General features: G+C 44.6%; 1 protein-coding gene across 1 annotated transcript; it reads right to left on the reverse strand.

The window, feature by feature from the left end:
• Positions 1-37,484: 37,484 nt before the first annotated feature.
• LOC138928516 (uncharacterized) lies at positions 37,485-39,169 on the reverse strand. Its single transcript, XM_070285671.1, has 2 exons — positions 38,811-39,169; positions 37,485-38,703 (listed from the first exon to the last, which is right to left on the reverse strand). The coding sequence occupies exons 1-2, from the start codon at positions 39,167-39,169 to the stop codon at positions 37,485-37,487; spliced, it is 1,578 nt and encodes a 525-aa protein (XP_070141772.1).
• Between the last annotated feature and the right edge of the window lie 31,311 nt (positions 39,170-70,480).

Here is a 70,480-nt window from a genome sequence, read left to right on the forward strand (position 1 = left end):
GAAGGAAATAGATTAAAAATGCAGTAATTTTTATAGTGATATTCATAAATATCTTCCCAAATGTAAATACGTTCTTGAACGGTTAATTTCTTCCAATAATTCTAATTATAAATTCGGAAAAATATCTCCCTTTTTTTTAACAACTTTTTCATTATATATGCGTTAATTATGTATATAATAAATGGTAATTATGTACATATATAAAAATTATAAATTAAATATCAATCAGTTTGCAAGGGCGGCAAGAGTGGGCGTGGTCGTACTGGCCCAATTTTTTGTACACAAGTTGTTAATGCCACAACAATAAAATCTGCGAAGTTTAAACCCTGTAGCTCCATTTTTCGACTTTATGCCAAAAAAAACGGATTCTGGACCATAGTGCAATGTCAATATTTTTATAAATAAGGCTTTTCAAGCATTCTCCTTTTATATTTGTTTCAGGCACAAAATAATTTAATATACATTTCCATTTTTTTTTAATACCCCGTATAACAAAAACGCAAATGTGGCTTCCAATTTTATTAGAGCGTTCAAGTAAATGCTCTAAGCCATCAATAACGTCAACAGAGAAATTATGTGTTAAATTTTTTTTTATTGCAACTTCATCACAAGCTATTATGCATTCTTTTTCAGATTCAGTCATTTCCTTTATAGTATCTTTAAGGGCTGAGTACAAACATTCGTTGTCTCCCGGCTGTAATTTTTTTATGCTGTTCCACTTTTGTAAAGACGAGGGACTAGGAAGATTTAATTCCAAAGAGTCCCTTAAAAACATATATGTTGAAGTCGACCTGTAATAAATGCTCTGAGCGAACCACTTTTCGGAATCATTCCATCTCATATTTGTTCCCTTTTTTTCTTTAAGAAGCATATTTTTTCGTTTCCAGTTAGATTTATTTTGTCAATTTCAGAAAGTAGGCTTTTTTTGATTTTACTTCCAACCTAATCACCTTTTGTTTTAAATTCGAATTTTCTTTTTGCAGCATTTTTATTCTCGTTTGCCTATCATCAGATAATTTTTTAAAAGCTACGTTTTTTTTTTGGAATCATTTTAGTGTTTTTGTGCTTTTATGGCACTGGCGACAAATTTCAGCAGGTTACTGTGAGCGGTGTCTTTTTCGTGGAGGCGAGCTTACAGCATTGAAATCAATTTCAACATCGCAACTGTTCTCTTTGACTAGGTTACTATCCGGGATTGTTCTCGCCTCAGATATTTTATCCCAATGTCATCTGGGCAGAAATGATCTTGGCATAAAAACAGTGATGAAGTGTTAGCCACAAAATCTTCAGTAAAATGGCATTTTTCTGCCCATTTCATTAAAATTGTTGGGTCCTTTTCTGGGAACTTAAACAATTTAAGGGAGGGAAAATCACGCCTAGATTTTTGGCAGTGGGGCAGGCTGCACTTGTTTCCGCTGATCTGTGCTTTTTTTTATCTGCCATTATCATTAGGACTTTCAAAATGAGCAAATAATATTAATCAATATATAAAGACTCAAACCTGTGGCAATAGTCAGCAGCAGCAGCAGCACGTAAAATTGGCGCGCAAAATTCCAAAACAACGCACACAAAAATAATTTGTAATTTTTTTATTTTTTCACTATTTACAACCATTTATTCACGCTTCTATTTTGGGCGATGGAAAAGCGTTTAAAAAATAAAAACATCGTAGAAATAGGCACTCTATGAACTTGTAGGCTTTAAGCGAACGCAAGAAGAGAAACCAAAAGGGGAAAGAAAACAGTTGGCGCGCTTTTCTTACCCCGAATTCTTGGTCGCGCAAATCAAAACAAATTTGAATTCCAGAAAATCATTTAACTACATTTTATTTTCATATCGAATTTTACAAATGGATAATTTACATAATATTTATAGAATACATAAATCTGTATGTATATTATATATTTTAATTATTAATAAATATTGTAAATAATAAAAATAGTTGATACATAATTATATGTATTTACAATTATATAATTCACTAGTAAGCCCGCGAACTCCGTTACGCCACCTTCGGCATATTATCCGTTTAATTGAGGTGCTCTTTGGTAAACCATATTTTTTTGTGATGTGTTGTGGCTAATGGAATTATCTAGGGACCAAATAGCCCCTGGGATGCTAAAATCACCAAGAACTACTAATTAAGTGGTCCCTACCTGAAATTCTTTTAGAGACCAACTGAATAGCGGAAATATGGTTTCAATAAATAGGAAGTTCCGACAATGGAGGAATATAGTCCGATCTAGCCGGTATACTGTGAACAGAGCTTTAAAAACTTCGGAGCTCAGAATCTCCGGCTTTAACCAGGTAAACACAACACTTGGGAAGCAAATGTGACACTATTATAGTACAATTTAGGAAGCTTACTGCGAAAGTCTAACATTTTGATAGGAGATACCAAGGAAGTTTGTTAGTTTTTTGGGACTCAATTGGAAGACGTAGAAGGCGCATTGGTCAAATCGGGCCTAGGAAGAGTAATTCCAACTGTCCTTTTTTTCTTTTTCTTTGCTTCGAATTCATTGACAATCACATGCTTTGGTCAGTTTTGGACAGAGCATAGTTTGTCAAAGAATTCCTCAGGAACATATATTTTGAAAGATAAAACTGTCTCGTTGATGGTATTGCCATAAGGGGTTTTTTCAAGGCAGGCTGATTATCCGCCTTACCAATTTCGGTCGGTAGTCCGGGCCTGACACCCTGGTAGGGAACTGGGGCTCTGAGAGCACAACTGTTGGGACCCTCCAGTGGACAAAACGGATATGGGCAACACCGGGGGCACGGTCTCACCCGCAACACCTTCGGATAACGAATCTTTTCTAGCACTCTATCTCAGGATTCTTGACATTTGTCCTGAGGTCGATGGCTACTGTTGCTGTTAGGAGCCTGCCACGCTGGTTGGGATCCTCTTAGATGCTGCACACCAGTTGATCTTCGTGTGCTCACGCGTTGTCTCAATCGGGCATTTTCCCTTACTACATTTCGTCTCTCCTCGCTTAAGTTCTTGTTGCTGGCATGCATGCCTTGTGCGGAGACCGATGTTCAAACGTCGCACAGTAGCGCCTTTTCTCATTTAGCGTTGCAAAAATCATATCTTTTGAACCAAATAAGGTAATCGAATAATTTAAACGGCATTGGACAGGTAATTATTGTAAAATATATATATGTACTGCATAAAGTACCACGCCCACAAATACGCCTTTTTAAAGGGTATCAAAGTGAAAAAATATTTTTTTTTCAATGAAAACAATTTTTAAACAAAAATTTTTATTTAATTTTTTTGTTTATTTTTATGTATTTGCTCAAATAAAAATAATTTGAAAACTGAAAAAAAAAATTTTTTTTTAATTCGAAGTGTAACCGCCACGCGCTACAGTTAGTATATTTCTTGAAATGTTTGAAATTGTGTCGGTATTTTGGTATATTTTACCCTGAGTTGTTTTGGTTTTTTGCCTTGCATTTCCGCAGACGCAGCTTGACGCAGCCGATGAAAGTTAATTCTGATCCAGGAAAGATCCAAGGAACTTGTAGTCATAGTGTAGTCAGTGGCCGGCATTGGCGTCAAAAGATATAGACTACTTTAGGCAGAAAAAGGTGAAAAAAATGGACACCTGGCAGGTAGCGATTTACCTGTAGAAGCCCAAACCAAAGTGTCGTTTTTTTTAGGTTCTTTAATAGTTTATGAATGTATCTATCATTTAAACTTAAAACCATGACCATTGGTTTTATGGTTTTTTTGTAATATTACCTGAAAGTCGACCAATTTACACATTTTTTTTTTGTATGATGCAAAAAACGAAACAAAGTTCAACTTTAAATGCTCATAACTTCTACAAAAAAAATCTTAAAATTGATTTTATTGCAGATTCTGAATCCTTGTTAAATTTCCTGTCGAATAAGTATATTGCGAACATGACTTTTTTGATTTTTGCAACGCTAATTGTTCGAGAGGCGCTACTGTGCGTCGTGCTCTAGGCATTTTGAACTATAGGCAGAGCGGTTAATCCACATAATTTACACAGTTCAACTTACCACCCTAATTACAAATGCTGGTTTCCAATTGCACTGATATGAAACGAATAACTTATATTTCTCAAAATTGAACACAATTTCGGTTTGTCATAAAATAAACTGAGTAGAGAATTATGGCATGCTATGTGTCAGTGTTGGCGCTTTATGCAAAAAATACTTTCCCGCTTTTCTGTTGCAATTTTTCCTGAAGTTTTTTTCCTGCAAAAAATCACAAATTCCGAGACCTTTCCAACGAATGCAAAACCGTGGAAATCGGTTCGTGCGTTCTGGAGCTATAGGATCCGGGCAGAAAACTCGACTTATTTTTATATAATAGATTTCATAAATTATAAAAAATAGATTTATAGATCAATAAGTATATGAAATAAAAGAGATGTTAAAATAAAAAAATAAATTGGTCTTCTTGAGGCCCGTTTGCACACAAACACCCGGCGGCGTCACTGAATGCATAGAAGAGAACGACTGGCTCTAGAGCGCAGATTCGGAATCCTTGGGAAATTTTCTGTCGAATAAGTATGGTTAAAATCGTTTTTGCGAACATGACCTTTTCGATTTTTGCAACGGTAATTGTTCGAGAGGCGCTACTGTGCGACGCAAACAACAACAAACGCAATAAGCACAAAAGGGAACGCAAAAAAAAAATGCAAAGCAACCGCAGCAGCCCATTTTAAAATGTAATTTAAATTGAATTAAACAACACAAATAGAAAAGTAGCATGCACACGCGAAGTGAATTATTAGAAAGACCAAATATGAAAGGTTAATAAACCTCGGTGGTTTTTAGGCAAATTCTACACAAATCGGGAGCGCAAGAAAAAACACGTCCGTTCACTTTGAAGGAAGAATAGTAATGTATTTAAAAAAAAACTAATCTTTGCTTTAATATCTATTTAATTTTTCATTTCATTAATGTCATATAATCACAATTAACCCATAAGTGGTTTTGTTATTCGTAATTTTCTAGACTTAGGTTGATGTCGTAATATTATAGCTATCCTTAATTATATGCTGTTTAAAATTAAATAATCTGATGTCAAGGAGGGCACTTTCGAATATGTAAAGCAGCGGTTGTAGAGGGGTGTTGACCGATTAGATTTCACAGGTAGGGTGAGTATAGGAGGAGGCCAACAACATCTGAGCCTCGTCTTCAGTAGGTACACTTTCTTGTCTGATTTTTAACCGCTTCGTATCAGTAATTAACATAGATCTGTGACACTCTTATTCATCTTAACACAAAACCCAAGCCCATTGTCCCTAAGTCTGCCGGTCAAATATTATACAGAGTGTGTTGAGGTGGACAACGCTCAATGAGTGTTCGGTATAGTCGACAACAGTTAAAAACAAATAACCAGCAATACGGCAATAAATTCGCTTACTGGCATTTCATTTTATTTTCTACAATCGGTTACATCCTTCTATATAAATATTCTGGTATAGGTTCCTTGGCCCCGACTGAGAATTTACCCCGGCCAGAGAACATCGTTACAGTGTTACCAATGTTTCCTCTGTTTTTCTTGTCCTCGTAGTGGTCGTACTTGTATCAGGGATTTGTGCAACACATGTGTTGCACGAAAGGAATTGGGAGTCAGTAGTAACCGGGTCGCGGTCTCGCCGAGCATGAGATCCCAATGAAAATGTATGTAAGGAAGTAAGTCCTGTAAATTATTATGAAGATTTTTATACCCTTGCAGGGTATTATAATTTCAGTCAGAAGTTTGCAACGCAGTGAAGGAGACGTTTCCGACCCTATAAAGTATATATATTCTTGATCAGCATCAACAGCCGAGTCGATCTAGCCATGTCCGTCTGTCCGTCTGTCCATCTGTCCGTCTGTCCGTCTGTCTGTTTCTACGCAAACTAGTCCCTCAGTTTTAACGCTATCTGAATGAAACTTTGCATATAGTCTTCTATATGCTCTCACTGCTATATATGTCGGAACGGGCCGGATCGGACGACTATATCATATAGCTGCCATACAAATGTTCGATATATTTGTAGAAAAAAAATTATAACTTTGTTGTTTTTCAACATTTTTGCACCATTTTTTAGATATGGCCATTTTTTATTATTTCAGAATTTTGGTAAAAATTTTATGAAAATCGGTCGACTATATGATATAGCTGCCATAGGAACGGTCGAGAAATAAATAGATAAAAAATTATAGTTTCGTTGTTTTTTAACGTATGTTTATCTACTCTGAGATATAAGCTTTTTTTATTATTCTAGAATTATGGTATAAATTTTATAAAAATCGGACAACTATATCATATAGCTGCCATATAAACCGATCGGTAGATGGAGAGAAAATGTAAAACTGGGAATGTAAAACTGTAACTTTCAAACTGTAAACATAATAAGTATAGGTAAAATGTAATGAAACTCTGTTTGGTGAGTGTTTTCAGAATTTAAATCTATAATATAAACATCGAAACCAATCTGCAAGGGTATACAAACTTCGGCGTGCCGAAGTTAGCTTCCTTTCTTGTTATTTATTTATTTAATGCTAACTAATAGTTATAAACTAAAAAGTTAACAAAGGTTAAAGAGCAATGGCTACCGAGGCCTTCCGCTCTACAGTGTATTAACAAAGATATGTGTGTGGAATATGTTATAATTAAATTTTATGTATGAGATTCATTTTGTGTAGAAAGTATATAATTTTATTTGAGTTTGCTGCTGTTGGATTCGCAAGGAGATGGATTGGGTTATCATTGGAAAAGCAAATTGTTCTAACATGTGAAAGTGCAGTGCAGTCTATTAAAATGTGTTGGATGGGGACAGAAGGGACAGATACTTGTTAGGGATCTATTCAAATAATGGGCGTTTGTGAGTTGTGTGTGTCCTAGTCGTAGTCTATTTATTATAATTTGTTGTTGTCGGTTGAGGTTTGTGGTTTTGAAAGAGAAGTTTGCTGGGGTGTTTAGTAAGATCTGTTTGTACCATTGGGTAGTTTGTGCTTGAAGACTGTTCAGTTTATCGGTATAGTGTTTTTTAAGGAGTTGTGTGATGTCTTTGGTGTTGAAGTTGTCTGTAAATATTAGAGGGTATTTCTGTGTTTCTTTAGCTGCTGTGTCTGCTCTCTCATTGCCTTGTATACCTATGTGGCTAGGGATCCAAATTAGTCTGATTTTGGGAAAGAGTTTGGTAATAAGTGATCTTATTGTATTAGGGTAGTAAGAGTAATTGTTTATGTTTGAAATGGATTTGATTGAGGAAAGGGAGTCCGAGCATATAGCATATTTGCCGGGTGAACCAGAGCAAATTTTTATAGCTTCATGGATTGCAATTAACTCACTAGAGATTACAGAGGAGTACTGGGGAAGGAGGCCATATTTGATTATGTCAGTATTGTTGGTTACACTGTAGCTTACAGTGTCATTTGTTTTTGAGCCGACTGTGTAAATGAATTTGTGATCGTGTAGGGAGTTTTTAATAGAGTGGAAGAGCTGGTGGTATGTTATAGGTGAAGTTCTGTTTTTGTTGTATAGGGAAAGGGAGGTGTTTGTGGCTTTAAGAATTATTCCCGGATTGTATTTTTTTGACGTGTAGAATTTGGCGGGAGAGAATGGAAGGGAAAATGATTTGCAGGAGTCGATGATTCTGTCTAATGTGCTAGGGTATCTGTAGTTTCTTTTTGTTTTGGCTATGGATTTGGATAGTTTGCCTATTGGGGAGTTATGAGAGAGAATAAGTTTTGTTCCGAGCTTGCTTGTTAAAAGTTTACATCTGTTTTCTAGTGTATTAATTTTAGCTTCAATTAGCAGGTTATAAATAGGAGTTGTTCTAAAGGCCCCGAGGGCTGCTCTTATAGCAGAGTTTTGGGTCGATTTAAGGCAGTTTAAGATGGTGGTGGGAGCTTTCCCGTATATAGGTAGGCAGTAATCAATTTTTGAGATGAGGATAGAGTTTACAATTTGTATGAGGGAGGTTGTGTTGCAGTTGTATTTTCTTGAGAAGAGGTGTTTTATGATATTTAGGGGACGGGAAAGGGATGTTTTCAGGTTAGTAATGTGATGATTCCAACTGTATCGTTTGTTTATCGTGAGTCCTAGGATTTTTGTATGATCAGTGGTTGGGATGTTGATGGAACCAGTGATGATGTTTGCACTGCAACTTCTTTTCGGGCATATGTGGAGTAGTTGACATTTATCAATTGAAAGTGAAGAACCTGAGTAAGAACACCATTCTCCGATTTGATGGAAAAGAGTTGAAAGGTTGACTTGGGGATTGTTGTTACGGTTATGTTGCAGTATTAGATGAAAGTCGTCAGCATAGGCTGTAAAAGAAAGATTATTTGGGATGGAGATAATGTTAGTTAGGGAGTTGTAGGCGATAAGGAAGAGGATAACGGATATAGGGGATCCTTGAGGGATACCATTATCTAGTGGGAAGTTTATGGAGAGAGATGTGTCGTTTTTAACTATTATTTTTCTGTTCGTCATGAAATTCCATACGTATTTTATAATTCGGGGACCAAGTTTCCATTTTTCTAGTTGGTGAATGAGAGAATGAATGCCTATTTTATCAAAAGCTTTTGCAAAGTCGAGAGAGATAATAGAGATGTGTTTTTTTAGAGACAATGATCTTGTTGCAAGGTGGTCCACATAAAGTAGACTGTCTAGAACTGATCTGCCACGCTTAAAACCAAATTGATTATTATGAATTAGTTTATTTGAAAGGACAAACCACCACAATCTATTTGCTACGACTTTGTCTAGGACTTTGGCTAAGGGAAATGGGACGGTAGGAGTTGGAGTTTTTTTTGTGTTTTTTGGGTTTAAGGATTGGTAACACAAGGCTGAGTTTATAGGATTGGGGGATGTGGGAATCAAGAATGTCGTTGAAGTGTTGTAAAATTCTAAATTTAAATGAGATGGGAGTGTTTTTAATCATGGAGTAAGAAATACGGTCTAGTCCTGGTGTGTGTCCCTTAAGTGAGTTAATGGCAGAGTTTAGTTCTATTAGATTTATGTTTTTTTCTATTTCTATGGCTGTTGGGGTTGGGGCATATGTATTGTGGGGAGTAATAAGCATTTTGTTAGTGCGGAATTCTGGGGAGAAGTTGGAGTCTTTTGCCTGTTTTGACCATAGGTCTCCGAGTGTGTTAGCTATCTCAGCTGGGTCTATTGTTGTTGTTAGTGTTATGGGGTTGTGGATGCTGTGTATATGTTTAGTTGGATAGATACCGCAAAGTCGATTAATGTTTGCCCACATTTTTGCAGGATCAGATTCAGGCTGGATTTCCGAAGTGAAGTTTATAATAGAGGCTTTTTTAGCATCTCTAATTGACCTCCTGAATATGGCATTAGCTCTTTTATATTCAATCATGTTTTCTGTATTGATATTGTTTCGAAGGTTTCTCCATTTGAGGTTTTTTAATTTTTTTAAGAGGGTTAGGTTTTGGTTCCACCAGGGAACTGTACGCGGGAGAGAGAATGTCGTGTTTTGTGGTATGGATAGGTGTGCACTTTGGATCAGTGTTTTTTTAATATAAGCTGCTTCTTTGTTTGTGTTGTTACTGGAACGTCTGAGTGGGGATAGTTTTGTAATGTGCTCTCTAAAGAGGTCCCAGTTTGCATTTTTTAGTTTGAATGACGGTTTGGATATGAATGTTGGGGGGGAAGGGTTTGGGAATATTGAGATTAGGATAGGGAAGTGGTCGCTTCCGTGTAGATCGTCTAGGATTTTCCAAGAGATCTCTGGGGATATGTTGGCTGTGGCAAGAGAGAGGTCAATATGAGTTAGCGTGTTGTGTGTTGAGTAGTGTGTAGGGGATTTGTCATTTAGTACGGTATAGACTGTTCTGTCAATGAATTTAGCTATTGTGTTGCCTCTGGTATTGGCTCTAGGGGAGCCCCAATATGGATGCCAGCTGTTGAAGTCGCCAAGGACGATAGCATATGGGGTAGATGGGGCTAAAACATTTTCAAGATTTTTTAGATTAAATTGTTTTGAAGGAGAGATGTATGCTGATATGAGATCTATATTTGTTTTTGTTTGAATTGAGATTCCAACGGCTTCAAAGTCCGTGTTGAGAGTTTTTTGTGAGTGGGAGATAGAGTTATGTACTAGGAGGGCTGTTCCTCCGAAACTATTGGTGGTATTGCTGCAGTATAGGGAAAAGTTAATGGGGATTGGTAATGAAGTTAAATTGTTAAGGTGGGTTTCTTGAAGTGCTATGATTTGTGGGTGGTATTGATTAATGAGGATTTGTAATTCTGGGTAGTTGTTTCTATAACCTTTGATATTCTATTGGATAATTTTTAACATATTAAATTAAAGATAAATGAGTTGGATGTAGATTACGAAATGTCCATCTCCTCTGAATCGCTTGAAGTGTCAGGGTTTAAGAGTGTTTTGAGTTTTTTTACGTCTTTTTTTATGGAAGAAGTTATTCGTTTTGATATGTCTAGTGATAGATTTTTGGTGGTTTTAGTTGGGGAGTTCTTGGTTGTTTGTGGAGAATTGTTGTCGGTTAAGGTTTTCCTGGTGCTAGGATAAAGGTCCGCATATGATGTGGGTGCTGGTCTGGAAGTGGATTGATCATGATTGGAGTTACCGGGTCCGGGTCCTTTGAGTAGATGAGGTCCTGTTGTATTGTTCGATTTTTGAAGATTTGAAAGCTCTTGGTGCGTTTTTCCGGGTCCTTTGAGTTGTTGAGGTCCTGTTGAATTGTTGAGTTTTTCAAGAATAGATTGTTCATGGATTGAGAGTCTGGGTTCTTTGGGTTGTTGAGGTCTTGTAGAAATGGATTGTTGGGAATTTGAATTCTTGGCGATGGATGAGTATAATTGTGAAGTTTCCTTGGAGAATCGAGCGTTGAGGATTGTATTTGCCGTTTTGTTGTCACATCTGTTCGTAGTTTTAATGGCTTGGAGTTCTTGTTGTTTGAGAAATACGGGACATTTCTTGCTGGTGGAGTTGTGAGGGTTTGCTAGTTGTTCAATGTTGCAGTTAATGCATTTTTGCGGTCTATTGCATTTGATGTTAGAGGTCGGGTCGATATGGTGTTCTTCTCCGCAGTTGTAACAAATTTTATTATTTTTACAGAATTTGTGGAGATGGCCGTATTTGAAACAATTGTTACATCTCATGGGCAGTGGGATATAAACTCTGACGGAAGTCCGCTGGTAGCCGATCATTATGTACTCAGGAAGATTGTGTGTGATGAATGTAATAATTAAGAGGCCTGTTTCCTTTAGTGCGCCGTTGTCTCTTTTAAGAATTTTACGAACTTCTGTTACTTTTTGGTTTGCTAGTTCTTGCACAATAACGCTTTCTTCTAATCCTCTTAGATCGTTAGAGTAAATAACTCCTTTAGATGAGTTTAAAGAGTTATGTACAGAGACAGTAACGTTAATGTTGGGAGCAAATGCTTTAAGTTTCATTAGTTTACAAGCTTGAACAGCAGTTTTAGTTTTAACTAACAGAGTGCCATTACGAAGAGTCTTGCATTCTTCTATTTCACCATCACACGTAAAGTCGATTTGTTTTTTAACAAGGAATGGATTGATGTTATTCAGGTCGAGTCCAGGGTCTGTTCTGGAGATGGTTAGATACTTTGGTCAGGGAGATGTTAGTATTTGGTCTGTTATGGCTCTTAGTGGGCCACGGTCAGGGGGGTCCCCCATCACTACGTTGCAATGCTGATCTTCTTTTTTATTTTTATTTGAACTTGATATTAGTAATGAACGGTAAGGGTGAAAAGGGTTAAATTTTGTCCAGAATAAAATGTGGTTCTTTGGAAAACAAATTTATATACTTTTCAGAGAGCGAAAATAATTTTTATTATTTTTATTTTTTTTTTTCAGAGAAAAATTTCAGTACTAGTCCGTATGACAGAAAATTCGAGACTGTATTATGAAGATAAAAGACAATATGAAGAGTGATCTTTAAAAATTGCCTTGGGGAGATGAGCCGGTCGCTAGACCGCCTGGACTAGGCTCTAAATATCGAGAAGGCATCACAGGATGGGTGGTCCGTTTTTCAGATCCACCAAAGCCACCAATTTTGTCCTAAAAGTGTCGTTGTCTATTTGCGTTTGTTAATTTTTTGTTTTTTAAGCCTAGTACTCTGCCGATGAAAATCCGCTGTAACATGTGTCAAATCGACCTCCATATAAAAAAAAAAACGTTTGAAAAAAGGAAGATCTTTTTCCCTTGTCGTTCTTGCGAGTACTCTGACGACGAAAACGATGGAGGGAATGTTTAAGGAAAAATATTATTGTGGGACCGAAAAATTTTCTGGCCGCGGGGAGAATCCCATAATATGGGACTTAACCCACAAAGGGCCTTTTAATGCCATATTTATGAACAAATTTGTTTACAAACAGCTGTCCAGTGTTTCCAAAGAAAATAAAGAAAAAAGGTTTATATTCATGGCGTTTCCTTATTTTCTTTGGTCACACTGGTTACCGAGCAAAATATATTGTGACGGTTGGTCATTCCGGTGGCTCAAGGATGGCCAGGGTTCGTCTCAGAAATTTATTTGTTGTCTGAGGTGGTTGCTGAAAGAAATGCCGACCCGGTCCCAGAGTAGAACGCCGAGGAATATGCCGTAACTATAATTATATGTTTATTGCCTCGAATATTACAACTGTTAAAAAGATTGGATTTAGTCTGCTGCCGCGGGTAGTCGCTCTGGAACGCCGCACTTCATGTTCAGGTACATCCTTCCCGCTCGGGTCGACAGTGTCGGTGAAACGCCGATGCGCGGATGCCCCTCAGATCTCCTAGAGTGAGAATAACTGGTGGAGGCCCTCAGGTCTACCAGTTAGTGAAATAACTTGTTAGCGGAGACCCGGAGATCTTCCAGTTAGCGAGCAGATTTGTGGAGTCCCTAAGGTCTTCCAATCTTGAGAAGTTTGTGGAGGCCCTGAGGTCTTCCAAAAATAGAGAAGTTTGTAGAGGCCCTAAGGTCTTCTAAAATTGAGAAGTTTGTAGTGGCTCTAAGGTCTTCTAAGATTGAGCAGTTTGGGGAGGCCCTAAGGTCTTCTAAGATTAAGACGTGCACGGAGGCCCTAAGGTCTACCGAGATAGAGAGACTTATAAGGAGGCTCTGAGGTCTTCCAATATTGAGACGTACACGGAGGCCCTAAGGTCTACCGAGATATATAGAGACTTGTAAGGAGGCCCTGAGGTCTTCCAATATTGAGACGTACAAAGAGGCCCTAAGGTCTTCCACAAATTATAGGCGTAAGATATGGTCGGGGTCCGACTATGTGTTACCGCTTACCAATATACCTTTTTTTAAAAATCGAAAATTTTTTTTTTTTGCTTAAAAAATTCTTTAAAGTTTTAGAAATAACATACCAAAAGATAGAGTCCGGCAAATGTGTCTAAGTGTCGAAATTTTCCATTCTGCGGCGATGCCTCTCATGTAAATATATACGATTTTAAAACTTTAAACGCGTTTTTCTCAAAACCACTTTTTTTGAGTTGGCCGAAAACCTAACTCGAACAAATCTTAACCGATCGATCTGAAATTTTGACAGTATATTCAAAATACCTATGGCTATCGACACACGTATTTTTTTTTTTTTTTTTTTGCTTACTTTTTTTTTATCAACAATTTTGTGACGTGTTTTTTTCATAAAAATTGAACATTTTATTTAATCACTCACCGTTTTGCAAAAAATCAAAATATCGAAAAAATCTTACGTAAGTCGATAGCGGTTGAGATATAGAAATTAACAAAATTTGATTTTTTGTTCTAGATCAAAAACTAAGGACGTTAGGTTTTCGGCAATGGACCCCTTTCAAAAAAATAGGGCCTACGAAGACAGTTTGGAAGGCAGTTTTTTTCAAATTAAGATATCTAGATTTGATAAGTATGCACCATTCATAAAAATTTATTAGGAAAATAAATAGGTTTATGCAACAAAATCGGGTTTTTACACACAGTGCAGTGAGTTTGTAATAAAGTAGGGTAAGGTGGGGTAAAGCCGACCTAGTAAATGGTTTTGGCTATAAAATGCTTATTTTACATCGGATCAAGTCGTTATATATACCAAATTAAAGGTTAGACTTTTGCGCAACTTTCCATGCATAGCAATTTATTCATACCTTTGAAAAGTTTTGAGATACAAGCGTTTTACGAAAAAGTTCATTTTTGCTATGTTCAAAAATGATGGGGTAAACCCGACCGCCTATGTTTTTGGTTGATTTAGTACAGATATAACCTAAATATAGGTTTTGCAATGATAAATCAATCAATGTTATGTTATATAATGATAATAAAAGATAATAGAATTAAAAAAATGAAAATAGCAAAATAATTAATCAGTATCATCTGATTCGCTGCTCAAATAGCTTGCTGGCGTTTTTTGGTTCGAGTTGAACGTCTGGTTGGCTGCAATGTTAATGGTTTTGGTGTGATTGTTGTTTTTTTGGCTTTTTTTGCGGCAGGATTTACCCCACTATTTAGAGGTCGGATTTGCCCCACCACGTAATTTTTCATAAAAATGCAATAAAAAAGAAATTATGAAAAAAAATGAACCAAACTTATATGCACTTTGTAGGACTTTATTCAAAGAATCTAAATCCACTCACCTTTTCATGCGATAACTTTGACAAAAAGAAATATCCTGCAGTTAATTATGCACAAAAATGAAACTTAAAGTTGTCAAAACAAACTTGTTGTCGTTTGACCATCTCAATATTGACTAATAAAATGGTGTCATACCACCATTTTCATTGTTTTCGATGCTCTACACGACAACACTAATATTAGTTTGCGTAGTGTTTCCGATTTTCGAAAACAGAGGGAGGTCGGGTTTACCCACACTGTCGGCTTTACCCCACCTTACCCTATATAATAAATTATCTTAATAAAGCTATTTATGTTATGTCCTTAAATAAGCTGCATTTCTGGTTTGAGATATTCGAAAAAGTATTAAAAAATTTTGTATTTCATAATTTAGAAATATGTTGATGTTGTTAAAAACGTTTTAAAAAAATGCATTATGGAAGATTGCAATTCAGTTAGGACGCCTCTACCCACTAAAATAAGTAATGATGCCTTGTAATCTGAAAAATATGTGAAACATCATGTAGGAATTTTATTGGATCTTTAATATGCATAATGTTGTGTACATAAACGGATTGAAGATCTGAAGTTATAATTTAAAAGAAATCTCAATCTCTTATGGGGTATTTCGATTCTAATTGGGCTGGAAATTAGACTGACAAAAGAAGTACTAAAGGATATCTTTTATATATGTGAAACAAACCCCTATTTTGAGGACCTGGACAAATCCTATTTTATGAAGGGTATTGGGAAACTGGAGGATCGGTGGTCAAAGTGCATACGTCTAAAAGGAGATTATGTTAAAATATAAAAAAGAAAAATTAAAAAAAAAAACGTATTTTCTTTGTAAGGCCGACTTTTTATCAGCCGACCCTTGTACAATATTGTTTTCTGTGCGTGGAACAGAGAGACGGCCAAGAAGACCTTAAAAAAGATAAGGCTCCTTCTCGGTTCTCTCCCTCTCTCTCTATGAAACCGAGCTTTTGTTCCCCTATTTCTTTCTTTGTGCACATGCGTAACTTACTTGCTTGCAGACAACGAGAGTGCGGTTGTGAAAATATACACTTTAAGCTATAATTAAAGGAACTTATTATTTGGCTAAACGGGCTGGAATAATACTTAGGTGTTTAATTTCTTTAAAATTCAAATAAAAATATTCCAAATTCAGATTATTTATAATTAATAATAAATAAACTGTAGCTGTATTTATAATAATAATTTTCCTTATCACTGCTTACGTTTCTCTTTTAATTATACAAACTGCACAAGTGAATAGGTAGAAGATTCCAAATTAACAAATAATACATTAACAAAGAAAGACTCATTCAACAACATTGGGTAACGGTATCTAAGCATGTAACTAAGCTCCGCAAATATTTTGAGCTTATTAAAAGTATATTTAAATTAGATATTACACTTCAAATACTCTTGTATACTTCTATAAATATTAATGATATTGTTGAAGATTTGTTGCATTTTGTAACTATTATAGATGTTTTATTGAAAAGTTTGGTGAATACTTCGATCGCATTATAAGATTGCCAGAACTCTTTTGAACATTTCAAAACAGCATTAATGCTTCCAACTTTACTCCAATTCTATGACTTCCGAAAAGATAATATGCATGCATAATGCGAGCTTTTTTAACTCAAAAGTATAATGACCCGCAATGTTCTCTTGCATATGAGAAATTAATAAATCAACAACAGAACAGGAATTAGCTGCAATCCACTGAGCAATAAATGACTTCAAATCACTTCAGTCAAAACAGATCACTTATATATTTGCAATGGTTAACAACACATCAATTCTCACACGAATGAGGGTTGACTTGGAAGAGTACGAATTTAAAAAGTAGTACCATCAGTAATTAAAGTTGTCATTATTAAATATTGAATAATTAGGAGAGATGAACCGGAACATGCTTCTGTGCGAAGACAAAGTGAACAAGCAAACAGTCCCGACATCCCGACACTCCTATATATGAAAAGCAAGGCGGTAAATCTAATTATGTTAAGGGGGGACCTCTGAGTAACTGGCAAAAAAAAGGCCCATTTTGTAGAATTTTTTTTTTGGCCAAATGAAAAAGCCAATCGAAAAATTTTAAAGTAGGTTTGATAATGTTAGATGTGAACTACAAAATAAATTTTTTTGTTAATAAATCGAAAACAAAATGGCGGCTGTGCAGCATGTCTTCGTAGGCCCTATTTTTTTGAAAGGGGTCCATGGCCGAAAACCTAACGTCCTTAGTTTTTGATCTAGAACCAAAAATCTAATTTTGTTAGTTTCTATATCTCAACCGCTATCGACATACGTAGGATTTTTTCGATATTTTGATTTTTAGCAAAATGGTGAGTGATTAAAAAAAATTTTCAATTTTCATGAAAAAAAAACGTCACAAAATTGTTGATAAACAAATAAGTAAGCAAAAAAAAAAAAAAATCCTACGTACGTCGATAGCCATAGGTATTTTGGATATACTGTCAAAATTTCAGATCGATCGGTTAAGATTTGTTCGAGTTATGTTTTCGGCCAACTCAAAAAAAGTGGTTTTGAGAAAAACGCGTTTAAAGTTTTAAAATCGTATATGATTACATGTGAGGCATCGCCGCAGAATGGAAAATTTCGACACTTAGAAACTTTTGCCGGACTCTATCTTTTGATATGTTATTTTTAAGACCCTAAAGTATTTTATAAGCAAAAAAAAAATTTTTCGATTTTTAAAAAAAATTTACTCAGATGTCCCCCTTAATCACTCACCATTTTGCCTAAAATCAAAATATCGAAAAAATCCTACGTGTGTCGATAGCGGTTGAGATCAAAAATTAAGGACGTTAGGTTTCCGGCCATGGACCCCTTTCAAATAAATTGCGCCTACGAAGAAATGCTGCACAGCCGCCATTTTGTTTTCGATTTATTCCAAAAAAATGTATTTTGTACTTCACATATAACATTATTAAACCTACTTTAACATTTTTCGATTTGCTTTTTTCATTTGGCCATTTTTTTGCCAGTTACTCAGATGCCCCCCCTTAACCGTGCTCCTTTGGTGACTCCTTGCTGCTGGCTTACCCTTAGCTCCTGGCCGATCGCTGGCCGAATAGAGCTGTAAAAGCATCGATACTAATATCGATGTATCGATGTTTCTATTTTTTGCGTTAGTATCGATTTATATTTTGGAGTATCGATATATCGGGCCATAGCCATAGCTTTAGAAAATGAAGTATGCAGTGTTCTGTCCAAAATAACCAAAGATCATCCAACTCCACCAGTTGAACTACCATCAACAAAAAAATGATATATTCATTTCTACAAAATAAGTCAGACTTAAAAATTCGATCAAGTCGAGTTGACGCAATTTTGCTTTTAAGGCAATATAATGAGAGCCAAAACCTTTCAGAAGATAAGGAACCTCTTCCATATTGAAAAGTAAGTGTTTTGCAATTTTAATTAACTAGACGTTAATAAAAAAAAATAATTATAATTATTTTATTTATATGCAGAATGAAAGTATGGTAGCTTTACAAAAACTTGCCAAATTTTATTTAAGCGTTCAAGCTTCCTCGTGTGAGTCGGAGAGGACTTTTAGTAAGGCTGGATAAATATTGTCCGATAGAAGGAGCTGTCTTAAACCAAAAATAGTTGATAAGCTCCTCTTTATCAACAAAAATCATAATATGTGATATATAATAATAACTTTGATCTCCCATATCGCTTCAATTTATGTAAAAATAAATGTATATTCTTGGAATATACAAAAAATAATAAAAAAAAAAAACAAACCTATTATGGTTTTTTTTTGTTATTACCTAAAAAATACGATATATCGTGATATATCGATGTTTTGAAATATCAATATCGAAAGTATCGATGTATTCAAATATCGATGTTTTTACAGCTCTAGTGGCAGCATGGCTTCCTCCAATCCATATCGGCCATAAACAGACCATCTCAATTGGCAACGAACCGCAATAGGATCGTCATTATCAGCTTCTTTTACCTCCAGTGGCACACAGATCTTAATGTGATCCAGTCCAATGATCATTTGGGCTCTAGCATTTGAGTACGTCGAGACAGGAACGGATCTTAAGTGATTTTGATGATCACAATCACTTAATCATCAATCATCAATACTTTGCAATGGCAGATCCAATTTACTCACAGCGCGCACTCCTTTCATCACATATTTCACATCCAGACAACCGGCAGCGGAAACATTGATACAGACGAGCTTGGATTTGGCTTCAGTCTGCGTCATATCGCCGGTCCACTTCAAACAGAGCTCCTCTTCTGGTCCATCTAAGCCCAGCTCATCAGCTAACTTGCGCTCCATTAGCGTACAGGATGATCCCTCGTCGATAAGGGCCAAGACATCTACGGCTCTTGATCCATTGTGCAAAGTTACCGGTATATATCGGAACAGTGCCTTCCTTGTCGACTTATCATGGAAGAAAACAGTTGACTCACTGGTTATTATATCGCTGGTTTTCTTTTCTGATTCAATCTCGTCTTCGTTCACAACTCGCTCAAAGTGTATAAGCTTATTGTGATGTAACTTGCATCCATTGACATTGCAAGTCTTCTTTACTTTACAGTTTCGAGCAAAATGCGTCCCAAAGCAACAGAAGCATAGTCGTTTTGCCTTGATTATGTCAATTCTAGACTTGATTGACATGGCCAAAAATACTTTGCATTTTACAAGTTCATGGTTACCGTCACATCCTGGGCACGATGATTCTTGTACATCCTGCAGAATCCACCGTATTGTGGACTAATAGGCGTTCCTTCACGTGTCTGCCACCTTTTTCTTTCTCTGTTGGTTGATAATCATACGTAGCGCACATAGCTACGCCAAATAGCCAATTATCAAAGGCGGGCAAATTTCCGCCGCCTGCTGCCAAACGATGTCTGCCCCAATCTAGCTTCAAATCGCTCGACAGCTTAGATACAAAATCACTTAGCAGGGCTGAATCGTTTAGGTAATCATGTAGACCCATCGACAACATGGTCGCGCAATAATTCTGCACCGCAAGTGTCAAACGAATTACGGACTCCAAATTGTTCGGTTTGATTGCTGGTTCCTCCTTTAGTTTACGCTGCAGACTAGCGTGCACTATTTCCGAACGTCCATATAGCATTCTCAACGTTCCAATCGCATATAAACCATAGCTGGAACCATAAGCTTACCTCGTACAGCATCTAAAGCTGATCCTCTAAGGCACTTATGAAGTCGGATGAGATTCTCCTCGTTGCTGAATCCGCATCTTTCTGTTGACTGCTCATAGTTGCTTATGAATAACAGCCTCGGGCTTACCGGAGAAAACAGGTAATTCTCTCGATATGACTTGACGCGCAGCTACCTGAGTCGGCGTCAGCATAACTGCATTGTTCCCTGCCTGCTGGAACTCTGTGCTGGCAAACTGCGGCATATATCCACCTGCTCCACCGGCATTAACTCCAGAATTGTAGGGCTGGGAAAAGTTCGCCATGTTGAGGTTACATTGTGGCATGAAACCCACTCCACTGAATGGCGGGGCAAATCCCGCCGAACCGCCTTGGAATCCAAACATGGCTGCGTTATTCGCCATGAATCCAGCAGCATTTCTTGGCAGTACTGGTTGCTCTGCTCTGTTTGGTATGAATCCTGCCGCGCCCATTGGTGGTGCGGCCTGTGCTCCATTATTTGCCATGAATCCAACCTCATTTCGTTGTGGAACCGGCCAGTCGCCGTGTGGCGGTGCGGCTTTGGCTACGTTGTTCCCTTGGACTCGTGCATAGGGTGCCGTTGTCCATGGGGTATTTCCATTCACTGTGTTCATTTGCTGCGCAGAAAACTGTGTAGCAGCATTTGGTTGCAACATGTCGTGATTCGCTTGGTTCACACTGATCGGCGTGCTCGCACTTCGAAGCGGCACACACCGATTCGACCCCATCACGGTCTGTGCAGTCGAGCTTTCATCGTAGAAGCCCGCAAATGGTCCTGTGAAGCTACAATTAGAGCTTCCAACAGAACCGTCCTCAATGCCCATAGCTTCGGCATTCTGATCGCCACTCTCGCGATCCATTACGTCATCCATGACGTCACTCTCCACAGGCCAGAAAATCGCAACCCTTGTGCGATTCACTGGCTACAAACGTCCGAATCTGGACTCCAATTGAAGCTATCCTGTATACTTCTCCTCACTCCTTCACACCCTTGGTAAGGAGCGCTTTCCAGACGCTGTGCACCCTTGGCACAGAATTCCGGATGGCAAAGTATTTCGGAATGTTGGGACGCCCCTGGGTCCCGCGTTTCACCACGTACAACAAGCGCCTGGTTGTAGTATACTGATAGCAACAGCGCTGAAATCTTTATTTAATCTTGTTAAAAAATAAAGAAGTTTTACATTTTCTCTGATCTTACACTTGTCGTTTGCCGCTCTTCAATTCACAAAGTGACGCTTACATATATAGCGGTCTCATTCTCGCAAAAAAGGGAGTTTTACAATACTAATTTAGTGTTGGTCAGAACAATTTCGGTGTTATACAACGCTAAACAAATTCAAATTACCGCCTTTTTAAATTGGGCATCTAGTGCGGGCAGCAAACCTTCGCCAGCATCGCAACATATACATATGTATGTTGTACCCCTTTATTTAAGGGGGGACATCTGAGTAAATTTTTTTAAACATCGAAAAAATTTTTTTTTGCTTTAAAAATTCTTTGGGGTCTTAAAAATAACATACCAAAAGAAAGAGTCCGGCAAATGTGTCTAAGTGTCGAAATTTTCCATTCTGCGGCGATGCCTCTCATGTAAATACATATATACGATTTTAAAACTTTAAACGCGTTTTTCTCAAAACCACTTTTTTTGAGTTGGCCGAAAACCTAACTCGAACAAATCTTAACCGATCGATCTGAAATTTTGACAGTATATTCAAAATACCTATGGCTATCGACACACGTTTTTTTTCTTTTTGCTTACTTTTTTTATCAACAATTTTTTGACGTGTTTTTTTCATGAAAATTGAACATTTTTTTTAATCACTCACCATTTTGCCTAAAATCAAAATATCGAAAAAATCCTACGTGTGTCGATAGCGGTTGAGCTACAGAAACTAACAAAATTTGATTCTAGATCAAATTTTGTTCTAGATCAAAAATTAAGGACGTTAGGTTTCCGGCCATTGTCCCCCTTTAATAAAAAAGGGCCTACAAAGAAATGCTGCACAGCCGCCATTTTGTTTTCGATTTATTTCAAAAAAATGTATTTTGTACTTCACATATAACATTATAAAACCTACTTTAACATTTTTCGATTGGCTTTTTCGTTTGGCCAAAAAATATTCTAGAAAATCAGCATTTTTTTGCCAGTTAAGCCTAGTACTCTGACGAGAAAAACCCGCTGTCTAAATTAGACAGCGGAATCGCTGTTTATTTCGCTACCGAGCTAGTGTGACCAAAAAAAATTAAGGAAAACCCTGAAATGCCATGAAAATGTACTTTTTATGGCGTTTAAGGATTTTCTTTGGTCACACTGCACAGCTGTTTGTAAACAAATATTAAAAACAAAATATTAATAAATATGGCATTAAAATGTCCTTTGTGGGTTAAATTCCATATTATGGGCTTCCCTTCGACAGCCTCTATCAATGCCACCTTTTTCCTTCAACTTTCCCTTAAAGCCTAGTACTCTGACGAGAAAAAACCGCTGTATAAATTTAGACAGCGGCCAAACTCCATATAAAAAAAACGGTGTCGAAAAAAGAAGAAGAAGAACTTTTAGCCTCGTCGTTTTTTCCGGTACTCTGACGACGAAAATGAAGCCTGCGAAAATTGAATGGCGTTGCCAGATGAAGATAGTAAACAGCTGATATCGCGCTGTCTAAATAATTCATTTGATTTATTTAGACACCCCTAATGGAGGGAAAGTTGAAGGAAAAATGTGGCATTGATACAGTGTTGCCGTTTTAGGGTTTTTCCCCCCAGATTTGGGGTTTTTTGAACTGCGTTTGCGGGAAAAAATGTAAAACAGCGGGAAGACGCTAATTTAGCTTTATTTCAGATCGAGTTAGGGTTTTTTAGCGTTTTTTATGCATCAAATTATATTTTCATACATTTGCGTTTTTTCAAGCTTTTACAGCACTTAATATATCGACATGATATCGATATGAATTCTTACAACTCTTGTCTCGTTGTGTGTGAACTATAAAGCGAAAAATAGTGGTTTAAAGTGCTTTACAAGTATTGTCGTTGCCGTAGTCTAATGCCGAGGTTGAGCGAGTGATTAGCCAGGTCAATTTGGTTAAATGCAAACAGAGAAATCGGTTGAATATTGACACATTAAACTCAATTTTAAGCTTCAGGTAAAATTACTTAAATATCTTAAAAATATAAACTACATTTAGTCACCATTCCAGATCAGGTTTGCAGCGTCTTGGCAAGCGGTGCCACAACTATAAATTACCACAAAATGTTCTAAAGATGATCGGAACATCTAAAAATAAGAATGTTGACGAAGAGGCAGTCGATATAGACAAAATTATTAAAAACTTTGAATAAAATGACTTTAAAAATATGCAGGGTTTTTTTTAGCTTTTTTAAAAGGATTTTTGGGGTTTTTGGGTTTTTTTTGTTGCCAATCTAGCGTTTTTTTCGGGAAAAATTATGGCAACACTGCATTGATAGGCCATATTTATTAATATTTTTTTTTAATATTTGTTTACAAACAGCTGTCCAGTGTGACCAAAGAAAATCCTTAAACGCCATAAAAAGTACATTTTCATGGCATTTCAGGATTTTCCTTAATTTTTTTTGGTCACACTAGCTCGGTAGCGAAATAAACAGCGATTCCGCTGTCTAGGCTTAAGCCTAGTACTCTGTCTAGTATATTACTACTATTACTACTTCATTGCCGCGATATCGATAGATCTACATAAAATATACTAGACACTCGATAACAAAATACGGGTTTAATGAAGAAAATTGTAATTGAAAAATGTATTAGCCAGCTCATTGACAGTATGGTCTCACAATGATAATTTTATTTTTATATCATTTCGCTGGTTTTTTAACTGAAAAATATTAGAAAATTAGGAAAAATAATGTTTTTCGGGGGCAAGGTTCTTGCGCTGTAAAATTAATTAAAAGTTTTTTTTGGTAATAATTAAAAAAATTTTAAGCATTATAGGTTAAAAACATAAATTTAAAGGATTCTGCATTTATTTACGCAAGAATACTTCGACGAGGAATTCAGAAATTCATAGTAATACGCCGCGAATGGCGGCCGTTTTTTTTTGTTTACCTTTTACGGTCGGTGTGACCGTAGTCGTATTACCAAAATAATCCAAGCAAAATGACACATATAGTGAACTCTTTCAAGGTTCTAATGAAGTAGCTAATTAATGAAAACTGCATTAGAGTATCATATGGGCATTAGCAGTTTTCGTTCAAATATTCTTAATTTATCCATTTGGTTTGATTTATTTATTTATTTATTTATTTATTTATTTATTTATTAAGAATAGCAAATATCTGCCATTTTGAATCCATATCCTTACCTCAGACCGGATAAGCAGTGTTTTTTAATGATATGCTCCGACTCACATCAGGTGGTCAGAGGCAAGGATAGGTGTCTTAAAATATTATTTTTGTTAAAGTCTAATGACATTTCAAAATATAACAGAGAGTACATGTCGTTATAAAGCGAACATAAAACGCGAAAAGGATCGTGTGCCTCGAAATTAGTTTTACAAATATCCAAAGCTATAGGCCGAAAGTAACGTGATGGCCTAGAAGGAACTGAAAAGCGTATTTGCTTAAGAAGATTACTAGAAAAAATATATCCATTTATTAATTTGTGCAGGAACATCACGCCATGGCAGGTCCGACGATCCTTAAGAGAGGGCAGGTCCAGAAGCAAACCAGCCAATACGACCATATGTCAGAGTCGGCTGTACAATCTTTTTATATATGAGTGTTTTTCTTCTGGCTAATTTTGGGTTTGATGGACAAACCCTGTCTCTGGATAACGACCCAAAAACGTTGTACATCCTCGCAATGCGCCCTTTTGCTTTGCTCGACGTCGTCTGCATACACAAGCGGTTGTATGCTAGCAGTTGAATTCGAACCCTGACTACGGCGAAAAGATGGAAAATCTGCCAGATAGATGTTATATAGTATGGGTGAAAGCAACGAGCCCTGCGGCACACCAGCAACAACATTTCGCAGTATTGATCTATTCATACCATCCTGACTGGCGACAAAGAATAAACGATTTGTTAGATAGCTAAATATGATCCTAGTTATGTGCGGATTAAACCTATGCATTTCTGGAAGTCCAAAGCCACAGCTATGGTTGGCTTTCGTTCAATCAATTTGCCATAGATGAAGGAGTTTGCCACGGCTAGTGCATGATCTATGGACAGACCATCACGAAAACCATATTGGAAGTCCCTTAATATATGATTGCTATCCAAATGTTCTTTCAGTTTCAGCAGGAGAACTCTTTCAAATAGTTGGCTTACGGCCGAGAGGACTGTTATTGGACGATAGCTTTTCAATTTTTCTTTATCACTGTTTGGTTTAGGTATTGCTACGACGCGACCACATTTCCAATTACTTGGAAAATGCCCAATATTATAGCAGTGGTTAAAGAGTCTCGCTAAATGTTCCAGTATCAACCGATTGCAACGTTTTAGCAAATAGTTGCTTGTGCCGTCTGGCCCAAGAGTTCGCTTGTTGTTGCTGCCTCTAATCAAGTCAAATAGCTGGCTGACGTTGGTGAAACCGATGTCATCGGCACCCTGCCATTCACCATCGGCTGTCTGAGTTGGACTGATGTTAACTATGTTTTGCTCCAACAACTGTGTTGCAAAAACTTCATTGACGAAGTTATTGACAGTTGCGGAGTGCCTCTGTTGCTGTTGTTGTTGCAATGGGCGGCTAGTTATTTGGGAATCGTTTTGCTTGTGTGCCTGCTCGAAGTGCCAGGCGGGGGCATTTATTTTTCCAAACGACGACGAGACTAAATCTGGTGTATCAAAGTCAATCATTGATTTTTCAGCTGGCGTCAAACGTATGCTATAATTGCATTCAGATGCCGAATCGGAGGGTAAAAGTTTTCTCAGGCTTATGTCCCTGGGTTTAATGTTTAGTACCTTTCGTTCAATGAACTTGAAATGGGATTTTTCAATCTCACTATCAATAAGTACAGACAGCTCAAAGATCATACTCCTGATGACCCCGCCCTCATGAGTCGTCATCGTTAGACGGCGTCGGTGTAGCCGTCGTGTAAGCAAACGACGATAGCTTAGTAATTTAACGCAACGCTTATTTAGTTGAATTATTTTCCTCGGCTTGGACGGGTCAAACGATCGCCTGGGTATTGCTCTCTTACTGTTTAATGCCATGTTAAATGCATTACTCAACTTGGTCACATGCTCATCAATATCGTTTGCACTTAAATTTGTTGTATTCGATATTTCGGTGATATTGTTTAGAACAATTGTGTTCCATATCAAGTGATCCATTTTGGCAAAATTTAGAGTTATTTTTGGATCTAGTTGGACTGGTTGAAAACGATCGGAAGGTATATCAGCGATAATCCCATAGTGATCTGACGTAAAGTCACCTATTGTCGGACAATTTAAGCCATAATTTAGTGGCAAATCTATGGACGATATGAAAAAATCAATGGACGAATGATTGTCATTGATGGGATTGAGACGTGTTGGCCCCTTAGTTGGACGTAACTACAAGCCGGGCTGATTGCCAATCCATTTGAACAAGACTTTGCCAGCCTCATTCAAATGCCCCACGCTATGTGTTGGTACATGCCAGCTGGGATGCTTTGCGTTCAAATCACCACCAATGACGATTTCGAATTTGGTGATGCATTTAATATATCTGCCATTAGCGAATCCAAGTCTGACACAAGCAAGGGTTCAGGGGGACGTTTGTATTATGATACGGCGACTAATGTTTTCCTCAGAGCTGACGACGATGAAGCTGATTTTGTTTCAAATGTCAACTCAATTGCAATAGCTTCAAGGTATTTGAGCGGATTGAGATTAATGGGCTTGTATTTGATACCGTTCGGTATGCATATTGCTACCGATGTGCATTTGTTTTCTGGTTGTATTGACAGTGCTCTGCGCATGCTACTGGTATCAGTGACTCCGGTTTGTTGTCGAATGAATTGATATTTCGTTAATTTCATTTGATGTCGACGGTTGAGTCTGTGCTCAGCAATGAGCATCAAAAACGGACGATAATGGTTTAGTAGCTCATCAAATGCATGCCTTTTTTGCATACATCGTAATCTACGCATTTAATAGAGTGGGTGCTGACAATGAGGATGACATAGACATTTGTATTAAGAAATCCAATAGAATTTGTTGTTTTTGTTTTTTAATATCACTTGGATTTGTTGTTGGTGTTTGGATATTTGTATATTTGTTAACAGTGTTTTTCATTGCGGTTAGACAATGAAATATGTCTGCACCGAAGTATTCAATGGCATCGCTATTAAGATTATTGAAAAGGGAGCTGGAGTTGGTGTTACTATTGTTCTTGTTAATATTTTGTTGCGAGTCTCGCCTCCAAATGCTTTCTAAGCGTTGGATTTGAGGTTGCAATGCGACCTTTATTGGAATAGGAATTTGAATTTGAAATTTGGTTCGGATTTGAATTGAATAGAGATGCAAAGGATTTGCCATTTTGAATTACAAAGTTGATACGGTTATTTGTTTGTGCTCGTCGATTATTTTCAGTCTCTTTTCTTTCTTTTAGCTTTTTAAGGATATCGATGCGAACTTGACATATTTTGGCGTTAGCCGTGTGATTACCCCCACAATTCACACATTTAACATTACGAATTTGTTCCCCATTTTCATCTAGTTCATTTGTTTTCTGCACAGTACATTGTCCAGGTGGATGTGCATTTGTGCATTTTACATAACGATGCGGCATATTGCAATTTGCCGCTGTATGTGTGAATCTTTGGCAATTGTAACATTGCCGGATTTGATTTTTATTTTTCCTAAGGCCAATTCGACAATTTAGTAAGGTTTTTAATTGTAGGACCTGCTTAATGTGTTCCGCCTTATCAATCTGGATTAGCTAGAATTTATTTTTAAAGATTTTTATTGAAGTGACATTTACATTTGGGAGTGAGTCGGCAAGTGCCGACTTTACATCTTCCATTTCGTACGATTGTATTGGTAGTTTTTTTATGATTAATGAGTGACGTTTCAATTCATCGGCGGTGTATGAGTAATAATTGCATTTATTTAACTTCAGTTGTTCTTTTGTTTTTATAAAGTCCTCTCGTCGATTTACTTTAATATTGATTAAGTTTTTATTGATAATGTTCAAAACAAAGGTGTTATCCCTGATTATCTTTCTTAACATACCCGTTATTGATTTTGGTTCTGCATTATTTATTATTTATTTATTTATTTATTAGCCCAGTGCTACAAGTATACAATACTTATTATTAATGCCCTGGTCACTTGGGTTAAAATTAGACAGGATTTCTACTTAATACCTAGTACATTTAATTAATATATAAACTAATTATTTATTTTTTATTTATTATACAAATATTTACAATTATTTAGATAGTGCGATACTCTATTGGTATCTACGGAATGTAGGGACATTTATATTATTTTAATTATTTTAATTCAGGAAATTTTTAAATGATTTAAAAGGTATATTAAAAAACCAAATTGTACCGTGTTTGATCAAATTGATGTTGTTTTAATCAAACACAATCCAAATTTTTTTTGGCTTAAAAAATAGTTTGTTACGAACGAACGAAGACAGGGAATACGCGCACTTTGATTTAGGCACATGTTTTTCTAATTGGTACTTTTATTCAGGAAAATAACTTCTGGCGGCGGGTGTGGGATAAATTCCCCAATACTTAATGGCCGGCGGCCATGCTCACCTCGACGGGATATCCTTGGAGGTCCTGCAGGATATTTGGTTCCGATGCGGACACGCGGATTTTTTCACGGACACTTTTTACTTCACTTCGGGAGCGGTGCAACGTGCGAGCTCGAGAATTTTGCGAGAATTAATTGACCTAATCAAGATATTTGGTTCCGATGCGGACACGCGGTTTTTTTCACGGACACTTTTTACTTCACTTCGGGAGCGGTGCAACGTGCGAGCTCGAGAATTTTGCGAGAATTAAATGACCTAATCAGGATATTTGGTTCCGATGCGGACACGCGGTTTTTTTCACGGACACTTTTTACTTCACTTCGGGAGCGGTGCAACGTGCGAGCTCGAGAATTTTGCGAGAATTAATTGACCTAATTTCCGCAGTGTGGCCGTGACCTAATTTCTGCCGGCAGCGTTACCGCGATCGATCTTGGCGTTGCCAGATACTGATACTATCGCTGACAGCGTTGCCACTTGCGCGCGTAACTTCAAAAGCTTTGTGCTCGTTTTGAACTTCCCTTCGCGGGGTTTATTTGGCTTCATGCCGTTGGCTTCATGCCGGGTGATGTGTGCGTGTGTGAATGTTTGTGTGTGTATGGCTTCATGCCGGGTGGTGTGTGTGTGTTTTTTTATTTTTATGCTTACTTTTTTTTTATCAACAATTTTGTGACGTGTTTTTTTCATGAAAATTGAAAATTTTTTTGAATCACTCACCATTTTGCCTAAAATCAAAATATCGAAAAAATCCTACGTGTGTCGATAGCGGTTGAGATACAGAAACTAACAAAATTTGATATTTGGTTCTAGATCAAAAATTAAGGACGTTAGGTTTCCGGCCAAGGACCCCCTTTAATAAAAAAGGGCCTACAAAGAAATGCTGCACAGCCGCCATTTTGTTTTCGATTTATTTCAAAAAAATGTATTTTGTACTTCACATATAGCATTATAAAACCTACTTTAAAATTGTTCGATTGGCTTTTTCATTTGGCCAAAAAAAATTCTAGAAAATCAGCTTTTTTTTTTTTGCCAATTAAGCCTAGTACTCTGACGAGAAAAACCCGCTGTCTAAATTAGACAGCGGAATCGCTGTTTATTTCGCTACCGAGCTAGTGTGACCAAAAAAAATTAAGGAAAATCCTGAAATGACATGAAAATGTACTTTTTATGGCGTTTAAGGATTTTCTTTGGTCACACTGGACAGCTGTTTGTAAACAAATATTAAAAAAAAAATATTAATAAATATGGCCTTAAATGTCCTTTGTGGGTTAAATTCCATATTATGGGCTTCCCCTCGACAGCCTCTATCAATGCCACCTTTTTCCTTCAACTTTCCCTTAAAGCCTAGTACTCTGACGAGAAAAAACCGCTGTATAAATTTAGACAGCGGCCAAACTCCATATAAAAAAAAAGGTGTCGAAAAAAGAAGAAGAAGAACTTTTAGCCTCGTCGTTTTTTCCGGTACTCTGACGACGAAAATGAAGCCTGCGAAAATTGAATGGCGTTGCCAAATGAAGATAGTAAACAGCTGATATCGCGCTGTCTAAATAATTCATTTGATTTATTTAGACACCCCTAATGGAGGGAAAGTTGAAGGAAAAATGTGGCATTGATAGGGGCTTTCAAGGGGAAGCCCATAATATGGAATTTAACCCACAAAGGACATTTAAGGTGTAAACCCCTAAAATTTCATATGGCGCGCCCTAGTGTGACCAACCATTGTATTGTTATCGATAAGAAACCGATCATAGATTTAAGTTGGATTTTGTAAAAGAGAAAGAACGGTCACTTTGGATCCGGACTAAGAAGCGACGGCAACGTGATTCCGATCTACAATTTAAAATCTAAAAAATAAAAGCAATCCGTGTGAAATATAATTTAAAAATAAACCCAGGAGTTTATAAATCAGGTGTGGGGTTCGCCCAAAACATTATTTCGTAAAGAAATACGCCGACATACTCAACCTGACGATGGAGGAGTTATCTAAATGGCTTTCTGAGAAGCACATGCCGCTGACCGGGAAGGAGACCATTCACCAGTTGCGGGGAATGGTAAAGACTATGGTCGACCAGGATGATGCCGCCTTAATGGAAGCCGGAGAGCTGAACGACGACATTGGCGTGGTAGAGAGCAGAGCGGAGAGCGTCGTGGGAAGGGAGTGCGAGCAGGAGGATCGAGGGCCAAACGAGATGGCCGAAATCATGAGGCAGATGGCGCTGTATGCAGCACGAAAGGATCTTGTGGAGCTAAAGGCGAAGGTTGCCGCCTTGGAAGGCAACTCGCTGGACGGCAGGCCCGTTGTTGATGCCAGGGACCTTGAGACTAGTTTGCGCAAATTTTCCGGAGACGATAACATGTCTGTGCACGTTTGGATTCGTGACCTCGAGCTTGCTGCAGTTATGCACGGATTAAGCAACTCCCAACGTTGGCTGTTGGGCAACCGAATGCTGGAGGGCTCGGCCCGTTCGTACGTGATGCTCGAGAAGCCCGCTACTTGGAAGGAGCTATGCGAAAGCCTACTAAAAACCTTCGGATTCCGGATGACCAATCACCAGGTGGCAAATCAGTTGCAGAGTCGTTCAATTCTGGAGAACGAATCGTTGTTGCAGTATTTTATTGCGATGCGTCACATTGCGGAGCAAGGAACCTTTGAGGAAACAGACATCATAAAATACATTGTTGATGGTCTGCAGGACAAATCCGGATGCGCAGCGCCATTGTATTATTGCGTTTCCCTAGACGAGCTGCGCGAGAAGATGATGCGTTACCAGATGGTACACCCGGAGGACAGGCAGAAGACATCGGGAGTGGTACGCCCAGTTGCACCTTTGCGGCAGGTGCCTGCAACAAAACCTACACATGCCGGAGGAGATGTCGAAGACGTAAGGTGCTTTAATTGCCGAGCGATGGGGCACTTCAGCAGCCAGTGCGAAAAACCGAAGCGACCGGAGGGAGCTTGTTTTCATTGTTTCGAGACTGGACACCACTATCGGCGGTGCCCTAAGCGTGTGCGAACAGCCGCCCTCAGTGCTGGTGACGGGCAAGACGAGAAGGAAAACGACGACGACGCCATGGATGGAAACCCATACATTCAATTAGTAAGCCTAAGAATACTTAGTGAAGAGGGATGCATTGATGTTGATAACATTTTTGCGTTACTAGATACCGGAAGCCCCGTGAGTTTTGTTAGTAGAGGAGTTATTCCACAAGCAATAAAGAATGAACACCTAGTAAAGAGTAGATTTCGCGGCCTAAGCGGCCAAAATATTTTGACATTTGGAAAAATTAAGATAATCCTTTTGTTTCAAGAAGAATATTACAGTATTGAAGCCTTTGTTATTCCTAATTTTATTTTACCTACGCCGATACTTCCAGGCAGAGATGTACTAAAACTTTTATCGCTTAATTTAGTCAAACGCAAAAATGTTATAAAAACAGATCTTAATAAGTTAGCATTAAACAAAACTATTGCATTATCTACCGATTTAATTTGTGCATCCCTATTTACTAGTACATATAAGTTAGATAACAACATAATGACAAGTAGAGAAAATTATTTACGTGTAAACGCACCTGCAACCCCGGCAAAGCCTCAGATCTTTCAGGAATGGATGCAAGATTTCGCGAATTGTAGGGTACCGAATGAAGATGACGTAGTTAATGTAGGCAGTGAGTTTGGTGGTGCCTCAATGCGAGAGTGTCGTGAAATAGTATATAAACAATACATTGATAAGTTTTCTAAAAGCTATGGTGTACCAAAATGTAAAATGTGCATTCGACTTACTGATTCTACACCATTTTATTGTGCCCCTAGAAGGTTGTCATATCGTGAGAGAGAAATAGTTTCCGAAACCGTTAGTGATCTTTTAACCAATAGAATCATCCGACCTAGTAATTCGCCATATGCTTCAGCCGTGGTTTTAGTTAAGAAAAAAGATGGAAATGTGAGAATGTGTGTCGATTACCGTGGACTAAATAAGAAGACCGCTAGAGATAATTTTCCGCTACCCCTTATTGAAGACTGTCTAGAATACCTTGAAGGTAAATCTGTGTTTTCCGTCATTGACCTTAAGAGTGGCTTTCACCACATAGGAGTTGAAGAGGAATCTGTTAAATATACCGCCTTCGTGACTCCGGACGGGCAGTTCGAGTACTTGAGGATGCCTTTTGGACTCAAAAATGGTCCCGCTGTTTTCCAAAGATTTATATCCGATGCCTTGAGAGACTTTGTAAGAAGCCGACAGATTGTTGTTTATATGGACGATATTATTTTAGCATCGTATTCCGTAGAAGAGCATAAAAAGGTATTAGCTAGGTTGTTAGATCGACTTGTGGAGTTTAACCTTGAGATAAATTTTAAGAAAAGTAGTTTCCTGCAGCAGCGAATAGATTACCTAGGTTATGATGTTAGTGTTCAAGGAATTCTGCCTAATGATACACATTTAACTGCTATAAAACAGTATCCGGAACCAATTAATAGCAAGACGTTACATTCCTGTCTTGGTTTATTTTCCTACTTTAGGAAGTTCGTCCCCAATTTTTCGCGTGTAGCAAAGCCCTTGACCGACCTTCTTAAAAAAGGAGGACCGTTTCCCATGTCGGATTCCGAAAAAGGAGCATTTCTGCAGCTAAGGACAGCGTTGTCGAGTCCTCCTGTGCTGTCAATCTTCAATCCGCAGTATGAAACCGAATTGCACACAGACGCAAGCTCTCACGGGTTTGGTGCTGTTTTGATGCAGCGACAGCCGGATAAGAAACTACACCCTGTTTTCTTCTACTCGAGAAAGGCCACTGCAGCCGAGTCCCGCTATCACAGTTTTGAACTCGAAACCTTGGCAATCATATACGCCTTGCGTCGTTTCCGAATATACTTAGAGCATAAACCCTTTTTAATAGTAACTGACTGTAGTTCCTTGGTCCAAACATTAAGTAAAAAGTCTATAAATCCTCGTATTGCTCGTTGGTCCCTTGAGTTAGAAAGTTTCAACTATTCGATAGCCCATAGGCCAGGGTCAAACATGGCCCATGTAGATGCGCTTAGTAGGCAAACAGAGATGCTGAGAGAAGTGGAAGGAATTTCTGATCCGTGCCCTATTTCGTCAAGAGATGTTTCACCGTGTAGCCCTATTCAATCCCGTGTTTTTTCTGATCCGTGTCCTAGTTCGTCAAGAGATGTTTCACCGTGTAGCCCTATTCAATCCCGTGTTTTTTCTGATCCGTGTCCTAGTTCGTCAAGAGATGTTCCACCGTGTAGCCCTATTCAATCCCGTGTTTTCTCTGAGTCTTGTGGTCCTAGTGCACCTTGTGTAATTTCCGAACCCGTAAAATCGTGTGAGCCGCGTGAAACTTTTAAATCTCGTAGATCTACTGATTCTTGTGAACCTAGGGAACATGATGTACCCTGTGGTCCTGAGAAACGAGTTAAATCCGTTAGGTTTTCCCCTGAGGTTGAAGAGATTGTTGGAATTGTAGGTGCATCCCCATATGATATTGATTTACTTTTGCAGACCGAACAGATAAGAGATCCGGAAATCCGTCGAGTGCGAGAGAAGTTAGAGATTGGTGAAATGGAAAATTTCGTGTTATTAGATGGGAGTTTATAAAGGCCATATTTATTAATATTTTTTTAAATATTTGTTTACAAACAGCTGTCCAGTGTGACCAAAGAAAATCCTTAAACGCCATAAAAAGTACATTTTCATGGCATTTCAGGATTTTCCTTAATTTTTTTGGTCACACTAGCTCGGTAGCGAAATAAACAGCGATTCCGCTGTCTAATTTAGACAGCGGGTTTTTCTCGTCAGAGTACTAGGCTTAAGCCTAGGCTGGTTGCGAACACCCTCTCGAAGACTTTGCCTATTATATCTAGCAGGCAGATTGGCCTGTAGGAGGAAGCCTCTCCTGGCGGCTTGCCTGGCTTGGCCAGCAATAACAGCCGTTGCCGTTTCCACCTCACGGGGAACGTACCTTCCTGGAAGCATTTGTTAAAAAGCCCGGCAACTTGCTCCGGCAGCAACGCTAGAGCCAGCTTTGTCGCTCTGCTTGGAATCCCATCGGGTCCCGGCGCCTCCTTGGGTTTTATGTTCCTGCCGGCCTGCAGTACCTCGGCTTCCGTGACGCTGCGGAACTCACCTGGCTCAGCTCTTGGGAAGTTTCCGACAGGCTGACCATCTGGGAATAGGGCTCTGACGATCCCCTCTAGTGCCTCCGGGTCGGATGGGGCGTTTCCCCCCGCGTTAATCTTCTTCACCGTCATCTTGTACGCGCCCCCCATGGATCCTCCTCTGCGGCGTCGCACAGCTTAAGGAAGCTTTCCCGCTTGCTGTCCCTGATAGCGATCTTCAGCGCCTTTCTCGCCGCTTTGTATCGCTCGCTACATTCCACAAGGAGCGGGCTTCCTCTAGCTCGCTGAAGCAACCTTCTGGAGCGGTGGCAGATGCGGCGTAACTCGGCGATCTCCTCGCTCCACCAGAAAACCGGGCGGTGGTTTCCTCGGAACGGCCTCCTCTAGAGCATGCTCCGATCGCAGGCGTCTTCCACGGCGTCGGCCAGCTTGTTTGCCATCACGTTGGCTCCATCAGCTTCGTCCCCTGCGAATCCCTCAAGGTGTCCTGCTGGAACGCCCTTCTTGGTAGAGGTGGGGTGCCACTGTGTCGGCCGGCCATCCCTAGCGAGCACTCGATGGCCTCATGGTCGCTGGCAGTGTAGATTTCCCCGATCGTCCAACGGGCGTGGCGGGCCAGCGCACTGCTAGCGAAAGTGAGATCGATGACCGATCCCGCGCCTGCCCTGCTGAAGGTCTGCCGGGAGCCTTCGTTCAAGAGGACGACGTCCAGCGAGGCAAAGGTTTCCAGCACCGCGCGGCCTCTTGCGTTTGTCCGGGAAGATCCCCATTCGATAGCCCAGGCGTTGAAGTCGCCACCGACCACCACGTTGCTATGTCCCCGGAGGTCGATGCTCAATTCATCCAGGATCCGACCGAAAGACTCCAGCGAAAGGCTGGGCGCCAGGTAGCAGCTGTATAGCCACGTGCCGCCAACATTTGCTCTGACGAAGCCGTCAGCCGCCTTGATTTCGCACATCTGCTGCGCACCCGGTCCGCATAGCCACAGGGCCGCTTTGCCAGTACGGTCCGTGGCCCAGTCTCGGCTGTTTCCTATCCTGTATGGCTCGCTGAGGATAGCTACCTCTGAGCAAGGTGTGTGTGTGTGTGGGTGTTTTTTTTTTTTATTGAAAAGAATATAGGGTTAAGTACATATATTACAGTGGATGGATAGAGTGGAAGAGTCCGCACCCGCGGGACTGCCGCAAAGCTATACTTCACGGGGGCGGTTGCCGCTCATCGGTCGCCTTCAGTGCGACGGGTATGCTCCCGGCGCCTCAGCTCTCGCATCACGGTTGCTGCCATTTCGGCAGCCGCATTCCATTTGGAGGGGGTCTCCAACATGCAACCGACTAAGTTGTCGGGTGTTAGGCGGCAGTTCATTGCCGCTTCCAGCGCAGCTCGTTTCGCCGAGGATAGGGGGCATACGAAAAAGGCATGCTCCGCGTCCTCAGTGAAATCGCTGCCACAATAGTCGCAGTATGGGTCATCCTCATGCTTAAACCTGTGCAGGTAAGCCTTGAAGCAGCCATGTCCTGTGATGATCTGCGTGGTATAGAAGTCCAACTGACCATGTCTTCTCTGCAACCAGGGAGCCAGATCGGGAATGAGCCTGTAGGTCCATCGTCCTGTGCTCGCGTTGTTCCATCTGTCCTGCCACCGAGCCATGGTGCTGCTTCTTTGGTTTCTGCTACCCGAGTTACCAGTCCTGCGCTCATCCGCCAGTAGGTCTATTGGGATTGCTCCCGACACCACCAATGCAGCTTCTTCTGACACCGTGCAGAAGCAGCTCGAGATGCGCAATGCACAGCGTCTATAGACAGACTTACACTGCCGGCTGTAGCTGGCAGTCCTCATGGTTTCCGCCCAAATCGGCGCGGCATACAGGATGGTCGAGGTCACCACTGTAGCTATTAGACGTCTGCTATGCTGCTTGGGGCCACGAGTGTTGGCCATCATCCTCGAGATAGCAGCTGTGGCCTTGGATGCCTTGGCCGCTGTGTACTCCAGGTGGCTCTTAAAGTTCAACCTATGGTCGATCATGACTCCAAGGTACTTAATCGCCGGGCTGGACTCGACGTTTGTCGAGCCTACCCGGAAGTTGACCTTCTCAACGGTCTTCCTGCTGCTTATGAGCACTGCTTCCGTTTTATGTTCGGCGAGCGAGAGACCGTTGTCTTTCAGCCATGACATCATCATGTCGATCGCGAGGCTGCATTTAGCGGAGACATCAGACAGGTGCTTCTCCACCGTGACCAGCGCTATATCGTCGGCGAATCCTACTACGGCGCAGCCATCAGGTTACGGAAGTCTCAGGATCCCGTCATACATGACATTCCACAGTATTGGCCCAAGAACAGAGCCCTGGGGTACACCTCCTGTCACGTGGTGTGTCTTGTTGCCGTCATCAGATGTGTATAGAAGGACGCGATCCTTGAAGTAGTCCGCTATCAGGAGGGTGAGGTTCCCTGATATGCCGCCGCGGTGGAGTGCCTGCAGGACTAGGCTCCAGTTTGCTGAGTTAAAAGCGTTTTTGACATCCAGGGTGCAGACCAGGCAGTATTGCTTGGTGCCTCCCTGCCATCTTTCGCCTTCAATCGAGTTCGCGGCCATTAGCGTAACCTCGCGTATCGCGTCGATCGTGCTCCGCTTCTTCCTGAAACCGTGCTGCTGATTCGATAGGGCTCCACGCTCTTCGATCTCTCTCTCCGACTTGTTGCAGATTATGCGCTCAAATATCTTCCCCAGTGTGTTGAGCATGCACAGGGGGCGATATGAGGACGGGTCGTCATTCATTTTGCCTGGTTTAGGGATGAGCTGCTTTCATGCTCTTGGGAAGGTGTGCTCAGCAATGCACCTGTTGTATACATGTGCAAATAAGCTTGGGTAAGCCTTCATTATGGCATGCAATGCAGCGTTGGGAATGCCATCGGGACCAGGGGCTTTTGCTGCCTTGCTGCTGCCAACGCGCACAGTATTTCCTCCTCGTTGGTGAAGATCGCTTCACTCGCAGCTATGTTTGGCAGCACGAGGGGCGGCTGCGACGGGAACAGCGTGGAGATTATAGCTCCAAGTTGTTCCTGGGAGGTTGGAGTCGGCGGTCTGTAGAGCTTGCCCATGACCAGCTCGTAGGCCGAGCCGAAGGGTTCCTGGTCTGCTGCATCGCACAGCTCTTGGAAACACCTGCTCTTACTCGTCTTAATAGCGATCTTGAGGGCTTTTTTCTTCTCCTTATAGCGTGTCTCGAGCAGCTCTTGCGTGGGACGCCCTCTACTTCGTTGACATCTTCGCCTTGCAGAGAGGCACTCGCTCCTGGCGACGGATATCTCATGATTCCACCAGGGGACTGGTCTCCTTCCATTTCCTCTAGTGGAGCTCGCCATGGCGACATCACAAGCAGCCTTGATTCTCGCAGCTAATATGTCGGCGCAGGTGTTTGCGTCGCCAGTGATGACGTTGCCATCCATACTGCTTGGGAGTGTATCTGCGTTAAGGGTGTGTACCTTGTACGCAGATTGCCGGAGAGACGGGCCCTGCTGGCTGTGCGTCGTCTGGGTGATAATGGCTGCGTGGTCGCTGTATGTGAGCAAATCCGTGACCTTCCAGTGGCTGGTCCGGCAGAGCTCCGGGCTGGCGAAAGTCAGGTCAATGATTGACTCTCTGCCTGTCTTGCTATAGGTGCATCTAGCTCCATCGTTCAGGAGACAAACGTCTAATGTGGCCAGGGCGTCCAGAAGGATGGTTCCCCGCTGAGTCGTTTTCGAAATCCCCCAGGCGGTGGACCACGCATTGAAGTCCCCAGCAATTAGTACTGGGGATCTTCCGCGGGCATCTCGGGCGATCTCCTGCAAGATGTCTCTAAAGGCATCTATATGCAAGCTCGGGGCTAGGTAGCAGCTGTATATGGTGGTTGCTTGGACCTTAGCCCTGGCATAGCCAGGTCTCGACGCCCTCTGCGACAGGTGACCGGGGGACTGCCCGCAGCTCCATATGGCTGCACCACCATCCGCACTCTGTTGCCATACTCCTTCTGCCTTTGACTTGTACGGTTCACTCAGTACAGCAATGTCAATTTTCTCCTCGAAAACCGTCTGTGACAGCAGATCTTGGGCAGCTCTGCAGTGGTTTAAGTTAAGCTGTAAAAACTTAACCATTCTGCGTGTTATGGGTGGCCTTCAGGTAATCAGGGCAGATCCTGCTCAGAGTAGCGTGCGCAGCTTCACCCGCGGGTTTGCCTCCTCTGGTGCATAGGATACACCTGGGCTTGGCTTGGCACGTGTAGTGCTTGTGGCCTTCTTCCCCGCATCTGAAGCAGGAGTTTTGTGTGGCCTTGGCTACTGAGTCTGAGGCACTGCATTTCGACCCATCCGATTCGGATTTTGCCCTTATCGAGCAGTCTCCGCGCATGATCAGGCCTGAGGCTGACAGTTGCTGTTTGCGTGCCGCCAAACGCCTTCCGCATCCTGGGTGCAGCGTTGCTTGGGATGTCGCAATCCTCTCCGGCAAACAGAGCCATGGTGACTTCTTCGCCGCTGGTCATCTCGTCCAGGTCGCGAATCTCCACTTGCATAGTTTCCTGCATGACCGCCACCTCTGCTTTATCAGCTATGGCCGTCCTGAGAGTGCTGCCTGCAGCAGCTGTGTGGACGGTTCCTGAGGCTTCTGCATTCTCAGGAGGAGTCCGCCATTTGCAGTTCTTCGCAAGCCTTGGACATTGTCTTTGAGTCCCTGGAAGGAGGGCTCAGTTTTTAATAGCTTCAGCATATCTGCGTACGAGCCTTCGCTGCATTTTATTAAAATAGCGTCGGCGCGCTGCTTCCTGGGCATGACAGCGTTTGGTGCTCGAATCCCTTTGGGTTCGCTGCTCTCCGGTCTCGGTTGGGGATTCCTGGGTTTAGGTTTGGCCCTGACCTGTTGACATGCCGAATTTCCTGACCCGGTGGTACAAGCCGCTTTGGGGATCGTAGCTGTCAGCGTGGGAGTGGTCTGCTGGCTTACGCTCGAGGTAGAGCCCTTGATGTGGCCATCGGCCAGCGCTGCACTGATGTCGACCTGCAGCTTTTTCATCGCCAGCATGGAGTCGATTGTCCCCTGGGTGACATGGCGGACCACCTTTTTGTTGTTTGTCTTGGTGTCCGTGAACTTGGAGATCATCTCATCTAGCATCTTCCCCAGCTTTTCGGCTAGTGTTGGTGCGCTAGTGTCCACTTTTTGCTTCTTGTGCGCTCCCGTCTGGTTCGCTTCGGGGCTCACAGCATCCCAGCTTCTCTTCGGCGTAGCTATTTCCTCCTCAGTCTTGCCGAAAAAAAACACGGGTCCCTGCACATTTGGGGGTGCCGACACCGGTTGTTTCTCTGGCATGCTCGCGGGAGGCGAGTGTTGCATCTTCTGCTTGTTGCGCTGGAAGTTTCGCAGCAGTTCCTCCTATGCTCTAGCTACTGCTAATGCCTGGGTCTCGTCGTCCCGGCCTGCAGGCGGTTTCGTTTGGCTCATCGCACCTGCTCCTTAGTGGGGTCCCTCGGTGCTCAGGAATTTCCCCCAGTGGATGCCTGAAGGGAGTTATACCGCTCCTTCTCGGTCCCCAGAGCCCCTTTTGACTGGCGCCGCCTCAGCGGAGGTGTTGGATAGCGGCTAGTTCCTTGGGCTTCTGCTCTGTGTGGGTGTGCGTGTGTACTTAAGCTTAATTTTAGGTATAATATTTACATGATTAGTTCTAAGCTTAATTCTAGGAGTATTATTTATACAGAAATATTTACAAGTTTGTGACGACCAGTCGCGTCGTCACACTCCCTCCTTACTTCCGGGTGGGGTGTAGGAAGTCCCGGACGTGGTCGTCCCGGTTCAGTTGTACCCGGAACCGCTGGCCCTGCTCCTCCTCCAGGTAGCGTCTGGCCCTGCGCCTGGCTATTTGGAGTCGCTGCTGAGTCCGTATGATGAGCCCGGCGGGTAGCGTGCCGTTGGGCGTGCTCCAGCCGTCGGGAACGGGTACCCAGCCGGTGTGACCCTGGCGGTCGCGGGGCAACTCCTCCTCGGACGAGGATTCGCTGGGGCTGTCCGCCCAGGGCGCGCTCCGTCGGCGGCCTCGGCGTGCCGGTGCTGGTGTTGGAGGTCGGTCCCTGGCCGATCGTGGCTCCGGATTGATTGGCCGGACCGGCCCGGAGGACGACGATCCCAGCTCGTCGCTCAGGTCCTCAGCCCTGCGTCGAGCCACTGCCGCGGCGTATTCGCCGGGTGTTGGTAGCGGGGGGCGGCTCGGTACGGCCACGGCTGGCCTCTCGTCGGTCGTCGAGTCGAAGCGTTGGCTTGTCGACAGCCCATCTGCCTGGCGTGGAGTGACGGCGGCGGCGTATCCGCGTGACGTTGTCGGCGGTGATTGGCTCGGTGATGAGGCCGCACAGGAGGTTATCGGGCGGCCGGTAGTGTACGGACCCGGCCCAAAAATGTCCTCATACGCCGTCGGCGGGGTGCCCGGCGGTCTGAAATCTGTCTCGGCGTCGTCGGAGTCGGAGATCTGGATGATCTCATCCGCCTCTCCCTCGTCGCTGGAGATCTCCTCGTAATCCGGCCGGAATTGGGGTGACGGGGTCCGTGGCTCGTCGACGGATTGGTCGGAGGCGGGGCGCATTGGAAGCTCCACTCCGTCTTCGTCGGGAGACTCCCCGAGGAGGTCCTCCATGTCCAATTCTTCGGCCCCGTGGGCCATCTCCTCCAGCACGTCGGGTGGAAGGTCGCCTAGGCACTCTCGTAGCGCCGCTTCCACCTCGCCGTCTGGATCTGGTGCCGCTGCAGCCCCTGATGGGACCAGCGGTGCTATGGCCTGGACTGCGCGTGTCCCAGGCATTGTTGCAGTCGGGCTGGTGCGTGAGCATGCCGGAGTGATGGCAGCTCGCGGCGCCGCCCTAGATGTTGTAGTGGCCCGGCCGGTGTGCGGGCGCGTCGATGGGCCGGCTGCTCGCGGTGCTTAACGTGGTGGCTGCCCCTGATTGCCGGTAAGCGTCGTGGACACCCGACCGGGCCTGCTGCTTGTGGTGCCTCCCGTGGTGATGGTTTATCTCCTGGGGCTTGCCCTTGGGCGGCCTGAGTCGATGGAGGCCGGGTCGTGCGTAGCGGGACCAAAGGCGGCGGCCCCTGCTCCGCGAGTGGCTGCTTGCCCTGGTCGGCAAGCGTGCGGGCGGCCTCGGTTGGCCGTGGTCGTGGCGGGGTGGTGTCCACCCGTATTGGGCCGAATCGATGATCCGGCGGGACGTCGAGCTGCTCCGCGGACGGAATTTGTCCGCGTCCTCCGGCCACACGGAGTGGCGCGAGGAGTGGAGGTTGGGGTCGATGCCCCATCTGGAGACCATCCAGCAGCTCATCAAGGGCGAGCCCTATCCAGGCGTCGTCCCGGGGTGATGAGATGGTGCTCGTCATCGTGGCGAGATGGCTGGTCTGGGTTGGTGGCGATGCGGCCGTGCTCGTGATCGTGGGCGTGATGCGAGTGCGCGTGTGGTTGGCGCTGCCGTGCGCTGGATCCCCGAGCCGCGGTCGTGTGCTTGGTGAGTGTGGTTGGCGGCCGTAGAACGGCTCTGTTGATGCTGCTTGCGACGTCGCTCTGCCGCGGTCTGCTGCACCGTGTGTGTTTGGGCTGCGTGCTGATCGATGTGTCTGTGGAGAGAAAAGAGCAAAAGAGACGGCGTTGTTAGGGGGGCGCTTTCGAAGGACCCTACCCAACCGAGAGTTGCTCGATTTCTAAGTTTCTTTGCGAAAGAGAGTGCCAATGTTTCCCCCCCTAGGGGGGTAGGAGCGTTGGACAGGCGCGCCTGTCAGCAAGTGGCCCCTCTGAACATGGCCATCTTTCGATCGGGGCGTGGCTTAGTGGCGGCGGCTTGGAGTGGGGTGGTTCTCCCCAGGGCTCGTGTCGGTGGTGTCTGACTGCTTTGGGTTGTGCGTGTCCTCGGCGTGGTCCTCCTCGTAGTCGCTGTCATCGCTCGCGCCTTCGGCGTGGTCATCTGCTTCTCCCTGGCGGTAGGGTTTCAGCTGTCCCAAACTTGCAGAACGACGTCGGCGGCTGCCGGTACGTGTAGCTGGACGATGTTTGGTGAAGGGAACTTCGCCACTCGGAAGGGTCCCTCGTATCTCGCGGCCAGTTTGGCGGCGAATCCTTCAGCAGCGTTGGAGAGTGCATGGCGTCTCACCAGCACTAGAGATCCTACAGGCGGCTTCCAAGTCCGTCGGCGCAGATTGTAGTGTCGGCCCTGATCAGCCGTAGCGCGCTCGGCGTTGTCTCGCACCACTCGGAAGATGTCCCTTAGCTGTTGGCTTCGGTCCGTTGGGGCCACCTCTGGGGTGCCTCGTCCTGGTGTGAGCTTGTCGTAAAGAGTCCGGGGCAGCCTCGGTTCTCGCCCTTGCGTCAGGAAAGCTGGGCTAAATCCTGTTGTGTCGGAGACACTGCTGTTGATGGCCAGGGAGATTTCCGGCAACAACTGGTCCCATGTATTCTGCGGGCCTCCATCCAGGTACTGGGCGATCATCGTCTTGATCGTCCTGTTGGCTCTCTCCGTCGGGTTCTGCCTTGGCGTATACGGCGCCGTGTGCTGCAGCTCCATGCCCAGCGTTTTGCAGAAGTTCTGGAAAGACCGACCTGTGAACTGCGTGCCGTTGTCGCAGACGAAGGTCCTCGGCACTCCGAATCTGCTCAGGATCCGTTCCCGAAAAGCGCGTTCAAGCTGTGCTCCAGTGGCTTTCCGTAGTGGCACCAACTCCACCCACTTGCTGAAGGCATCCAGAAACACCAACAGCATGGTGTTGCCTTGCTTCGATCGTGGAAGCGGTCCGACGAAGTCCGCGCAGAGAACCTGGAATGGCTCGTCGACTTGGCGGGTGAACATCATCCCCGCAGGTTTCTCCTGGCTTACCTTGAACTTCTGGCAACTCGTACAGTGACGAACATAGCGCGCGACGTTGCGGAATAAACCCGGCAAGTAGTATCGCTGAGCCACGCGATTACTAGTTTTCCGGATTCCCAAGTGTCCGGCGGTTGGATGGTCATGGCATTCCTTGAGGACGCGTTGGCGGTAATCCGACCAAACGCACAGCTTCCATGGCGTGTACTCCTCCTCTTCTGGCCGGAGACCAATGCGGCGATAGAGTTGTCCGTTCTCCTTCCTGTAGTCGGGGAACTTGGCGGGTTCTGTCCGCATCTTCTGGAGCATCTTCTTGATCCAGCGGCAGTTGACTCCTTGTACCTGTGCTTGCTGCGCGGTAGGCAGCGGTTGGCGAGAAAGGGCGTCGGCCACAAGATTTTGGGCCCCTTTCCGGTAATGGACGTCATACTGGTACTGCTGCAACTCGAGAGCCCAGCATGCAATCCTGCCCGTATGGTTATCGATCGAATTCAGCCACTTCAGCGAGTGATGATCCGTCAGCACGTCGAAACGGTACCCCTCGAGGTAGCATCGCATCTTCCTGATTGCCCAGACGATGGCGAGGCACTCCTTCTCCGTAACGGAGTAGTTCCTCTCGGCCAGGTTGAGCCGGCGACTGGCATAAGCGACAACTCTCTCCTGTCCCTCGATGGTCTGCGTCAATACGGCTCCTATTCCGTACTCGCTGGCATCCGTCTGTAGAACGAACATCTGGCCGAAATCCGGACAGGCCAAAACCGGAGCCTTCGTTAGTAGCGCCTTCAGCTCCTGAAAAGCGTGATCCTGCCTCGATGTCCACTCCCACTTTTGGCCTTTCTTCAGTAACGCGGTCATGGGTTCGACCACGTCGGCGAAGTTTGGAACAAAGCGGCGATACCAGGATGAAATCACAAAAAGCAATGCGCAATAATGCGCTGTGAGCGAAACACTCATGTTTTACAGTTATGATTTCGAGTGTCTTTAACTTGAATGTATGCATGATCGCTGGTTTGTTTTTTGGTCGCTTGATTTCAGTTGTTAGTTGAAGCCTTAGAAGGAATAAGCAAAATGACTGAAACGCCGACCTCTATAAAAAGTAAAATTGATTGTGGAACGTACACTTTAACACAAAAACATAAAGGAAGAAGTGTTATGTGGAACATTTTGCATTCTATTCTTAAAGAAGACGAAAGTGCCGTGGAAGGGTGGCTATTTTGCAGCACCTGTCGAAAAGTTCTCAAATTTGTGGCTGGCCACACATCAAACCTGTCTCGGCATAAATGTTGTATGACATTAAGGCAACCAAGAGAAGTGAAGAAAGTGTCTGCAACAGACAAAGCAGAAGCTATTGAAAAATGCAGTCAATGGATTGTCCAAGATTGTCAGCCGTTTTCATCAGTAGCCGGGCCCGGATATAAAAGCATGGTGCAGTTTTTTATCAAAATTGGTGCCGCTTATGGGGATCACATAGATGTGGATGACTTGCTGCCTAGTCCATCAACGTTAAGTCGAAAGGTCCACAAAGACGCTGAAGAAAAAAAAGGGTTGATATCATCGGAAATTCAAATTGCAGCAGATACTGCAGGATTAGCTGCCACCGTTGATATGTGGTCCGACCAATATCTACAACGAAACTTCTTGGGCATCACAATTCATTATCTTAAAAACAATGTTCTTTGTGATTTAATTTTGGGCCTTAAGTCAATGGAATCAGAGAGAAGCAGCGGAGAAAACATTTTAACTAAAATTAAAAAAGTCTTCTCAAAATTTAATATTGAAAATATTGACGAGATCATATTTGTAACAGATAGGGGCAGCAACATGATAAAAGCATTAGAAAACAACATCCGGCTTAACTGCAGCAGTCATCTTTTAAACAATTGTTTGGAACAAGCATTTTCAGAAACAACGGATCTAATCGAAACAGTGACGACATGCAAAAAAATTGTTAGGTACTTCAAAAAAGCCAATTTGCTGCATAAGTTAAACACATCTCTAAAGAGTTCATGCCCAACAAGGTGGAACTCAAACTACGCAATGCTGAAATCTATCGACGATAATTGGGTGGCTGTCTACAATATATTAAGCGAGAAAGGAGCCGAAAGATTGATGGATGTCAATAGGTCAACATTAAAAATGTTAGTTGGGTTGCTGGAATCCTTCGAAAGGATTTTCAAAGAACTTCAAACTTGCAGCTCGCCTTCAATTTGTTTTGTGCTGCCTTTAATTACAAAAATTTGTGTGCTATGCGAGCCGAATATATCCGACGTCTCATCAATTGCAACATTAAAAGAAACAATAAAAACAAATGAAAGAGCTCCAAAATAAATAAGAAGTCTTCATGTGTTGAGTTTTTGTAAGAAACTGATTTTATTTCATTCAAACCCTAGCTTATATAGCTAACATGAGAATGTACATTGTAGATCTTAGTTCTAGACCCACGCATCGGACAGTTCCCGATCGTGAGAAATATTCTAAGCATTAAGGGTGCACATGTCAACCCGATCGTAAATATCCTAAACAAACCCAGACCGCTCACAGGAGGTCATATTTCGGGTTACTTGTTACATAGGCTCAAGTGGCGGTTTCAAATAGCTATGCACACAAGTGTTAGACAGTGCACTGTGGCCGGGACTTAATCGCTAACAGATGCGTTCTTATTTATAACCGTGTTCATGTTTGAACATTCTGCCAAGGGCCAGCAAGGTGTGGGTGTATATTTAAATTAGTTGCAATTAAAAATAAGTGGACTGTATTTTTTTTGTTTAACTCGATATAATTCATTTTGCAACTAATATTTTACAACGCCTCTGTATCATGGCTTAATAAACAATTACAATTTCATTTTAATTTTTAATTCATGTTCCTGTGTGAACATTCTGCTAAGGGCCAGCAAGCTGTAGAATTTTAGGTTATCAACTTCTCAAAAAATACAATACAATTCAAAATGATTTTTTACGAATTACAAATTTTAAGATTTTGCGTATGGACATCGAAAGCATCAGCTTGTAATTGCCTGCTTACGAAATTATAATAATTTTTATTTTTTATTAGCTGAGTGCTTTTAGTACTCCCAGATACCTCCAAAGTGAGGTCCTGCCGGCGGAATAGGCGGAATAAAATGTCACTCATTTCTATCTTTTAATGGCCTTTGCCAACTTTCTAGCTGCGCCTACAAAATTTGTTCCGTTTATCGGAATAAATAGTAGCGCATTTTCCTCTTCTTGCGACAAACCTTCTGAGTGCTGCTGCAGTCAGTGTGGGATGCGTTGAGGTGCCGCCTGAATCCTCGCTGCTGCTGTCGTCGCTGCTGCTGTCGTCGCTGCGGCTGTAGTGGTTGTTGCAGACTTATTTGTAGTTGCTGCCGTGCGGTCGTCCCTCCTTCTCCTTTTTCTCCGTCAAGGGCTGGATAACTTCCACACAAAATTTGTTTATATTTTGTCGATTACTCGACAATAAAAAATGTTTCATTTTTATTCTCTTAAAAAATAAAACCAATGGAGGTGGAACAATTTTTTGTTTTTTTTTTTTAACAAAAAGGACTCTTTTTTATCCTTTTGCTTTTGGCAATTTCAAATGCCACAAAATAATTTTATTTATTATTTTCCAATTTAATGCACTTTTCTTTCCTTAGCACATTCACTACTGATGTTTTCTTTTATTTTTTTCAAAAGAAGGCCTCAGTACGCCTCCAAACCATATATTTCAATGGTACTGATGTTTTTTTTATATTTTTTTTTCATAAAAAGGCCTCAGTACGCCTCCAACACCATATATTTCAATGGTATCACTTCTGATGTTTTTTTATATTTTTTTTCATAAAAAGGCCTCAGTATGCCTCCAAACCATATCATTTAATGGTATTATAGCAACCTTTAGCTATGTCAAGCCTAAAAATGGTGCTTCAATTTAAACATAAAAGACTCTTTTGTGTCTTTTTGTTTTATAATATTATTCTCTGTTCCTTACCACGGGTGGGGGGAAACAAGAGATAATTATTTTTGCAGCCTTAATATTTTAAGGTGCTGATTTATAACTCTGAACCTCTTACCACAGGGGGGAAGTTACAGAGCGGTCGAAGGACCAAAATGAAAGACCGCCCGAATTAGAGGACGTCTTTATCTGCTGAGTTTTTGTTTCAAACTGATTTTATTTCATTCAAACCCTAGCTTATATAGCTAACATGAGAATGTACATTGTAGATCTTAGTTCTAGACCCACGCATCGGACAGTTCCCGATCGTGAGAAATATTCTAAGCATTAAGGGTGCACATGTCAACCCGATCGTAAATATCCTAAACAAACCCAGACCGCTCACAGGAGGTCATATTTCGGGTTACTTGTTACATAGGCTCAAGTGGCGGTTTCAAATAGCTATGCACACAAGTGTTAGACAGTGCACTGTGGCCGGGACTTAATCGCTAACAGATGCGTTCTTATTTATAACCGTGTTCATGTTTGAACAACAAAAGTTGTTGACATATGGACAGCAAATTTGACCATATGGCACAAGGTGGCGTTTTTTTTATTTCCCCCGGCTGCACATATGCAGGATACAGACCTGGCCGACATTAAACAGCAGTGTGTTTTAGAAATGTTAAAAATTGATACAACCCATGTTTCTAGTCCATATACGTCCTGCACAGAAATGTCTTCTTTATCAGATCCGTCACCAAGCATAACATCTTTTTCAAAATCAGATTTTTTTTCCCAACCTTAGTTGCTGCACCATCTAATAAGAACTCGAGAGAATCCCCAATAGAAGAAATAGAACAATATTCTAGAGAAAGGGTAAATTTAAGTCATGATTTCGATGTACTGCAGTGGTGGAGTGTAAATGAAAACCGGTACCCTCTTCTGTCAAAGGTGGCATTGAAGTTTCTTTCAATACCTGCAAGTAGTGCCCCGGCTGAAAGAGTGTTTTCATTAGCAGGCAATGTCATTACTGAAAGCGGAATAGGTTGGGACCAACATCTATTGACAGTTTACCATTTTTGCACTCTTATTACAAGCATATTAAAAAATCAGAATAAGTTATATTTACTTTTTATAATTCACATGCTCAATTTCATTCAATTTTTTTTTTTTATTTTATTTAATACTAGTCATTGGAGACAAAAATTCATTATCATATTTTTAAGCATATTGTAAGACCTAGTCATTGAAGACGCATTCACTTGTAATAATTATAAGCACTTGTTAAGACTTTCTAAAAAAAACATTAAAATTAAATACGCGCAATGAAGCAGCAAAACACGGCTTTTATTTTCTTCTCACAAATATATATGCATGTATGAAGCTAATGCAAGAATAACAACAACGCACGTGTCTCTCACATCTTGTTTGTCTCAAGTGTTGTTCTCTCCATTTCGCTCATTCCTTTTGCTTTAGCATACTGATCGGCGTCAACTCATGTATACCTGCAGAAAAGAGCACGAAATCGTTTTGCGAGTGTGCGTATGAGCATGTCCGAAAATGTCTGTGCAAGGCAACACACCTTATTTAAGAGTGCCGATCACACTCTAAGTGCCAAAAACGCACAAATGATTCGGGTACACTTATTGTTTGGGTGTACCCTTGCCTTGTCCCTCAGTTTTAAAGCTATCTGAATGAAACTTTGCATATAGTCTTCTATATACTCTCACTGCTATATATGTCGAAACGGGCCGGATCGGACGACTATATCATATAGCTGCCATACAAATGTTCGAAAAATTTTTAGAAAAAAAAAATTATAACTTTGCTGTTTTTCAAAATTTTTGCACTATTTTTTAGATATGGCCATTTTTTATTATTTCAGAATTTTAATAAAAATTTCATGAGAATTGGACGACTATATCTTATAGCTGCCATAGGAACGATCGGGAAATTATTATTATTAGGAAAATAATTATAACTTCGTTGTTTTTCAACTTATTTTCATATACTTTGTGATATAAGCTTATTTTATTATTTTAGAATTTTGGTATAAATTTCATAAAAATCGGACAATTATATCATATAGCTGCCATAGAAGCGATCGGTAGATGTAGAGAAAATGTAAAGCTGGGAATGTAAAACTGTAACTGTCAAACTGTAAACATAATAAGTATAGGTAAAATGTAATGAAATAATATCTGCAAGTGTATACAAACTTCGGTGTGCCGAAGTTAGCTTCCTTTCTTGTTATTATTTTATTTAATTTATTTGTTTATTTTATTTAATTTATTTGTTTTTTTTATTTAATTTATTTGTTTAATTTTATTTAAATTATTTTATTCAATTCTTTTATTTGATTTCGTTTTATTTCAATTATTTTATTTTCGATAATTTTATTATTTTATTTAATTATTTTATTTGTTTTTATTTATTGTATTTATTTTATTTAACTTTATCCGCAGGATCCGCTTTGTTTTAAATCGGCGACAGGATCACGCAGGATCCTCTGGGTACCCGTGGTATTTTTTTGTTGTATCAAAGGATCTTCCCGTTGAGGTCTTTAAACGCGACTTCCCTTTTCTGAAGCCGAACTAGCTCGGCGAGAGGCCTCCGGCCCTCTCGATGGCGGCATGTAGCCTTGCGGCTATTATCTTCTCGAGCACCTTGCCCGTGGTGTCGGTAAGGCAGATTGGCCTATACGACGATGGCTCTCCAGGCGATTTGCCCGGTTTGGCCGTGCCACTTTATATGCCTCGCTGCACTCGGCGACTCTGGACGAGCCTCGAGCCCGCGTCATACGTCTCCCAGCGCGAAGGCAAGTGGACCGGAGATCGGCTATCGTGTCGCTCCACCAGAACATAGGGCTCTTGTTCCTCCGAAACGCCCCTCTCAGCCGCATGCTCCTGTCACAGGCACATTCCATAAGTGCAGCGGTCTGGTTCGCCAACTCGTTCGCTCCAACTGATCCATCAGCTGACATGCCCTCCAGTGCGTCCGTGAATTTCTGCGTGCATAGCGTGTCCGGTCGGTATGCTTTGTTGGGTCTCAACACGGCGCGAGGACTCTCGGACTCCCCTACCGAACAGAGGATAGCTTCGTGATCGCTCCCCGTATATGCGTCGCTGATCTCCCATTTGACATAATGGGAGATTGCACTGCTCGCAAACGTGAGGTCAATGATCGAGGCAGCTCCCGCTCTGACAAACGTGTGCCGCTCTCCGTGGTTCAGGAGGACAACATCCGTTGAGGCGAACGCCTCTAGCACCACCCGTCCTCTGGCGTTGGTCGATGTGGATCCCCACTCCTGGGCCCAGGCATTGAAGTCGCCTCCAACTATCACGTTCACCCTACCCGTGGGTGGATTTCAACTTTTGTGGCTGCCACCTGGAGTAGTGTCGTTATATACTGACAATCCAATTTGGTGCATTGTTGCCCATGCTCGGCTGCATTTTATACCTTCTGCCAGGTGCTGTCACTGCCGGCCACTATGGCTCAAACGCACACCGGGTAGCCGCCCATTATGGGACAGACGCTACCTGGATTTAGTGTCCGTTTTTTGATGCAGCGAGTGCCTGCTGCCCGGCTTGGTCTTCTGCCGGCCACTATGGCTCAGCCGCAGATCACGTAGCCGCCCAATTTGGGACAGACGCTACGGGGAGGGGTAGGGAGATACGGCACATGCGCGTGCGAGGTCCCTCGTTGGCCAGGAGTTTCCCCGTGGCTAACCATGTGGGAGTTATACCGCTCCTGCTCGGTCGCCAGAGCCCCGTTTAAGGGTGTACCGCAGAGCGGCGGGGTTGGCTGTTGGTCCGCTCGTTGACCTTTACCACCTATTTTATCGTGCGGTCCGTATTTTGGGGTTTTTTTTCCCGAATCCGTTGCCTCCTGCCAAGGATTTGGGGCAGCAGCCCAAAAAAGTATGCTATCTCATATGGAGATCGCATATGCGTGTCGTACCCGCCAGCTTTCGTCACGGCAAACAGCAGCGCCACCTGCCGGTCACATGATGCTGGGGTGGTTTTTTTTTGTATTCAGTTTTATTTATTATTTACAACTAAAATAGCAACATACTGTAGTAATTTAAAGATGGATGCTATATCGTTATCTCTCTTGCGGACGAAACCATGGCCCTCACTGTCCGGCACGGCCGCAAAGCATTGCTTCGCACAGTGGCAGGCCGCTTAGTCCATCCGCTCATTTCTGTCCCTCTCCAGACGCCTAAGTGTCTTCAACACCTTCGCCGCGAATTCCGCCGTCGCTTCCCACGACCTTGGACTCTCCAGCATCAGCGGCACCAGCGTGCCCACACAGATCTCCCCCCCTACTATCGCCTCTAGCTCTGCCCTTTCTTCGGCGAACCGGCGGCACTCGAAGACGGCGTGGCGCGCGTCTTCTTGTACACCAGAACCGCACTCCGCACAGCCATCCTCGTTCTCGTGGCCGAACCTCTTTAGGTAGCTACGGAAGCAGCCGTGACCGCTCAGCACCTGGGTCAGGTAGAAATCCACCTGCCCGTGCTTCCTCTCCATCCATGCCTCAATGTTGGGGATCAAGCTGTAAGTCCATCTCCCTTTGGACGAGGCATCCCATCTGGCTTGCCAGCTATCGTAGTTCCTTCCTCTGGCCACAATCTTGGCCTCGGCCTTCGCGGCGCGATCTGGCCTATGGTGCCCGCGGAGTGCGTTGCGCAGCTCAGCCTTCTCGCGGACCAACTCCCTCAGAGGGACCAAGCCCGCTATCACTAGCGCGGCGTCGTCCGAGACCGTCCTGAACGCGCCTGCCACTCGGACAGCGCATAGTCTGTATGTAGACTCCGCTCCCCGCATATAGGACTTGGTCTCGGAGGCTTTAGCCCACACCGGTGCCACGTACAGCATCTGGGAGGTTACGACGCTAGTCGGCAGCTTCCTGATGGTCTGCTTAGGACCTCTGGTATTAAGGAGTATCCGTGAGAGGCTTCCTGCCGTCTTGCTGGCCTTCTTCTGGGCGTACTCCAAGTGCTCCTTGAACGATAGCCGGGTGTCGATCAGAACGCCGAGGTATTTTATTGCCCTCTGCGATCTGATCACGGCTCCGCCAACCCGGATCTCGGCCGTTTCCACGATCTTCCGGCTCGATATCAGGACTGCCTCCGTCTTTTGCGCCGCTAGCTCCAGGCCCGCTCTCGCGAGCCACGATTCGATCGATGTGATCGCATCGTTTGCCGGAGCTTCTGCTGCGGTGCGCTCCTTCGCGACTACCACCACCGCCACGTCATCAGCGAACCCAACAACGGTCGTGCCACTGGGCATTGGGAGCCGCAGGACGTCGTCATACATGGTATTCCAGAGCAGGGGTCCCAGCACGGAGCCCTGAGGGACTCCGGCGGAGACTTCAAATGCTCTGGAACCCATATCCGAGGCCACTGTGAGCACTCTCTCATTGAAATAGCTTCGTGCTATCCTCATGAGGTACCCTGGGATATTTAGGGCGGCGAGGGACTCCAACGTTCGGTTCCAGTTCGCGGTGTTGAAAGCGTTCCTTATGTCTAGCGTTACCACTAGACAGTAGCTTTTGGAGCCGCCTTTCCACCTCTTACCGGCGATAGCCGATTCGGCTATTCCCGTCACCGCCTCGATGGCATCCAGCGTTGACTTCCCCTTCCTGAACCCGAACTGGTTTGGGGAGAGACCACCGGCCTCCTCTATGGCAGCAGACAGTCTGGCTGAGATGATCCGCTCGAATTCCTTTCCGGTGGTGTCGGTGAGGCAGATGGGCCTATACGAGGATGGCTCCCCCTGCGGCTTGCCCGGCTCTCAGCCCTTTTACTTCCATCCTATACGCTCCGCCCCAGGGATCGTCCTCCGCCTCGTCGCAGAGTTGCAGGAAACGGTCCCTCTTGGCGTCCCTTATGGCCGTTTTGAGGGCCTTTCTCGCCGCCCTGTAGACCTCGCTACGCTCAGCGACTCGTGAGGTTCCGCGTGCACGAGTCAGCTGCCTACGGGCTCGAAGGCAGGTGGCCCTGATGTCGGCGATCGCTTCGCTCCACCAGAACACTGGCCTGTGGTTTCCTCGAAACGAGCCTCTCTGGCGCATACTCTGGTCGCAGGCGTGCTCCAGGGTTGCTGCGATGTGGTTCGCCATTTGGTTGGCTCCACCCGTCACTTCGGCCGCCATGCCGTCCAGCGCGTTTGCGAACGCCTGCGTGCACAGCGTGTCTGGCCGGTAGGCTTTGCTAGGTCGCAGTGCTGCACGGGTATCTTCCGCGGGACCTCCCACTAAGCATAGGATAGCCTCGTGGTCGCTCCCGGTGTATGCGTCGCAGATTCCCCATCTAGCGGATTGGGATATTGCTCCGCTCACAAACGTCTAATCGATGATGGAGGCGGCTCCTGCTCTGACGAACGTATGCCGCTCACCGTCGTTAAGGAGGACGACGTCTGTCGATGCAAACGCTTCGAGCACCGCGCGTCCTCTGGCGTTGGTCAAGACGGATCCCCATTCCTGGGCCCAGGCGTTGAAGTCTCCTCCGACTATAACTTTGGGCCTCCCTCGAAGATCAGAGCTTAGGTCGTCCAGGATCCTACTAAACACCTCTAGTGGGAGACTAGGCGCCAAGTAGCAGCTATAAATGTAGTAGCCGCCCACTTCCGCCCGCACGAATCCGTCTGCAGCCAGGATGTTAGACATACGAAGTCGCCTGCCTCGGCAGAGCCAAAGAGCCGCCTTGCCAGAGCGGTCCTTGACCCACTCTCCTCCCACACTCACCCTGTATGGCTCGCTGAGTATGGCCACATCCGCCGCTACTTCGCGCACTGTCTGCGTCAGCAGGTCCTGCGCCGCTCTGCAGTGATTCAGGTTGAGCTGAATTAACTGCATACGGTCTTTGGAATACCGGTACCGCCACTACCGGCCTGACTGCTTTTGCTGCCGGGTCGAAAGTTCGCCTCTCCGGAACTCGCTAGCTCCTTTTTGCAGGCAACGGCCTTGTGGCCTGCTTCGCCGCACTTGATGCAGCAGCCGCTCTTGTCCACCGGGCTCTTACACCTGATGGCGATGTGCCCAAGCTCCAAGCATCTGAAGCAGCGAGAAGGGCCTTCGCGCTCCCGCACTCTGCACCTGGTCCAACCTATGCGGACCTCGCCACGCCGTCTGACTTCCTTTGCCATCGAGCATGGCAGGCTGAAGACCGCCGTTTTAGATTCCCCGTACCCGGGGCGGAGGCTTCGTATCCTCACTGCTCCGTCGCTTAGCTGTTACTGCTCAGCGAGGGCGGTACGAATCTCCCTCTCCGCCGTGATCGCGTCGAGGTTACGTATCTCGAAGACGAAGACCTTCGACTCCTCCGTCAGGGCTCGCACTTCCGCGGCGTAGCCCAGGACCTTGGAGATGCTGTCCCTAATGGACTCAGCGCTCTCTGTGCTCCCTCTGGCTACTTCGAGGAGAAGATTTCCCCTAGCTGTCCAGCGCACCTTGGTGACAGCCCCTCCGAGATCTGTCAACTGTCTGTCCTCCCTTCTCGTGACCAGGGCCAGGATCTCGCTGTAACTCTTCCCTGGAGCTTCCACTACCACCGCGTCTGGGCGTGCTCTGCGAGCTGGTTTTTTCTTGACCACTGTGCTCCACGAATTCCCGGCGGTCACAGGCTCGGGTTCGGGTGGCCTTCCTGCGCTCCCATGCCGACGCTCCGGTGCCCAAGGCATCGCTGGGGCATCAGGCCGTGCCATTCTGGCACCGTTTCTCGGCGCTGCGGGGGCTGTGGCCTGGGCTGGTGGGGCTCGCCTCTGCCTGGGGACTTCACTAGCCCCGGCTATGCCGTCTTGTTGGCTGACCCTTCTCCACGGGTCGGTCTGAACTGCCCGGTCTTTCTTTGGCACTACCGCCGTCTGTTGTGCCTTTCTTTCTACCGGCTTCCCAGCTGGTAGAGTCTGGGAGCATCTGCCGCATATGCTCTCCGGCTCACACGTTTTAATGGGGTCCGCTGCTGACTGCTCAATGCCAGTTTTGAGCTTCCGCATCTCTGCTATCATCGCCTTCTTTGCGAGGTTGATGTGGCGCACCTGCTTCTCGTGCACCAGGCTGTGGAGTTCGTCCAGCAGCTGTCCCAGCTTGGTGACGCACTCGGTGCGAGTGAGCGTCATCTCCTGCTCAACCTCGACGTCGGGGATGGCCTCCTCCTGGGCGGCTTTGCTTCTCTTTGGAAGCGTACCCTTTGTACCGCTCGTCGGGCTGGCCGGGTCTCTGACCCTCTTGGCCGAGTCGGTGGGATCGCCGACCGCACTCCTCTCAGGCGCCGGGGGTGGCACGAGGGGTGGGGAATTGGCCAACAGGCTGCTCTTCCTGAAGGCCGCGTCTCCCTTGTTCTTCACTTCCTTCTGGATTGGTGCATTACCTAGCGTGGCGGCCAAGTCAGCCACCGCCACGACAGGGTGTGTTGGAGTGTTAGGTAGGGCCTCCAGAATCCTTGCCCTAACCGTGGGAATTCCCACGGGTGGATTTCCACTATTGTGGCTGCCACCTGGAGTAATTTAGTTTTTCTCTGACATTCCAAGTATGTGCATTGTCGCCCAATGCTAGGCTGCATTTTATACCTTCTGCCAGGTGTTGAAGCTGCCGGCCACTATGGCTCAGACGCAGACCAGATAGCCGCCCACTTTGGGTCAGACGCTACCTGGATTTTTTTTTTTGGGTGCAGCTGGGGCCTGCTGCCGGCTTGATCGTCTGCCGGCCACTATGGCACAGACGCAGATCACGTAGCCGCCCATTATGGGACAGACGCTACGTGGATGGGAGGGGAGGGGTGGCATGTGCACTAGCGAGGTCCCTCGTTGGCCTGGGGTTTCCCCGTGACTAAGCAGGTGGGAGTTTTACCGCTCCTGCTCGGTCGCCAGAGCCCGGTTAAAAAGGTGTACCGCACAGCGGTGGGGTTGGCTATTGGTCTGCTCCTTGACTTTTACCACCTTACTTTTCCTCTGTGCGAGCCTTGGGTTTGGGTTTCACCCGTTTTCCACTACCTCCTGCCAAGGATCAAGAGCAGCAGCCCTGAAAGCTATGCTACATTTTGCATTTGCAGATCGCATATGCACGTCGTAGCAGGTAGCTTTTGTCTACGCGACAGCTGGCACGATAGCGCCACCTGCCGGTCCGTTATCACAGCGCCACCTGGTGGCGGCGGGGTGTTGCCAGACCTGTGCACTATTCGAGGCTTCTCAACACTCGATCACAGCTGATCTCGCCAACAGCTGACGTGACTGGCATATGCTGCGGGGGCAGCCACATTTACCACGAGAGAGAAGCTCGCGAACGGAGGCAAAAACAACCATGATGCTTGTCGCGGGAAATATTCTCACCGCTCACGCCGCTGGCCCAGATCTACGGTTTGGAAGATCGGACTCCCTGGATCATCCATGGATACCACAGGGGTGACGCCGCAGGTGAGCACTCTCAGCCGCTTCGCGCGGCCGCTCCGGATCCGATTTTGTGAGGGGCCCTGCCACAACCCCCACACCACGCGTACATCGGGGGAGCATCGCCGAGGCGCATCCGTGCCCGGCGACTACACACACACAACTCTTCGATGTGTATGTGTGTTTTTTTTTTTTGTATTCCAATTATTTTATTCCATCTTACAATAACTAATAAACTATAATACAACTAGGACAAGACGGAACAGGTACATGGGAATAGAAGCTCACGCCGTGCGGTACCGCCGCCTGGCATTGCTTCGCGGGCGTGGAGGCCCCTACTCCGGCCGCTCCTTCCGCCTTCGCTCCATCGCCCTGAGGGTCTTCATGGCGTGAGCGGCAAATGTTTCTGCCGCTTCCCAAACTTTTGGGTCTTCCAGCATCCTCGGCACCAAAGTTTCGGCGCTAATCGAGGATCCCGCTGCTTCCTCCAGTTCCTGTCTCTCGAGGCCGAACCTGCGGCACTCGAAGAGAACGTGGTGCGCATCCTCCACTATGCCAGAGCCGCACTCCGGGCACCAGTCTTCCGCCTCGTGGCCAAAGGTACTGGCGAAAGCATCCGTGGCCGCTAAGCACCTGGCTGAGGTAAAAGCTCACCTGGCCATGCGCCCTCTCTACCCACCGCGCTAGGTCTGGGATGAGCCTGTGCGTCCACCGGCCTTTCGGAGAAGAGTCCCATCGAGCTTGCCAGTTCTCCATGCTCCTTCTTCTAGCGGCATGCTTCACCTCAGCGTGGGACAGCGGTGATCGCCTGTCCTGTAGGGATTCAGAGATCTCCTTCCTCTCTTTAATGAGCTCCGTCAGTGGGACTTGCCCTGCGATCACTAGTGCCGCGTCCTCCGAAATTGTCCGGAACGAGCATGCGATCCGGATGGCACATAGCCGGTAGGTCGCCTCCACTCCTCGCATGTAGCTTTTGACCGAAACAGCTTCAGCCCAAACTGGTGCCGCATAAAGGATCTGCGCGGTCACCACAGAGGAGAGGAGTTTCCTCGTGTACTGCCTTGGACCTCTAGTGTTCGGCAGCATCCTGGAGAGCGCTCCAGCCGTACCGCTGGCCTTTTGGTGGACGTACTCCAGGTGCTCCTTGAAGGACAGCCGGGTGTCGATGATGACGCCCAGGTACTTGATCGCCCTCTGCGACCGGATCCTCGTCCCTCCAACCAGCACGCTAGCAGTCTCCACCGCTTTCCGACTCGAGATTAGGACCGCTTCCGTCTTGTGGGCCGCCAACTCCAGACCTGCAACCGCCAGCCACGACTCTACGGCTTGGATGGCCGTGTCCGCGCGCGAGTTACCACCTCGACGTACACCCTCGGTGGTCCCCCGCCGAAACCCCTTCGGCTGTCCACCAATTAGACAGCCTCAGCACATTCCCTCGGCGGCCTAACAGAACCCATGCAATAAACAACAACAATGTATTGGCAACTAAAGTTGCCATCTAAACACATACAACGAACCACTGCGGAAACCCGAGACGAGACCCAATTATGCATCCGCTCCAATTCCAACCCGCTAGGTTGATGTATAAACGTTTAGGTTTGAATAAGAATATTTAAGAATAAAAGTTCACTTTGATTTTGGATTTCAAACCATACACTCCGGCGTTCTTTAATTTCTCTGGGAAAACCACGGGAACACCCATATATACAAAGGAATACCATCTCTCAGATACTCACTGGGACATCTCTACAACTATTCATCTCTTAACTGGCGCAGTCGGTAGGATACGAACCTACGCTCCCAAAGGGAATCTGATTTCCTCTCAGAAATAATATTTTCGGAGAGTTACTAGGAAAATGTTGTCTTATATATATGGATGACATTATGGTATACTCGACATCTCTGCAGGAACACATAACAGATTTGGAGAAATTCTTCAAGAAACTTACGGAGGCGAACTTCAAATTGCAATTGGACAAAACCGAATTTTTGAGGAAGGAGGTTGAATACTTGGGACATGTCGTGACCCAACAGGGAATTAGACCGAACCCAGGGAAGATTGAGGCGATAAAAAGATTCGAGATTCCCTAAACCAGGAAACAAATTAAATCATTCCTGGGCCTGTTGGGGTACTATAGGAAGTTCATAAGGGATTTTGCGGCTATTACAAAGCCATTGACAAAGCAGTTGAAAGGAAAAAAGGCTGTACAGATAGATCAAGAATTCTATGATGCATTCGAGGTATGCAAGACCCTATTGTGCAATGACCCCATACTTCAATTCCCCGACTTTGAGAAACCTTTTATTCTCACCACGGATGCGAGCAATTATGCGATTGGAGCCGTCTTGTCCTAAGGGAACTTGGGAACAGACAGACCAATAGCATATGCTAGCAGAACGTTGTCAGGATCAGAGGTAAATTATGCCACTATCGAAAAGGAAATGCTCGCCATTATTTGGGCGATTAAGCATTTTAGGCATTACGTGTTTGGCACTAGGTTCAAGATAGTCACTGACCATAGGCCATTAACATGGCTAATGAGCGTCAAGGAACCTGACTCCAAACTTGTAAGATGGAGACTCCAAATGCTGGAGTACGATTACGAGATTGTATATAAGAAAGGTTCCCTGAACGTAGTCGCTGACGCATTGAGCCGAATCCAGCCGGAACTTAATGCATTTGAAGATGCCTCCGAGAGGGCGACCGATGGAGAGACAATCCACTCTGCTGGGGAAGATCTCCAATTGGGTTTCCCAATATCAGAAAAACCACTGAATGAGTATAACATTCAGGTGGTAATACAGGAAGGCATGGTAGCGAGAATCCAGAAACAAATTCCGTTCAGGAATAAGCTGAGAATACCTTGGACAGACAATAAGTTCGATGACGAGACAATTGGTCGAAGATTAAAAGAAATCTTGAAACCAAAGAGAACATTAGCACTCCTGATTCCAGACAATTTAGTCATTACGATTCAAAATGCATATTGTAAGTATTTCGCTTACAGCAAATTGTATAAGTCAATAAGGTGTACTGTCTTATTGCCTGATATAACGGAAAAAAAGGAACAGGAGGAGATTATTAGAGACTATCATGAAAAGTCGAACCACAGAGGGATAGACGAAACTTTAGCACACCTGAAAAGGAAAGTGTTTTTCGTCCACATGAAACAAACAATTGCGCAGACAATTAACAATTGCGATAGCTGCCAAACACAAAAGTATGATAGGGGGCCAAATAAGATCGTATATAGCCTTACTGAGACGCCTGAGAGACCAATGGAAATAGTGCATATTGACTTGTACTTCGTGAACAAGAAAAATGTACTAACCATTATTGATAAGTTCTCGAGGTACGCTTGGGGTTTGACAATCCCAGCAAAAGAGAGCATTAACATCGTCAAGGCTATAAAGAGCTTCAGGCCCTATTCGGGGTGCCTAGGAAGATAGTCTGCGATCAAGGAGTGGAATTCTCTTCCAACTTGTTCAAAGATTTTTGCAGACAGTATGAAGTCAAGTAATTCCACAGTCGAAAGACTGCACTCGACGATTACTGAGATTTATAGGCTGATAAACGAGGCAAAGAGAAAAAATAAGCTAGAGGTTAAACACGAAGAAGTCCTAGATGAAGCCTTCATAACATACAACAATTCCATTCACTCAGCAACAAAACTAACGCCGCAAGAACTATTCACAGGAAGGACGCATAACTTCTTGAATAACGTGTCATTTAATAATGAACACGATTATTTGCAGAAGATTAATGCGTTCCAAGCTGAACTCTACCCGAAAATTAGAGAAAAGGTACACCAAGAGAAGAGGAAGAGAATAGAGGCGGCGAATGCCGATAGGCACGACCCAGAACCGATAGAAGTAGGAGACACAATCAGGCCTGTTCTAGTTTCCACTCGGCAGTGAATTTGATAACATTTACGGATTTCCCTTTAACATAAGCGAATTTCCCTTGGTGATTTAAGGAAACTTTTTTTAATTTCCCTTAAATTCCCAAACAAAATCAGCTGGTCGCTTTCAACAAAAGGGATTCCCTTGTCTAAGATTTGCTAAAAGGGGCTGATCAAATTTTGGCCCGCTGTAGTCTCCAACTCATAGATAGTAATGAAGCACTAATTTAAATAATAAAATCTAAGGAATAAGCATTAAGACAGGAAATAAACATTTTGAAATATTTGTAATTGCAATCAGCTGTTCTGGTGGCAAAATGCTCGAAAGTAGAGTTGCCGAGGGTTTAGAAAAAATTCCCTTCGCATAAAATGTAGTTCAGTTTGTGGATTGAATTGGCTGGTATTTTAAAGAAAAACACTTTTTCATATACTTTACCTAATAGCAGATATTTTAATTGTAAAACAACATAAAAAGTAATTGTTCGAAATTTATCTTAAATATATGCCGTTTTTTTTGAAACGCTGACAACCCTTAAATGGTCCCTCTCAAATACGACACAGCGGCAGCGGATTTGCAATAATGTTGAAGGTTAGAATCGAACCGATTTTAAGGTGCACCCACAAAATAATTATTTATAAATTAAGTAAGTTAGTATTAGCTAATTCAATTATGCAATAATGTTCCCAAAACTTCAAGGAATATATTACAATTAACATTTGTAATATACATAATCGCATTGTATTTTAAAATAATTAATTTCTGATTTTGCGGATTTGAATCCGCCGGCCAAATGCCACACGGAAAGTTTCCGTGCGTTTCGTCTGCAAATTAACAGAGACTTAACAGAGGGAAATACGAATCCGTAAAAATTTTTCGGAAGTGAACACTAGAACAGGTCAGGGAAATCCGTATCCGAATAAATTTTGTGGAAGTGGAAACTAGAACAGGCCTGAATATTTAGGAAAGAAAACAGGAGGGACAAATTGACTCCTAGGTTTTCGAAACACCAGGTGATGGAGGACCACGGTCTAACATTAACCTCTACCAAACCTCAGAAAATCCATAAGGAAAAGATCAGGAAACTAACTAAACACAATGATTGATAAATAATTACAGGTGGTCTAGGCCCATGACGGCGGAGAGGACCTTTGAGCTCCGGCCGTTAGAAGGAGATGAGCCGTTGGCACGAATAAATCTAGGGCCGGCGAAGATAGTACAGACGCACAAGACGTTTGTACACGTAGTACAACTCCAGGAATACAAGGAAGCGATGGAACAGATTGAGAAAACACTTAATGAGGTAGTAGAAGAGGCAGAAACTAGAGACCTTGTTAGGGTTTTACAAAACAAAATGCGTATGATAAGGAATAGGTTAGAGGCAATATGCCCTAGAAGAAGGAAAACGAGAGGATTGATCAATGGACTAGGGTCCGTTGTTAAATCCATAAAAGGGAATTTAGATGCAGAAGACGCCGAAAGGCTGGAACAAGAAATAAGGAAGATGCAAGAGGAAGTAAGGAGATTGAAAGAAAATTTGAACACTCAAGTAACCACAGGAGCCAAATTCGCAATCATGTTCAAAAATTTGACTAAATATATAAACGAGGAACAAGATAGGGTAACCACATTCATTAACAACTATAAAAATGGCATAAGTAAGACGTTCGTAGAAGAGGACAAAAGGATTTACAGAATAGAGTATATAGAGAGAATCGCTATAACAATAGATATGTTAGGATTGAACTTGAATGAATTAGCTGAAAGCCTACTACTAGCAAAGATTGGGCTAATTTAAAAATTTATCTATGATAAGCAGGAGACAAATAAATGCATAAAAGAATTAGAAGACCAGGGAGTAAAGATTTTGTCAGAAGAACACATGTACGAGTTCTTAGAACTAAAGACAATCATGAACAATATAGACATAATATTTTCGGTGAGGTTACCAATATTTAAGAAAGAAAAATATTATTTACAAAGATTGGTACCGTTACCAATGAACAAAACGGAATTTGTAATTTCCCCGGAATACGTAATTAACAATGAAAAAGAATTGTATTATTATAAAGAGAAATGTCAAAGGATAAGGAATTTGTATATTTGTAAGAACGACAAAATTGTAAAACAAACAAATGAAGAATGTATTAGGAATCTGATCAGCGGGAAGGAAGCGGATTGCGAGACACGGGACGCCGGATTCACAACCAAGATCTTCGAGCCAGAGGAAGGCTACATAGCAATCTTCAATGGTGGAAACGTAAAGGTGCAAACGGACTGTGGGCAAGATGAAACCCTAAACGGGTCAGCGCTAATCACGTTCAGCGAATGTCGAGTAATGGTGAATAATGTGCAATACGAAGCAGTGGAGAAGATGGGCACGACGAAATTGAAGCTGGAGATTCCGCAAATTTCAACTATGAAGAAGAACAGGACGACTAAGGAGTTGGGAATTCATGAGTTGAAAATGGAGGACATCGAGACAAGGTTACAGATCGACAGAATCCAATCGGGAACAACAATACACATGACAACCACGTACACCATGTTGTCTGTGATAGCGATAATAGTGTTGGCAGTAGCATGTTTTTCCAAGAGAACGACCACGTTTACACCAGTCGCTCCACCGGCTAGCCCTGCACCAACCGCTAACCCACCTGTCACATTCACACCAACCATCGCTCCGCTATGGTCGGTAGTTCAGTCTGAGGGGGGAGGAGTTACCACCTCGACGTACACCCTCGGTGGTCCCCCGCCGAAACCCCTTCGGCTGTCCACCAATTAGACAGCCTCAGCACATTCCCTCGGCGGCCTAACAGAACCCATGCAATAAACAACAACAATGTATTGGCAACTAAAGCTGCCATCTAAACACATACAACGAACCACTGCGGAAATCCGAGACGAGACCCAATTATGCATCCGCTCCAATTCCAACCCGCTAGGTCAGCACTTTGATGTATAAACGTTTAGGTTTGAATAAGAATATTTAAGAATAAAAGTTCACTTTGATTTTGGATTTCAAACCATACACTCCGGCGTTCTTTAATTTCTCTGGGAAAACCACGGGAACACCCATATATACAAAGGAATACCATCTCTCAGATACTCACTGGGACATCTCTACAACTATTCATCTCTTAACTCGCGCCTGCACAGATGCTAGCTCCTTTGCTACCACCACTATAGCGACGTCGTCCGCAAATCGAACCAGGTTGGTGCTGACTGGCATCGAAAACCTCAGCACGCCGTCGTACATTGCGTTCCAAAGGAGAGGACCCAGGACGGAGCCCTGCGGGACTCCGGCTTAGACGTTGTGCTCTTTGGGACCCATGCTCGTGTCCATCATGAGTACCCTGTGGCTGAAGTAGCTGTGAGCTACGTTCAGCAAGTACCCAGGAATGTTAAAGTTCCTTAGGGACTCTAGCGTACGGCTCCAGTCTGCAGGGTTAAAGGCATTCCTGATGTCCAGGGTGACCACCAGGCAGTAGGACTTGCTTCCTCCTTTCCACCTGGTTCCGGCAATGGCATCCTGCGCCAATTTGACTACCTTTGCAATGGCGTCCAGCGTAGACTTCCCCTTCGTGAAGCCATATTGCTCCGGGGAGAGTCCACCAGCGGCTTCGATGGCTTGGCTCAGCCGGGTTGAGATCACCCTTTCGAATACCTTGCCGATCGTCTCCAGCAGTCAGATCGGTCTGTAGGACGATGCTTCTCTTGGTGGCTTGCCTGGCTTGGGCAGCAGTAGCAGACGTTGCCTTTTCCATCTGTCGGGGAACGTACCCTCCAGAAGGCACTTGTTGAACAGGCCGACAACTTCGGACGTCAGCAGCGATAGAGTCAGCTTGGTTGCTCTACTCGGAATCGCGTCTGGCCCCGGAGCCTTCTTGGGCTTCAGGCTTCTACCGGCAAGGAGAACCTCAGCTTCCGTGACCCAACGGTTGTCGCCCAACTCGGTGCTGGGGCAGATCAAGACCTGCCGACCGCTCGGGAACAGGGGGCCAACTATCCTCTCCAGCGTCGCCGGGTCGGTTGGGGCACAGCCACCCGCATTAAGCCTCTTTACTACCATTCTGTAGGCTCCTCCCCATGGATCCTCCTCGGCGGCGTCGCACAGCTTGAGGAAGCATTCTCGTTTGCTGTTCTTAATGGCAGTCTTGAGCTCCTTTCTTGCTGCCTTGTAGCGGTCGTTACACGTAAGAAGGCGCGGGGTGCCTCTAGCTCGCTGCAACAATCTTCTGCTGCGGTGGCATTTACGGCGCAGGTCCGCGATCTCCTCGCTCCACCAAAACACCGGGGAGTGGTGCTTTCTGAACGGCCTTCTTAGTAGCATGCTTTGGCTGCAAGCGCCGTCCACGGCCCATGCTAGCTTGTCGGCCGTCTCGTTGGCTCCTTCTGCTTCGCCTGCCGTGAAGCCCTCGAGGGCATTTGCGAAATCCCGCGGCCTGAAGGTGTCTTGCCGGAACGCCTTCCTATCCGGGAGTAGGGACCCACTCGTGCGATGCGCGGCGCCTATCGAGCACTCGATAGCCTCGTGGTCGCTGGCGGTATAGGCCTCGCTGATCTTCCATCGGGCGCGGCTGGCCAGCGCACTGCTGACATAGGTGAGGTCGATTACCGAGCCCACCCCAGCCCTGCTGAAGGTCTGCCGGGAGCCTTCGTTCAGAAGGACTACGTCCAGGGAGGCGAAGGTCTCCAGTACCGCTCGGCCTCTGGCGTTGGTCCGGGAGGATCCCCATTCCATGGCCCAGGCGTTGATGTCGCCACCAACCACGACGTTGCTCCGCCCACGCAGATCGCTGCTCAGCTCGTCCTGAATCCTGCCGAACGCCTCCAATGAGGGACTGGGTGCCAGATAGCAGCTGTACAGCCAAGTGCCGCCGACGTTCGCCCGGACAAAGCCTTCCGCTGCTTTGGTGTCGCACATCTCCGGAGCATCCGCTCCGCAGAGCCACAAGGCCGCCTTGCCAGAGCGGTCAGTGGCCCAGACGCGGCTGGTACCGACCCTGTAGGGTTCACTCAGGACTGCCACCTTCGAGTTCAGCTCCCGCACCGTCTGCGACAGGAGATCCTGCGCAGCCCTGCAGTGATTCAGATTGAGTTGAATCAACTGCATGCAGGCTTGGGATTCGCATACCCACTGTTCGAGGCTGGACATCCCCTGGCGCCTGCCTTGTGCCTCGTCTCCTTCCTTCCAGAGACTTAACAGAGGGAAATACGAATCCGTAAAAATTTTTCGGAAGTGAACACTAGAACAGGTCAGGGAAATCCGTATCCGAATAAATTTTGTGGAAGTGGAAACTAGAACAGGCCTGAATATTTAGGAAAGAAAACAGGAGGGACAAATTGACTCCTAGGTTTTCGAAACACCAGGTGATGGAGGACCACGGTCTAACATTAACCTCTACCAAACCTCAGAAAATCCATAAGGAAAAGATCAGGAAACTAACTAAACACAATGATTGATAAATAATTACAGGTGGTCTAGGCCCATGACGGCGGAGAGGACCTTTGAGCTCCGGCCGTTAGAAGGAGATGAGCCGTTGGCACGAATAAATCTAGGGCCGGCGAAGATAGTACAGACGCACAAGACGTTTGTACACGTAGTACAACTCCAGGAATACAAGGAAGCGATGGAACAGATTGAGAAAACACTTAATGAGGTAGTAGAAGAGGCAGAAACTAGAGACCTTGTTAGGGTTTTACAAAACAAAATGCGTATGATAAGGAATAGGTTAGAGGCAATATGCCCTAGAAGAAGGAAAACGAGAGGATTGATCAATGGACTAGGGTCCGTTGTTAAATCCATAAAAGGGAATTTAGATGCAGAAGACGCCGAAAGGCTGGAACAAGAAATAAGGAAGATGCAAGAGGAAGTAAGGAGATTGAAAGAAAATTTGAACACTCAAGTAACCACAGGAGCCAAATTCGCAATCATGTTCAAAAATTTGACTAAATATATAAACGAGGAACAAGATAGGGTAACCACATTCATTAACAACTATAAAAATGGCATAAGTAAGACGTTCGTAGAAGAGGACAAAAGGATTTACAGAATAGAGTATATAGAGAGAATCGCTATAACAATAGATATGTTAGGATTGAACTTGAATGAATTAGCTGAAAGCCTACTACTAGCAAAGATTGGGCTAATTTAAAAATTTATCTATGATAAGCAGGAGACAAATAAATGCATAAAAGAATTAGAAGACCAGGGAGTAAAGATTTTGTCAGAAGAACACATGTACGAGTTCTTAGAACTAAAGACAATCATGAACAATATAGACATAATATTTTCGGTGAGGTTACCAATATTTAAGAAAGAAAAATATTATTTACAAAGATTGGTACCGTTACCAATGAACAAAACGGAATTTGTAATTTCCCCGGAATACGTAATTAACAATGAAAAAGAATTGTATTATTATAAAGAGAAATGTCAAAGGATAAGGAATTTGTATATTTGTAAGAACGACAAAATTGTAAAACAAACAAATGAAGAATGTATTAGGAATCTGATCAGCGGGAAGGAAGCGGATTGCGAGACACGGGACGCCGGATTCACAACCAAGATCTTCGAGCCAGAGGAAGGCTACATAGCAATCTTCAATGGTGGAAACGTAAAGGTGCAAACGGACTGTGGGCAAGATGAAACCCTAAACGGGTCAGCGCTAATCACGTTCAGCGAATGTCGAGTAATGGTGAATAATGTGCAATACGAAGCAGTGGAGAAGATGGGCACGACGAAATTGAAGCTGGAGATTCCGCAAATTTCAACTATGAAGAAGAACAGGACGACTAAGGAGTTGGGAATTCATGAGTTGAAAATGGAGGACATCGAGACAAGGTTACAGATCGACAGAATCCAATCGGGAACAACAATACACATGACAACCACGTACACCATGTTGTCTGTGATAGCGATAATAGTGTTGGCAGTAGCATGTTTTTCCAAGAGAACGACCACGTTTACACCAGTCGCTCCACCGGCTAGCCCTGCACCAACCGCTAACCCACCTGTCACATTCACACCAACCATCGCTCCGCTATGGTCGGTAGTTCAGTCTGAGGGGGGAGGAGTTACCACCTCGACGTACACCCTCGGTGGTCCCCCGCCGAAACCCCTTCGGCTGTCCACCAATTAGACAGCCTCAGCACATTCCCTCGGCGGCCTAACAGAACCCATGCAATAAACAACAACAATGTATTGGCAACTAAAGCTGCCATCTAAACACATACAACGAACCACTGCGGAAATCCGAGACGAGACCCAATTATGCATCCGCTCCAATTCCAACCCGCTAGGTCAGCACTTTGATGTATAAACGTTTAGGTTTGAATAAGAATATTTAAGAATAAAAGTTCACTTTGATTTTGGATTTCAAACCATACACTCCGGCGTTCTTTAATTTCTCTGGGAAAACCACGGGAACACCCATATATACAAAGGAATACCATCTCTCAGATACTCACTGGGACATCTCTACAACTATTCATCTCTTAACTCGCGCCTGCACAGATGCTAGCTCCTTTGCTACCACCACTATAGCGACGTCGTCCGCAAATCGAACCAGGTTGGTGCTGACTGGCATCGAAAACCTCAGCACGCCGTCGTACATTGCGTTCCAAAGGAGAGGACCCAGGACGGAGCCCTGCGGGACTCCGGCTTAGACGTTGTGCTCTTTGGGACCCATGCTCGTGTCCATCATGAGTACCCTGTGGCTGAAGTAGCTGTGAGCTACGTTCAGCAAGTACCCAGGAATGTTAAAGTTCCTTAGGGACTCTAGCGTACGGCTCCAGTCTGCAGGGTTAAAGGCATTCCTGATGTCCAGGGTGACCACCAGGCAGTAGGACTTGCTTCCTCCTTTCCACCTGGTTCCGGCAATGGCATCCTGCGCCAATTTGACTACCTTTGCAATGGCGTCCAGCGTAGACTTCCCCTTCGTGAAGCCATATTGCTCCGGGGAGAGTCCACCAGCGGCTTCGATGGCTTGGCTCAGCCGGGTTGAGATCACCCTTTCGAATACCTTGCCGATCGTCTCCAGCAGTCAGATCGGTCTGTAGGACGATGCTTCTCCTGGTGGCTTGCCTGGCTTGGGCAGCAGTAGCAGACGTTGCCTTTTCCATCTGTCGGGGAACGTACCCTCCAGAAGGCACTTGTTGAACAGGCCGACAACTTCGGACGTCAGCAGCGATAGAGTCAGCTTGGTTGCTCTACTCGGAATCGCGTCTGGCCCCGGAGCCTTCTTGGGCTTCAGGCTTCTACCGGCAAGGAGAACCTCAGCTTCCGTGACCCAACGGTTGTCGCCCAACTCGGTGCTGGGGCAGATCAAGACCTGCCGACCGCTCGGGAACAGGGGGCCAACTATCCTCTCCAGCGTCGCCGGGTCGGTTGGGGCACAGCCACCCGCATTAAGCCTCTTTACTACCATTCTGTAGGCTCCTCCCCATGGATCCTCCTCGGCGGCGTCGCACAGCTTGAGGAAGCATTCTCGTTTGCTGTTCTTAATGGCAGTCTTGAGCTCCTTTCTTGCTGCCTTGTAGCGGTCGTTACACGTAAGAAGGCGCGGGGTGCCTCTAGCTCGCTGCAACAATCTTCTGCTGCGGTGGCATTTACGGCGCAGGTCCGCGATCTCCTCGCTCCACCAAAACACCGGGGAGTGGTGCTTTCTGAACGGCCTTCTTAGTAGCATGCTTTGGCTGCAAGCGCCGTCCACGGCCCATGCTAGCTTGTCGGCCGTCTCGTTGGCTCCTTCTGCTTCGCCTGCCGTGAAGCCCTCGAGGGCATTTGCGAAATCCCGCGGCCTGAAGGTGTCTTGCCGGAACGCCTTCCTATCCGGGAGTAGGGACCCACTCGTGCGATGCGCGGCGCCTATCGAGCACTCGATAGCCTCGTGGTCGCTGGCGGTATAGGCCTCGCTGATCTTCCAACGGGCGCGGCTGGCCAGCGCACTGCTGACATAGGTGAGGTCGATTACCGAGCCCACCCCAGCCCTGCTGAAGGTCTGCCGGGAGCCTTCGTTCAGAAGGACTACGTCCAGGGAGGCGAAGGTCTCCAGTACCGCTCGGCCTCTGGCGTTGGTCCGGGAGGATCCCCATTCCATGGCCCAGGCGTTGATGTCGCCACCAACCACGACGTTGCTCCGCCCACGCAGATCGCTGCTCAGCTCGTCCTGAATCCTGCCGAACGCCTCCAATGAGGGACTGGGTGCCAGATAGCAGCTGTACAGCCAAGTGCCGCCGACGTTCGCCCGGACAAAGCCTTCCGCTGCTTTGGTGTCGCACATCTCCGGAGCATCCGCTCCGCAGAGCCACAAGGCCGCCTTGCCAGAGCGGTCAGTGGCCCAGACGCGGCTGGTACCGACCCTGTAGGGTTCGCTCAGGACTGCCACCTTCGAGTTCAGCTCCCGCACCGTCTGCGACAGGAGATCCTGCGCAGCCCTGCAGTGATTCAGATTGAGTTGAATCAACTGCATGCAGGCTTGGGATTCGCATACCCACTGTTCGAGGCTGGACATCCCCTGGCGCCTGCCTTGTGCCTCGTCTCCTTCCTTCCAGCCGCAGAGCATATGAAGCAAGACGGCTCCTTGTTGCACGAAGCCGCCTTGTGTCCCGGCTCGCCGCAGTTAATGCAGCAACCGCTCCTGTCCACAGGGCCCTTGCAGTGGATCGCAATATGCCCTGGTTCTAGGCATCTGAAGCACCTCACGGGACCAAGTCGTTCCCGGATCCTGCAGATGGTCCATCCAATCCGAACTTCACCTCTATGGAGGACGGCTTTGGCAAGGGATACGGGAAGGCTGATTA

The sequence above is a fragment of the Drosophila kikkawai genome, chromosome 2L, assembly GCF_030179895.1.
Source record: "Drosophila kikkawai strain 14028-0561.14 chromosome 2L, DkikHiC1v2, whole genome shotgun sequence".
In the NCBI taxonomy this organism is placed as follows: domain Eukaryota; kingdom Metazoa; phylum Arthropoda; class Insecta; order Diptera; family Drosophilidae; genus Drosophila; species Drosophila kikkawai.

Excerpts from the sequence above, each read along its gene's own strand:
- LOC138928516 (XM_070285671.1), bottom strand. The coding sequence starts at position 39,169 with ATGCAGGAAACTATGCAAGTGGAGATTCGCGACCTGGACGAGATGACC. Across the intron at positions 38,704-38,810 it reads CAGAGGAGGCAAACCCGCGG|AGCTGCCCAAGATCTGCTGT; the intron begins GTGAAGCTGCGC and ends AAACCACTGCAG.